Genomic DNA, 53,770 nt, shown 5'->3' on the forward strand with positions numbered 1-53,770 from the left:
ATTGATGTACAATATGATGCAATATTTCCTTTGACAATTCTCGTATTGATGTATCAATTGATACAATATTATGCAAACTGACATGTCTATTGATGTACAATATGATACAATATTATCAACATTGACATGTCTATTGATGTACAATATGATACAATATTATCAACATTCGACATTCTATTGATGTACGGATGCGATTCAATTTATCAACAATTGACATGTCTATTGATGTACAATATGATACAATATTATCAACACTGACATGTCTATTGATGTACAATATGATACAATATTATCCAACATTGACAAGTTATTGATGTATAATATGATACATATTATCAACACACATGTCTATTGATGTACAATATGATACAATATTATCAACATTGACATGTCTATTGATGTACAATATGATACAATATTATCAACATTGACATGTCTATTGATGTACAATATGATACAATGTTATCAACATTAACATGTCTATTGATGTACAATATGATACAATATTATCAACATTGACATGTCTATTGATGTACAATATGATACAATATTATCAACATTGACATGTCTATTGATGTACAATATGATACAATATTATCAACATTGACATGTCTATTGATGTACAATATGATTAATATTATCAACATTGATGTTATTGATGTAGAATATGATACAATATTATCAACAATGACTAATATATTGATGTACAATATGATACAATATTATCAACATTGACATGTCTATTTGATGTACAATATGATACAAAAATATTATGTTCATCAGAACAAAACTTACAGCTTGACTTTCCATTCTCTGAAACACAAGACTTATCATTTGATCAGTGTTGCCTTTGCTGTTGTTTGACTAACAAGACTTTACTGGCAAGGTAAATGTTGTAAATTCTGTTCTAACTGCTTGAAGTAAAGTTCCTTCATGAACTTCACAAGTACTTGATGTAACAGCTGTTAGAAGAGCCTGTAATATAGATAATAAAATATACACATATAAAAATGGATCATTTCAACTGTCTACAGTTAACACATAGACTTTTAATCTTGTTGGAATCAATTATTAATGTGATATTTAAAAAACTCATGGCACAAAAAATGTAAAAAACATTGGGATACATATGTCATTACCCTCTTTAAATTCCTCAAGGATATATCATTTCTCTCATTAAATACTTTAACAGTTTGACATTACTTTTTATAAATACCTTTATAATTTGTATTTGAACATTTACATCAGTATTTATACCGTAAACAAGTACAAATAGTATAATTCTGTCAATTAAACGCTCTCTGGTTCAATGGAGTCTGGTGTATGCCAACAATATGACCATAGCAATGAGTTTCTAGAAAAAGAATGTTTGAAATACTCAATTTATAGAAGCAAAATACATGACCTAGATTTGTGAAGGAATACAAAATGGTGGTGAAAGACACATGTGAAGTTGTGAGGCTTGGGATGAGTACTGTTGATAGATAAGGATAGCAATATTGACAATTTCTAGGAGAAATTTAGGGGTAACTAACAAAGAAAATACTGCAGGAACTTATTTTGTGCTATCAAATGCAATAACTTAATAACAATGCAATGAAAGAGTTTACAATATTAAATCTATTTCTTACAACTAAAGACTCCAAATGTCCTAACACATCAAACAAAACAACTTACTTGTATACAGTCAAGTGCAATGGTGACAATCCTGGCACATTTTGTTTGACAAGCCAACTCAAAAGGAAAATATTGATCTGCTGTGAATGTTTGCTGACCAGGTAGTGGAGGTAGAGTTGCAGAAGAAACATTCCTGAAGATTTTATTATAAATAAATCAAACCAACATTCTGGTTTATAAATCTAACTTTGAACAATAAAACTTAGCAAATCTGTGAGCATGCGTAGTCTGGATATAACTGTGAATTTATTAAGATTCAAGGTTAATAACTCATTTTGGTCATGTTAAAATTGGAAAATTGGAAAGAAAATTGGACAACTTTACATAATTAAACTTACCCTGTAGATTTTTCATTTCCTTGAACAGCGTTTATTTCCTCTAGAATAGATCAAAATGATAAAGCGATCATTTTGTAAAGCAACATTCCTGAACACAGCAGTACATTAAATTCATTGCACACGTTGACATAGATTTCTCCATAAACATATATACATAAAACTTAAGAAAAAGAATATGAACCAGCGATTGACACTAAAAATAACTGTTTGCCACGTATAAAAAAGTACAAATCATACATTGAGCAATTTTAAAGATACTATCGACAGCGTTCGTTGACATCTTGAATGAGAGATTACTACACTCAATGTTTTGTTGATAGCAAATGTAGAAACTGGTTGAAAATGCATAAAAACATAGAGCAAATAGAATCTAAATACATCAGCAATAACTACAATCATTACTTATGGATTTATACCTAAAGCCGTTTGCAAGCTTTTTTAGTTGTGATGATGAGACTTTTGTTTTCTTTATCGAGTAGAATTCTTTTTGTAAAGCACCAGATAGGAACACGTTCTTTGTTTCACGTTCTTCTGCATGACTGAATGATTAAAAAGTTCAAAGGAATGAAAATAAAACCTTACTAAGGCATCTCTATGAATTACTATTCACTGGAATTCCGCCATCTTTCCATGTTTCATTCCATTTAATCACGTGACTATAAGAAAGTATGCGGAGCAACTGTGATGGTGGAGGATTGGGTCGAGAAAAACCAAAACTTTAAAATTCTGAATAACAAATGTTGTGGTCGTCTTTGACAACATTTTGACGATGAGAATTGAGAATTGACAGCCCAACTCATTCTGGCCATCAGAATCAGACTCTTGGTTTGTCCGTTTTCTATGTGCACTCGCTGCGAGTGTTAAAAGAAGTGATTTTTTACACAAGAAAAATCGTCTGAAATTCACAGTACATTATGCAATAGGGACCTTAAGATTTCACGACGCGCGTTACAACGACGCGAGTTTGGCGCGCATGGCCTGGTGCGAATGCGTCCGCTCATTATGTTAAGTCATTAAGTGAATTTTCACGCGAACTTGTGAGTTCACACCTATAATTTCAAAATGGCCTCCTTCAAAAAACAAAAATGCTATAGCTGTCGCGTTGACGCCGCTTTGATAAACGAAGAAGAATTTGCGCTTTTGTATGATATTCGCGTTCAAGAACAATTTAGAAATATATTGGCTAAAATTGATATATCAATACCGTTATTACAAAGCAAGACAAATTTCAAAGCCACTGGATGTTCATTTATCTAAACTTAATTTAAATCACGATGAATTTAGTGGTGTGCTTGATGAGCAATCACTTGATGCTGAGAAAACTGTTCTGCCATTTCTTGCCTTGCTAAGCAAACATATTTACTCACAGATAAATATCAACATATCAATCACATACCAGACTCCACAGACAATTGTAACCGGTGAATTAAAAGCTGAAATACTTACTTAAAACTTTTGTGAAAAATTCCACACTCGATGTAGGACGACGTGGGATTAAGCAAAGACGCCGCGTTGTAGAAGCAAGACAAAAACGACACTGCGCATTGGTTTAAAATTCATTTCCGCTCGCGTTGTAGATGAGCGCGTCGTTAAATCTTAAGGTCACTAATACCATAACTAGTAGGATGACTAAGCCATTGATTGATCTTGCTTTAAGCCACAGACTCGTAGTATGTAAACATAACACAAGATATTAAAATAAAATCAAAAGTGAACATCGTAGGTTATATACTTCAGTCATTCATTTCAGAATGCAAATTCACAATAAAATGAATGGTTTTTGCTGTTTTCAACTTAATCATAAACGATATACAATTACTCAATTAAATGTATTTTTTGTCTAAATATTCCAACATGTTTGCTTTATTTAAATGATAAAGTGCATGCAGATATGTTGTATTGTAGTAAGGCATGAAAATAAAATCAATTTTCTTGTTTTACGAAATTTCTTAACAACGACATTTAAGTTCTCAAATAACATATAGTATCAGAGAGCAAAACTAGAACGTAATGGCGGGGGTAAATATTCATATATTCAGCTCTGCCCAGCTGACTTCTGTTGAAATTAACATCGCAAACAAAAGAAATCAGCAGGGCACAGCTGAACATATGAATATATACCCCCCCCCCAAATAAACGTTCTAGTTTCGCTCATGGAAGGTGAATATATAAAAAACGACGGCACACAGCTATAATAAAATTCCTGGTTATTTTAACACCGACAAATTTCGCAGCTTAAGCATGTAAAAGCACTTTAATTCCATACATTTAGTAAACAAGTTACGGGTGATTTCTGATAAAAACTTGAAAAATAAATATATTTATATTATATATTATGTAATTCATTTCAAAAAATTTGATCCAAAGCATGAGAACTGTGCTACATTATTATCCGTAAAATCTTAGTTTGAGTTTGACGTCAAAACAAACATTTACAATCTATCTCGTGTATTGCACGTTGTTAAAAAACGTTTCAATGTTTCAATTAAGAAATAAAAGATGTTTACTGTGTTTGCACAGGATTATGCAAACCGAGGAGACATTTGGGAGAACATAAGAGATGATCAGTGCAAGCCCGAGACCAAAGGTCGAGGGTTGCACGTGCTCGAGGTTCTCACAAACCTCTCCAAGGTTTGCATAAGGCAGTGCAAACACGAAAACATCTTTTATTTCTTTTATTCATTAACAATAATGTGAAAAAGACAAACGTTTCCATTTTTTCTCTAAAATGTATTCATGATCAATTTGCAAATTCTCTTTGACTGATTTATTGTTTCGATTGATTTGATTGGTTGAGGTCAGATGTACTTTGCACTGGCTAATGCAAACTCAGCTCTAGAACAATCAACGCACGCGTTTCATTGTGTTTATATTATAATTTAAGACGATGAATGACCTTATCGAAGCATCTATTGAAAGACAGATTGACATCTGTCGCATGTACACGGTGTGGTAAATCTATTTACAAAATTTTATATGTATTTTTCCAAGTGTTTTATTTATTGAATAACCAAAAGACTTTTAACTAATGTCTTTAACTAAGGTTGTTCTTACACTTCCAAACTCCTAAATTTGCAGGTATTATCGCATTAACAGAAAAGGACAAGAACTAGTTTTACTTTACTATATGACATTGTTCCAGTCATGTAATCATACCATATCATGAGATTATAACATCATCACAAGAAATCATCATGGATGACTAAGATACAACAACATAAAAATATTAATTGATCTCAAACCAACATTTACACGAATATCGTTTGATTTTCATGTGATCAATTCTTACTTAAATACGATCTCACAATAAACACTTCATTGCACAAGTCACCACAGCTTCAATGTAGGTCGATATAAGTAGACAGAATTATTGCTAATTTATTTTGTTGCATTTTACTTGTTACAAAAGAAGTACAAGAAAAGGTAATTTCAACATTATTGCTACAAAATGTAATATGTAAAAAGAAATACATTTGATCATTTTGTTTTAGCTATGAAAAGAGCTTACATACTGTTGTGTTTACTGGTTTTATTGATTTGGTCAAAATGGAGCGATACAAGCAAATGAAGGAAAGACCGACGAAATCATTATTGGAAAATACGTACAAAGAGGTTAGTCGTCTTAATATTTATCAAACATAAACATTTAATAATAAGGAGTGGGGCAAAGTCCATAACCATGAATTAACCAACGTGAGTCACATGAAAGCAATCAAAATTATTCTATAGAGCAAGAGAAATTTTCTCAGTCGATCACAAAAAACTATTTATGAATTTGATGTTCTGCTTTTTTTGGCTTTGCCGCAATGACTTAATAATTCTGATTTCCAAACAAAAACGCCACTTATAACAAAAATTAAACGCGCTTTGATAATCAGCGTCAGAGAGCTGAACCTTTATATTTTACTAGCTACGTTTTTTATATAATCATATCGTCTGGCGAATTGTGTTTTGACCGATCGAATTCAACACATGCATGAATAAAATAATGTATAATCTTTTCCATGATTACGAATTTCTATATCTTGACTGGTTGAAATGGATACTTTTTCATTTATTTAGATTTTCATATACAACACAAAAAGTAAGACAATATACATCTCGAAATATGTTATTGGTTTTAAGCAATATAGTGAGTAATTAATATAGCTCTTTAAATGGTATCTTTTGGGTTGATTTTACTTTTCTTTATGACACTGAGCTGTATATATACTTGGAGTAAGCTTATTTAAATTTCGTGGCATGAAATATACTTCTTTTTTCGTCTGACGTTCTAAATTAGGTATTGGAAACAGAAAATGACAAGAGCTATTTCTATTTCAGTATATGTCTTTCTTCCTGTCCTATAATCTTATACCATGTCATGAGATTATAACGTCATCATGAGAAATCATCATGGATGATTAACATACAATAACATAAAAGGATTAATTGATCTCCAACCAAAATTCACATGAATAACAACTGAGCTTCATATGATAAATTCTTACTTAAATACGATCTTATATATTAATGTAATCAATCAATTGGACAAGTCACCAGAGCTTCAAAGTACATCGATATAGGAAGAAGACAGAACTATTGCTACTCTATTTTGCTGTATTTTTCTCGTTACGAAAAAGAAGTACAAGAAAAAGTAATTTTAACACTGCTGTTTGAAGTTCATTGTCATAACATAAGTAACTAATTTGAAAAAATATATTTTAAGTAACAGTAACATGTAAAGAAAGAAATACATTTGATCATTTTGTTTCAGCAATGAAAGGAATTTACATTGTGTTGTATCTACTGGTTTTTTTTTTGATTTGGTCAAAATGGAGCGATACAACAAAGACCGATAAATTCATTATTGGAAATGACGTACAATAAAGTTGGCCGTCTTGATATTTATCAAACATAAACATTTTCACAATAGCTAAAAACCTTTGGGGAGGAGGAGTAAGTGGGGCAAAGTCCATAAACATGACGAACGTTCGGGTTAGGATCAAGCTTTCGTGGGGCTTGTGGCGGTTTAAAGGCTAACTAGCTCTTCCCCTCAACTGACATCGTTTATCCACAAAAATTTAAGAATTTTTTTGATTTACAAAAAATAGCTACAAGTAGAACTTTATTTACTAAAATGCTTCCGCTAAAGCGTTAGCAAAATACAAATGTTTCTTTTCAAAATGATATTCTTACAATAACGAGTCCAATGTTTCTTACGATGTATTTTACAAACATAAAATCTGATCTCATTCATAGTTTGTTTAAAAACTCCAAGTTGACATTTAATGGAAGCACTCGAAATTTAGTCTGTAATATGAGGTTTTATTTAAATACCAAATTTCCTACCTACAGTGTTGCGGTTTTTACATTATTCTTGCCACACAAAGACAATATTTCCATTGAAAATAATTGCTTTGCGCGGGGCCCTCAAAACCATTCGTCCTGTGGCCACGCCCTCCCCTTAATCTAGCCCTGAGAACGTTTTTCATTCCACTACAAACAATTTTTCATCAGAAATAGAAGCTAATTAAAAAATGTGTAATATGAATATGGGCTCAAAGGCTTATTTGCCGGGGGATTGTTGGGGGTGGGAGGTAGATGCAGTGCTGTAAAAGTAAATTTATTAGATGGGGGCTCTCTTGACGTTTTGTCAATAGTGCCCTTTAAAATTACCCATTCCAAAGGTAGAAGAGGGCTCCTCCCCCAAGCCCCCTTCTACAGCACTGGGTAGATGGCACTCCCCTATAATCGGGAAGAGGCCGTTTTTGGGCATGGAAATTACAGAGATTTGAAACGCCGTTGGCTTCTTGTCGATTATTTTCACTGTTTTTTTACTTGATTTTCTAGTTTTACTAAAAAAGTCCTCAAAACGCACGGAATGATGATTTTCAGGAGATTAAAGTTGCTCCAGGGTGCACCCCAGACTCCTGGATTTTCTATATCATGGGCCTTTAGTGCTTGCAGCTAGTAAACATAACACTTTGAAATAAGTATCTATATATACGGACTTTGAGGAATGTAAATTCAATCTACCAGTTGTCATGTGACTATAAATTTCTACATGAAATAGTACTTAAATACGTACATTTTGGGAAAGACCAAAATACCAAACTTCCCCCAGAAATTTAAGCTTCCGTTAAAATTGTTATATTTATTATAATAATTAAGCTTGTAAGTTGGAATCAAACCATTAAACAATCTTCTCGGACAAACAATTTAAAAAACTAAGTTTTCATGTGGAATAAACAGATTTTAACTATCACAATGCTAATAGACGTAAAAATACAAACAACTTAAGATTTTTAGTTTGAAATAGAAATAATAGTAAAATGGTTTTATTGGTAAATTGGTAATTACCAATAAAACGCACAGCAATCGACCAATGACAGTTCAGAATATCTTCAAGTATATTATTTTAAATATAAGATTTGCCACGCATCATAACTGTAAAACTTAAATAGTGAGCTCAAGATATTTTGAAAAAAATGAAAACTTTATTATCGGACACACAATTTTTAATTATTCAAATGTCAATAAGAGTAAAAATGCTATACTCGAGTATTTTTCATTTCTAAATAGAAAATATTTATAAATGTAAGAAACGCCATTACATCTAAAACGACTTAAATAATGTGCTTAAATCATTTATAAAATTTCTTCTAGAATGCATATGTTTAATTATTTATCTTTCTTAACACAAAGACAAGTAGTAGGTGTTCAAAAATTCAATGAAAAGTAAACGGACAATTAATTGTTAATCTATATACAAACAGCATGTTCTTTAACTAAATAAATTTACTAAAGCAGTTAACCAGTCTGTATAACTGCAAATAATTATTATTAAAATATCGATATTTATTTTAATAGCATTGAGTTAACAAACTGGGATTATATCATCAAAACTTCTGAGACAAACATTTTGCAGAAAAGGACAAACATCACAGATCAACAATTTTTAAAGTCAGAATGTAAATAGGAGTAAAAATGCAGAGTCTGAGCACAATGTTTAGTTTGAGAAAGAGTTGTTTATCTATGTAAGATACGCCATTACCACTAAAGCGACTTAAGTAGCGCGTTTTTATTGTTTCTTCATTGATCAAATCCCTTTCAGGAAGTAAATAAAAAGGTATATTGTGGAAGAGAAAATGGATTATGGCATTGGTGTGAAGATAACCGAAGATGCTGTGTTGTTTACCATCATAACAAGTTTTCGCATTACAATTGTTGCCCCAGGAGAGATACATGTTGCCATGGCGGGATGTGCTGTCGCCCTTGAAATGAATGTGTTTACTCCGTCTTTATTTATGTTACATTACAGGGAATTCAATACATGCATGAATAAAATATTTAAAGAAAAGATAACGAAAGACATTTGTGTTACTTTGTTGCTGATTTTCTCTCTTAGCTATGTCATTTAACCCAAAGAAAACAAATGAAATTCATTTGGAATGACAAATGAAAAAAATTATTGCTTGATTTCAAAGAGTTTTCTTTACCAATCTTAGTGGTTATTTGGTGTCTCTTGCTTTTTCTGGATCACAGATTTGATGCTTCGTGCATTTACTTAGCAACATTTTTTTCTCTTAGAAGTTCAATGAACGCTTTATGAAATTAGACTATCGTTTGGTGATTTTTCTTTAGAAATTAAAATATTTAAACATGTATTTTTAAAAAAGTAACTATAGTGAAAGCCAGTCATTTATTGCATCACGAGGTCTCATATATTTACAACTAAAAATTGAAAGATTTGGCCACAAAATCCTAGTTTAAAGAGGATTTCTATTTATCTTCAAATTGTAAAAATAGACCACCGTGATCCTTCATAATAACCTCATACTCATGAAAACAAAATTAAAAACTTGTCTACTCTACTTACGAACTATAATACCTGGATCATGTTATTCCATTCTTCTCTTTTTCATTTGCCTCTTTTCATCTTTGTAGAATGTAGTCAGTTTTCATAGTCCAATGTAAATGTTCATACATACGTAGGACGTTGTACATGTTCTTTTAATAACTTTATATCATTCCATTTATGGTGTAACCTCCATATTTAACCAATACAGTACAGATATTATGGACCATCCTTTCTGAACATATTTGCCACTCAAAATTTAATCCTATTGGTGGTGATTGGTAAAATCCTTCACAATACAAAGATTCTAACAAGGCCTGTTGATTTCTTCCATATATTTCTTACTTCACCCGTAAATACACACTGCTTACATTATATTTCTACATTAACCGAGGCATTAAAGACAAAAGAAAATATGGTAGAATTCTACATTGTCTTTTGTTTTAAATGTATTCGGCCTATGAGAAGTTCAAAGATTGAAACGGTTGTAGAAGTTTTAGTCCAAAGTATTTCTTTTGTTCAAATATATTAAAGGATAATTATAGTATTTTTGAAAAGTCATTTGCACCTAAAGAGCCAATCAAAACAAAAAATTTTTATCGTGACGTCAATTTCAGAAGTGTTAAAGTATTTAAATTCGTATGTGTTTACTTTAACAACAAAATAGACACCTAACAGAAGGCCCACTCGGCTAAAATCGTGGCGCATTTTTTCACTACGCATGCGTGACTTCCCAGCAAGATACTTTCACAAAATCAATATGGAATAGTATTGCACGATAATGCTGTTTTACAAATAATTCACGTTTAAAGCAAAAGTTTGCTGAAATTTTTACAAAGAGTTATCATCTTGAAAGAAGATAAGGTTCCAAGCATTTTAATCGAAAACAATATATTTGTAAATACATCTACATTTTCTATTGCGATCTAGCGGAAGTATCTTGCTGGAAGGCGTGTCTGCTTTAGAATTTGCTTCAGAAAAGAGGGGGACACGAACATCAAAGGTTCCGACACGAGTGTACCTTCTTTTAAGATATCTATTCTGTACCTAAGGTCCGTTCACACTATAATGGATTGCTGTCATTTGCAAGTTTACTTTTCAATGTATTAAAAGACAGTGATATCGTTTTAATTATCTCTCCCATTTTTCAACTAATGACCATAAAACCCAATGACATGACATGACATGATTGTGTTTTATAAATGTGAATTTTTAACATCATACAAAACTTGTTTCCACGATATTAACATGCGTAAGTTAAATTTTATTTACAGTTTTTGAAAGAATGTTCAAAAGAAAGTCATTCTATAATGTAAACAAAATAATCTTTATCTACAATAACACCATTTTGTCAAATGACTCACAATGAATGAGTTGTCGACATTCTTTCATTTCTATGTAGTGAACGTTTAATATATAATAAAAATAACCGAATTATCTGACCATACAATTGTATTAAAAAGTAAACCATCATCATAAAGTTCGTTCAGAGATCAAAGGTTTCTCACTTTTGGTAATTTTCACATGTAAAACAAGCGACCATCGTTACGACAATCAACATCTTCGTGTGATATTCTCAATTTCATCACATCTTCGACAATGTTACAGTGTTGAATTCTCCAAATATAAATTTGAAAGTTGACGGGAATCATAAGATGAAAATGATCTTTACTTGACATTACAAAAAACTAATCTCTCTCTCTGTCAGTAAGATTTTTACATAATAAAAAACTGACAGTTTTTCCACAGTTAAAACTAAGGATATGGACAATTTTTTCTACAATATTTTTGAGTTCGTTGTTGATACCATAAATAAGTGTCCTTTTTTGATATAAAGAAATTTTTAATGTTCGTTTTAAGTGATATGTAATGTTCGTAAATACGATAGATTATTGTAACTACAAAGGTTGAATTAATGGATTCATTCAGGAACATTGAGTTTTAAAAATTTAATTCCGTATCCATCACCTGACACAAAACCTATAGTATCTGTGTTGTAATGTATAGTTATATTAGATACAGAATCTAATCCGTAAAATTCAGCACATATTTCACCCCTCTTTAAATCCACAGCAACCAATGTGCTAAAAGATTCACAAATGAAATATGATTTATGTGCGATTGTCTTAGACAAACAAAAATAATCGATACTATGGAAAATCGTACTCACGTCATTGTTTTTATGCACATTAATTACATAAATGCCAGTTCTCCAGTCGAAATTGTTGTCTTCAAAAGGGAATGCAATGACCGCTTGGTTACCATCACTTATAAAGCAACGGACTTTAAGACGAGTTACAGTTATCTGTTCTGTAACAAATTTTTCAAGAAAAGACGTTATGGGTATTTCTGCAGTATACCAAGCTTCCAAGTAAAGTTCATTGTTGTTATTTCCCCATTTCCAGAATGTGTATTCTGTTTTGTTTACAGTTAAAATAACAGAATTATCAGGTGATACAGCTGCTGCTTTAAATTTTGAACTATCGACTGAAAGTCGTCTGTTGTATTGTATTTCACCCTTGGTAATTCTAACAATTTGAAGAAAATCTAGTTCATCAATACAAACTAAGACATCACCAAATGTTAAGATTTTCTCAGGTTTAAATCCAAGGTTAACATGTTTTGCTTGAGAAGAATCTACAAAATTTTCAGACGAAGTTGATATCTTCATAAGATGATCAGAACAATCCCATATCCACAGTAAACCATCTGACCACCAACATCCTAATGCATTCTTCAGTTGTATTGGTACAGTTTGAATAGTAGTGGAACGTTCAATGCTCCAAATATGAATGTTGACGTGTTCACCAACAGCGAAAGCAGCAAAAAAAGATCCATCCGGTGAAAAACAACAACATTTATATCTAAATTTCTCAAAGATAAATGAAGGTCTCCAAAGATGATCAGTTTTGAAAACTTTAAGCTTGGAAAAATACGGCACAACGTAAGATTCCTTAAACGAGATGGGATGGACATTTTCAACAAACCTACGAACACATGGACACCTAACATTTGGTAAACAAAACTCGATTTCTCCTTGATTTTTGTATTTTGTCAACTGAGTGACTTCAGAAAGCTTTACAACCTGATTTGTATGATAAAAAACACAATCACGATAGTGGTGTGCTGTCATTAAATGCAAAGATTGTGAACATTCCTTTTTTCTTGAACAAATATCGAATGCCTTTGAGAATTGAAAAATATACGAAGTCTCGTCAATGACTTCAACAAAGAACTCTGAATAATTATCGGTGCATTGTAGTTTTTGGTAATCAGCAACGCAGCGTCGATCAATTCTTTGCAAAGTTAATGAATTCCATGCAGTGAACACTTCTTTAGGAAGTTCAAAGGAATGTTCTACATATTCTGCTGTAATGAACAAACCAGAATCTAAGAAAGAGCAATGATTAACGACATCATCTGCCAGTAAACATAATAACAAATGTCCATTGTCAACGTCCCACAACTTTACTTCAGTAGATCCATCACTAGTTACCAGTCTATTTCCGGTAGGTGAATAGGAGCAACAACAGATGTTTCCACGTACAAAACAAGATTTCGTTGATGCTGGATAGTTATAGTCATACCGAGATATAAATTCGTATACATAAACCCACTTATCCAACATTGAATGATCGAGTGCAGTGCCTAGAGTGCATCGTTGTTTGAATTCAGGAAGTTCAAATATAGCTATTCGACCATTTTCATATCCTACAGCAAGAAGTTCTTCATTGGACGACACACAAAGAGATGTAACGTTAACACGCAAGGAGACAGTCAAATGATGATGCTTTGTTAAATATGTTGAGTCTAAATTCTCAAACCAAAAAACTTTCCTTGTTTCAATAAATCCCTTGCCAATAATCCTTTTTCGTTACTGCCATCAATTCTGTTTGCAATAATTTGTAAATAAATTAAGCTATCATCATACATATATGAATGCTCTCGCCATAAACAAATGAAATAGTTGTTCCTCAAGTACATCTTTTCTTAAGAAAGTACGTCGATCCTTAATGATTTCAAACAATTCAGACCTAATGGTATTCACGTTAATGTCCTCCCACACATTAACCTCGCATAAACCACTTTGACATCTACTGCCCAACTAAAGTCAACATTTTCGCAACATTTTGACATATGATAGATTCCATTCTTCAAAGCATATTTAATAATAGCAGTGTTCATCTGATCTTTAAAAATGTTTATCGACTTGATGTGCTTAAACACTTTCTCACAAGCATGCCATAGGAGCTTATGACCATTTTTTGGATTAACTGTAAACTCATGCTGTTCGTAACCATCTGATTTCAACCAATCAAATAGAGATTTGTGATACACGGTTAAATAATCATCGTAAACTGGCAAAATTTGAGATAACAGTTCAATGATTTTACTGCGGACTTCAAACGTGATGTCATCAGAAAAACCTAAATAGCTAAACAGTAAAGTTAATGGTAAAAACTCCCGACAGGCAGCCAACAATTCAAGAAATTGCATGAAAGTAGTTTCTGAGATAACCGAATTTCTGGGACTTTTCTTAGTTAACAATTCTTTTACTTTTTTGAATTGCTTTGCGTAAACACCGCTTAACCCACTAGGGACCAATTGTTGAATGTTTTCGTAAGTAAGCTCAATATTTTCTTCTTTCAAGCTCAGTTGTGCGTAATACGCATAAAGAAATGATCCCTCGCATTTTTTAACTAATGACTGAAGAAGGTAGCAATCTTTCTGCAACCGATTATTTAACTGATGTCTCAAATACTTGTGCAGGTCTTCTTCGTTGTTTTCATCACGAAGAAGAGTTGTAATTTCCACAGGATTCACGTCTTTCAACTCCTTTTGAACAGGAAGTTCTGGACGACTGGTGATGAAGATTTTAATCCATTTAGGCAGTCGGTCAAACTCTTCTGCAATCAATTCCAACAATTCACTTTTGCCATCAACTTGGCTTTCATCTAAGGCATCAATAACCAAAAGCATTGGTTCTTGATGTTCCAATGAATGCAATGGATTGTTTAATAAAACACGGAATGCATCGGTGAGTGATTCATAGGAATGTTTTCTCTGTAATTCTTCATTCAGTTTACATTTAAAATCTGATATTGTATCACACATGCTACAGGCCAATGATTCTATCAACATTCTAGGATTCCTCTCATCTGATCTATTATATCTGCAGAAATGAGAAGCAGCAAGTTTCTTCTTTTCAGAATATCGTCGACAAACCTCAGCAGCAAACACACTTTTACCAACGCCAGGACCAGCAATCAAAATCATGACATTAGAAACATCTTCGTTTTTGTCGGTAAACCAATTGTCAACTTTTTCAAATAACCATTGTCTAGTGCCTTCAAGGTATTTCTTGTTAAGGTCTTTTATAAGACCATTAAAATTACAGTTTCCAAGCTTCTGAAGATCTGAGCATATTTTGTCCTGTATCATTTCTATATCAGCTTTTGTTGGCATGTTTTCTTTAATTTCTTCAACTTTGTTTTTCATAACTTCAAAATCTTTTTTTAATTCTTTTACAACCTCTTTAGTTTCCTCCGTGACATCGATTAACTGTTTTTCTTTTTCATACCAGTTTTTCAATATTTCAATATGGTTTGCCTCATCAGGACTGAGGGGAGCTTTCTTTAATTCATCTATTTCAGCTTGTTGAATACCAAGAGCAACCAATGATTTTGAAATTTCCTGCCACAAATGCTCAAACTCACTGTCATTTACACTAGTTGTAGTTATGTGACCGTACACTTTGTTTCGATAAAACTTTATTCTTGCAATGTTTGCTGAGATTGAAGAATCTGAAGAGGAAGGAAGATTATTCCATCCACTATGTGGCGCTGTTAGACCACAAATGTTTCGTAATAAGACAGTCAATAATGAGATATCAAAGTTTTGAATGTCAGGTGAACCAGTTGATGGATAAAGAAGGTTCCATTGCTCTTTGTTGATGACTTTGAATTTTAGGGATGTCAATTTACTCTTTGTAGAAGGATCTTTAAGTTTATCTTTTAGGTTTGATGATTGAAGGTTTATAATGATTTGCAATGTTTTTGTTAAGGCATTGGTTCCTTTATTGATTAAAAGTTTACTCAAACGAGATCCATTTGCCTCAATCTTTAGTTTTTTAGGTGCTGAAGCCATTTTCAAACAAGAAATTTATTTAGAATTTAATGTTGTGAGTATTCTGACTTATTTTAATGAAGCATCTTTTGTTTTAATTATGAAGCCTTTGTTTGAACTTCAAACTAAAATCGAAGAGAAATAATGGGAAAAAATAACTTACAAAACTTTAATATTAAATAAATCAACGGCCTATTAAAAAACTTACATCAAAGTTCAAATATAAAACGTTAGTAAAATTGGTGATACATTATAAAGAGTAGCTAAACAATAATGTTTTAATATTAACGTTTTGTAAAATTTTACTCACCAAATATGACCCAAAACGACTATTTCTACATTTCAACACCTATTTCTTCGTTTCACAACGTAAATTCACAGTTTTATAATGCAACTTTCATTGTATTGTAGTGGAGACGTGTGTATTCAAATGTAAAGGATGAGCTCATCAAGAGATCATTCTGATTCACTTCCTTGTATCTGGATACAGCTGAAATGTAGTTAACAATCATGTTCATTGTCCATAGATGGTTCTCATCAGATTTATAATTTTACATAGACTTTTATGATAAATTACCAATATATTTTCTAAAAGTAATTAGAATAGAAAATAGGCCAAAATTTATCCAAATATCGATCCAAATGGCCATTTTTTTGTCAAAGTTTGAGTTCCCAAACCAAAGATCAACATCTATAGTCAGACAATAGTTGATACTTTGTCTATGGACTTGAGTCAGTCATTTTCAAACGAATAAAAGGATCATGAAAAAACTACATAAGTTATGATGAATTCTTTGTGGCTTTAACCGTTTTGTGCTCATAAAAATTGGAAAAACTGAAAAACAGCAAAAGAAATGAGCAACAGACAGTTTTTCTTGCAAGGTGTCCTGTCTTGTCTTAATTTTTATCAATTTATCAATAACAATATGGACGATGTAAAACTTATCACTATAAAATAGTATACGGGAAGAAATTTTCATAAAAAATCAAAACAAGTGAAGTATCTTTCTCTTTCTGTAAGCACGAACATTACTAAAGAAGTAAGAGCATTGTAAAATGGGAACTATTTACGTTAAATTACGCACATGCATTTGTCATGGGAAGTTTAAAGCATTGAGTTGCTGAGGAAGACCTTTCCAATCGTGGCAAAGAGGAAACTTTGTAATTTTATCTTGTTGAATGTTTATAGTATATATAGAGGCTGCAAACGCTATTTCTGGTTGTTTCAATACGCATTTTTGATGGGCGCATTTTATCAACGCATTTGATTAATGCATGGTATTGCATTTAGTTGAAGTCTTGAAGAGACGAATTGGATACGCATTTTTTGATATTAATACTCCTGGTAGTGAACCAACGTTTGTCTTTAAAAGAATCGTGATTTAGTATCCCGCACAACAGAACACTTAGGTTGTGCGACAATGGCACTATAAATCTATAATTCTATTTCGTCACTGTACTACGTCACTAGGAAGTCATGTGAGGTAGAGCGCGCGATATCAAGATCAGTTCAAACGTAGATTTCACAGCGATTAGTCGCAAAAATTTCCTTTCCACACTATATTATTAATTTTTTTAATTATGGCTTCCACAAGTGAAGAGTATACGACAAGAGATGATGTCGGAGATGAAGCAGTACTCCTGGGTTTTTCTGAACACGATAAACAAGTTCACATGATGGAAGAAAGCGAAGAAGTGCAAGTCACATCATAAATGTGGAAACGGCCCTTTGTAGGATGAGTGAAGCAATGAGTGCAATAAGTGAATCACTCAAGTTAATGCAACAAACGTCAGTATCCTCTACAGTAGAATCTACTCTTAAGAGGAAAGCAAGTGCTTTAATCCCTGAATCAGGACATGACGCAGATTGTGAAGTCTTGTTGGCGCAAAAGCGAAGAACCTTTGACCAAGCGCAATTCTGAAGCAGAACAGCTAGCAGAGGACCCGTTGCTGGAAGAGATTTCGCACACTATAGACGAAACTGAGAAAACTTCACCCATCGTCAACGAGAAGCTCGCCTCAATTATCAACCAGCGTTGGCTAAATAAGCTGAGCTACGAGGAATTGAAGGAAAAACAGGCTAAATATTTTAGGCCTAAGAACTGCAATCACCTGATTGTAAATAAGGTAAGCACCGAAATTTGGGGAAAATTAGACCGCACAGCTAGAGGGCGTGATTTACAATTGAGTGCCATTCAATCCACTCTGACGAATGTCGGTCATATAGCAGCACACACCACCAATGATCAGTTGGTTGCCCGCAATAACAGCAGTGAACTGAATATTGATAATCTTGTTTGTTAACGCTGATATCATAGCGATCCTGGGACATGTAAGTTTTGAATTGTCTCAACCACGACGTGACGCTATACGTCCCAATAGAGAATTTAGTACTTTATGCTCATCGCATGTTCCTATTACGAAATATTTGTTTGGAGATGAATTGCAAACCCAAATTAATCACATTCGCACATCCAACAAGATTCGCAACTCGAGAACAAGCTTTTCTAATACCACTTGGCTGCAACACTCCAAACAAGGTAAACGACTATGGCTCTATTTTTCATCCCGTCATCAAGGCAAAACCCCTTATCCGTCGAAGAGGAACCAATTCGAGAATGGACGATCGGACACAATCAACGATAGCAAGTAGAAAACACTGAATTTTTAAAAAAATTTAGGACTTCACAGATAAACCAGTATTCTTCTATTGTACCCACGCTAATAGCATATTTAAATAAAAGCTTGAAGGCCTATCAGGCTGGCAGCATATCAAATTTTTTAAGTGCATGGGCAATACTCACCTCTGATAAGGAAATCTTAGAGGCAGTGTCAGGACAAAAATTGAATTTGACACATTTCCGATTCAAAGAGCTTTATCCAAGCAAATACAGCTACCCGAGGTTGGAATGGACAATATTGATTTAGAAATAAACAAATTACGCAAAAAAGGCGTTATGCAGATTTCTCACCCTGAATCAGGGGAATTTTTATCTCCAATTTCCACTTGCCCCCAAAAAGACGGTTCTTTTCACATGATTCTTAATCTGAAATCCTTAAACAGGCATGTCAGATATCACCATTTTAAAATGGACTGTGTTTGGTCAGCTATTAGGCTTATGAAACCAAATTGTTTCATGGCATCCATCGATCTCAAAGATGCTTAACATTCCGTACTAGTTCACCCAGCATATCAAAAATTTCTCAAATTTTGGTGGGGAGGGCAACTATATAAATTTGTCTGTTTTCCGAACGGCCTAGCCATCTGCCCACGAAAATTTACGAAACTCCTCAAACCTGTTTTTTCAAATTTACGTCAAAAGGACATATTTCGGTTGGATTTATTGATGATACTTGGCTGACATCCGACACATATGCTTCATGTGTACGGAATATTCGAGATACCATCTGCTTATTTAGTGAAGTGGGGTTTTACGTACATCCGGATAAGTCAGTTTTAGTTCCCTCCCAAGTACTTACTTTTTTGGATTTCCGACTCAACTCAGTTCTTATGCGAATATCTGTGACGGCGGAACGAGCTGAGAAGACAAAACACATGTGTCATGAGCTGCTACAAGCTTCTCACCCAAAAATAAAAGATGTTTCTCCGGTTTTGGGCACTCTCACTTCGTGTCTCCCGGGCGTAATGTACGGTCAGTTGCATTATCGCTGGCTGGAAATGGATAAAAGTGATGCCCTTATCTTAAACCGCGGTAATTTTGACAAGACAATGACTTGTCTTCAGAGGCCATTCATGATTTACGATGGTGGCAGTCATCCATATGCACGACTTACATGCAAATTAGTCACAATGAACCTAGCATATGCCTAACAACAGATGCGTCGTTGACAGGGTGAGGCTGCTCCCTAAATGGCGTATGTGCAGGGGGTAACTGTACGCCCTTGGAGGCCTGGTGGCATCTCGTTTGGTACACATCCACTCGTTGCTAGGTTTGTTAAAGGTGTATTTGTTGCAAGACTAGCTTTTCCTAGATATGCCATGGTCTGAGACGTTTCAGTTGTATTCAAACATTTTCTAAATCTCCACCCTCCAAAAGATTTCAGTTTGAAATCGTCAACACTAAAAACAGTAATGTTTTAGCTTTATTGTCTGGTCAGCGATGCCAAGCACTTCATGCATTGGATATTTCTCATATGGAGAAGAAAAAAGATCCAATAGTTTTTCATGTGCACCAACTGCTCAAAACATTCAAGCCTGGTAAGCATGCTGCTTCTTTAGAATTTCGGTCTTATTCACCAGAGCCTGAGTTATGTGTATTTAATTACCTGTCCCTATTTCTAAATTTCACTGCACCCATACGAAATGATGCAAGACAACTCCTATTGAGCTATTATAAAACTTATCATTTGGTCACTTCAGCGACCATGTCCCGATGGTTAAAATACGTGTTAAAAGAAGGTGGTATAAATACAGAGGTTTGCAGTGCACACAGTACTAGAACTGCATCAACTTTAGCGGCAAACGCATTGAATATTTCTATGGACACTATTATGAATGCAGCTACATGGCGTAATGAACAAACTTCATTATCATCAATCATTTTATAATATGCTAATTGAGGCGAAGAACTTTGGCAATGAGATCATCAAATGGGCACATGCCACTCAAGGTCTATTCACAAGTTGACATGCAATGTTTGGACCTGCTGCATTTCGTATGATATTTGGTTGACAGCATCGCACATTCCAGGATACAAAATATCACTGCGGATGGAGAATCTCAAATATCACGCAGAGAAACAAAATGGCAGTTGAACTTGACTCTGTTTACGTGCGCCATTCAAAAACTAGACGTAACTCCGAACATTGATTTGTTTGTGTCAAGGTTGAATAATCAAGTGAAGCCCTATGTTTCATACCAACCTGACCCGTATGCTATATATGTCAACGCCTTTATGATATCGTGGGCCAATTATACATTTTATGCGTTCCCGCATTTTAGCATAATTTTACAAGTGTAACAAAAAATAGTACAAGAGAAAAGCACAGGACTAGTCTTAGTCCCTACCTGGCCAACACAAAGTTGGTGGCCAGCTTTAATGCAGATGCTAATAGCACATCCTGTTGTTTTACCTAGAGAAAGAATGACCTTAACTCTTCCAGCTCATCCCGATCAAATCCACCTTCTCCATAAAAAACGGGAGCTACTACCTTGCCATTTATCGGGGAACTCCTCGCTGATAGAGGCATTTCACCAGAGGCTTCTCAAATCATCCAGCAATCTTACCAAGAAGCAATATTCTACATACCTTAACCGTTGGCGACAATATTGCAACGCAAACAATATCGATCTTGTCGCGTCCTCTGTAGAAAAGGGCATTAATTTTCTTACAAAATTATACCAGGAAGGTTTATCCTACAGCGGCATTAATACTGCAAGGAGCGCATTATCTACTATCCTAATGCTGCCAAGTGGCATCTCGTTTGGTACACATCCACTCGTTGCTAGGTTTGTTAAAGGTGTATTTGTTGCAAGACCAGCTCTTCCTAAATATGCCATGGTCTGAGACGTTTCAGTGGTATTCAAACATCTTCGAAATCTCCACCCTCCGAAAAATCTCAGTTTGAAATCATTAACACTAAAAACAGTAATGCTTTTAGCTTTATTATCTGGTTAGCGATGCCAAACACTTCATGCATTGGATATTTTTCGTATGGACAAGAAAGAAGATCGAATAGTTTTTCATGTGCACCACCTGCTCAAAACATCTAAACCTGTTAAGCATGCTGCTCCTTTAGAGTTTTGGTTTTATCCACCAGAGCCTGGGTTATGTGTATTTAATTACTTGTCCCTATTTCTAAATTCCAATGCACCCATATGAAATGGTGCAAGACAACTCCTATTGAGCTATCAAAAACCTTATCATTCGGTCACTTCAGCGACCATTTCCCGATGGTTAAAATACGTGTTAAAAGATGCTGGTATAAATACAGAGGTTTACAGTACACACAGTACTAGAACTGCATCAACTTCTGCGGCAAACGCATTGAATATTTCTATGGACTCTATTATGAATGCAGCTACATGGCGTAATGAAAAAACTTTTCAAACATTTTATAATAAAACAATTGAGGTGAAGAACTTTGGCATTGATCTACTTTCTGCCATTTGTGAGACATGAAATGTGAAATTTCAATTATATTATTTTGTTATTAGTTATTGCTCATGTCCACATTGCTTTAAAATCTCCTAGTTACGTAGAACAGTGACGAAATAGAATTAGAAAATTAAACGAGACTTACCTGAAGTCGAAGTTTGATTGAAATTCTATGAGTTACTGTTCAGGAACTAGGAAGTCACCCACCCAACTACTAACTTACTTCTTTTCAAATGATGTTAAATATTACTTGCTTCCCAATATTTATAAAGACATTCACAAATTTTTTAAAAACTGATCTTGATATCGCGCGCTCTATCTCACATGACTTCCTAGTTCCTAAACAGTAACTCATAGAATTTCAATAAACTTCGACTTCAGGTAAGTCTCGTTTAATTTTCGAATTGGACATGTCTCCCTCTACATAAATTTTCACGTATTCCCATTTTTTCTATAGACAAGTATAGTTTGTATAACTCCCGCAGCATAAAAGTTCTTGCACCTGCACGCAACATTTAGTATTATTGATAGTAGATGTCAACTAGATACATACAGAAAATGTATTTTCGACATAATTGAAGTAAACATTAAAACTGTTAAACAAACATGATCATAAGCAAAATTGTGAAAGCTCATTTTGTTGTATGAATCAACATTTCACAAAAAATAGATTCAGTCGCGTTCTTCCTCTGTGTAAATACATTCTTCTTCAGTTTAACATTTGCTTATTTTACTAATTTCCTTACTTTCAAAATAAATGATTTGTTCAATACAATTATCAACCTTTTTCAAGACACACAGAGTTTAGTCAAAAGTGGCGTCGGCAAAGAAGGGAGGTGATGCATAATTGGACATCTTCCTCCCCTTCTACATAAATTTTCACGTAATCCCATTTTTCTACAGACAAGTATAGTTTGTATAACTCCTGCAGCATAAAAGTTCTGGCAGCCGCACGCAACGTTTGGTATTATTGATAGTAGATGTCAACTAGATACATACAGAAAATGTACTTAGAATTAGATAGGAAATGAATAAACAACAAACAAAACAACAGAATATAAGTAAAGTATCATTACCGATTGTTCCCGTTTATATCCAGATCGCAATGATTCGTATATTTTCGATAAAGAGTTAGAAGTAATAATAGATTACGCGTTCGTAAGTTTACATTAACAACAATATTGTTTCGATTCTTGGGGACTGGCACTAGTGTCATTTACAGTTTATAAAGAAAAAGGCAGCATCATATATAGAAAATATTCTTAAGTTATTCTGCTTTTTCCCATACTTTTGAAAAGGTTTTACCATTCCTTTAACATCCAGCTTATTGTTAATAATTATAAAATTGGTATATCAACTTAGATATGATTTCTCATGCATGTTTATACACACTTCATCTAGATGTTTCTTTAGCTAAGTTGTTAAGTCGGTAATATAGATATAAAATTTCGATTTACTTTTTGTAAAATTACCTTTGTTTTAGAAATAAGACTTCATATATGACGACCTCGTGGACAAAATTATGCTTCTTTTAGTTCTTTACATTTCACAAACCTAACAAAAAATAAGAGATTTAATAAAAAAAACGCGACCACATACATATCAGTTTAAAAATGGTAATCATAGTTCGAATCTTATTGTAACATCAATTTTTTATCCATGTAAGTTTTGTTACATAAACACATTTCAATAACGAACAAAGATGAAGAGTGAGTCAGGTTCTCCCTCAAAAAACAGTATTATAAAACATTAATGATATCTATGTAGAACATTCTAGTTATATAACTAAGTATACATCACTGACTAAAAACAATTGTTATTGAAATAAAAATATATAAATAAAAACCTCATGCAGAATACATTATAACATTGAGATTAGTCAAATTGCAAAGGACTACTGCTAAATCTTATAAAGTTTCACTAGTTTTAACTCAGGAATAGAGAATCACCTATCTAAAACAGGATTTGAATGCCAATGATTACGACACGAATTTCGAAACTGTGGATGGATTTTTCCCTTCATTAATCAAAATCTCCATACATGTATATTCTTGCATCAGTCAGTTCTTATTATAAAAAACCTTTTTTATTGAATAAACCATTGTAAATTATGAATGTACGGCAAACATCAACTGCACGCAATTACAATTACTTATGATCAATAAGGACACTGTAGGTACAACAGTAAAGGATGCAATAAAAGTAAACCTTAAGACTGCGGTGTAAGTACATTCTTCGTGTGTGTAACATTTGCTTATTTTACAAATGTTCTTACTTTTAAAATGAATAATTTGCTCAATACAATTAACAACATTTTGCTGGACACACAGAGGTTAGTCAAAAGTGGCGTCAGCAAAGAAGGGAGGTGATGCATGATTGGACATGTGCCCCTCCCTAAATAAATTTTTACAGATCTCCCATTTCGTATCGACAAGTATAGTTTTTAAAGAAAAATTCAGCGTCCTACATGTAGAAAACGTTCTCATGTTATTCTGCCTCCCCCATATTTTTCAACAGGTTTCACTGTCTTTTACCATGCAGCTTATTGTCAACAGTTAGAAAGTTGGTATATCAACTTAAATATAATTTCTCTTGAATGTTTGGTCATACATTATCAAGATGCTTCAGTAGCAAAGTTGTTATGTAAAGTTAGTAATATAGTTTCAGAATCTCGCTTTACTTTCGAAAAATTACCTTCGTTTTAGCAGTAAGAGTTCATATATGACGACCGTGTAGAAAATATCATGCTTGCTTTAGTTCTTTACATGTTGCATACCTTACAAAGACGAGAGATTTAATATAAAGAACGTGACCACTTAAATATCAGTTTAAAAAATGATGATCATAATTCATACCTTACTGTTACATCAATCTTTTATCCATGTAAGTTTTGTTACATAAACACTTTTAAATAGCGAACGAAGATGAAGAGCGAGTCAGGATTTCCTTCAACAAACAGTATTATAAAACATTAATAACATCTATGTAGAACATTCTAGTTATATAACCAAGTATACATCACTGACTAAAAACAATTGTTATAGAAACAAAAATACATAATTAAGAACCTAATGCAGAGTACAAAATAACATTGAGATTAGTCAAATTCTAAAGGACTACTGCTAAATCGTATAAAGTTTCACAAGTGTTAACTCTGGAATAGATGATCACTGATCTAAGGCAAGATTTAAATGTCAATGGTTATTACACGATTTTTGAAGCTGTAAACGGATTTTTTTACTTTATTAATCAAAAAGTCCATACATGTATATTACTGCAGAAGTCACTTAATATTATAAAAAACGTTTGTTATTAAATAAACCATTGTAACTTACGAATTTATAATTACTTAGCTATGAGAAAGAACACTGTCGATACAACAGTAAAGAATGCAGTGAAAATAGTCATTAAGATAATGCTAGTCTCAGTTGTGCAGTGACGCTGAGAAGAACATTGTAGTTAAAAAATCTCAATCTCAAACAATCTACTATCAAGATTAATCTCTGTATCTTTGGTGATATCATTTCTCTCTATATCATTGGGAATGCATTTGGTATAGGCATAAAGCATCTCACTTCATGGTAGGGTAGAAAATTGTCGAATGGTGTGTGCTAATATTATTGTGCTAAGCGTATTACCGTGAGTAATGTAAAAATTCGTCACATTGCTCATGTTTAAAGCAATATTTTATGTAAAAAGACTCCTTAGTGAAGTGAAAGGATCATGGAATTTTTATTATGTACGCAAATCACACTTCTATACTGTATAAAATCATCTTTATTTTCTCGCTGAGTCAGTTGATGCAGAAGATTGAAAAAATTTGTCTTAGAATATCTGACTGAGCAGAAAACTTGCGTACATATTATTTTTCAAAATGTATGCCATTATATTTATTAAACGCAGTGTTTTGGGAAATATACCCAAAGGCCAAGGAATAAAAAATAAACGTGAATATTAATGATAGCTATAATAAATAATGTTATAATAAATGACTTTGCTTGGCCCTAAATATGGACACTGTTATTTTTTCCAAAACAAAACAAAATGGGAGGGAAAACAGGTGGATCCGGTAAAAAACCCTCGAATAAAATAAAAGATCAAAATTTAGAAAAACTTCCTTAAATTTTTGTTATTTTAAGATGTTTCATATTTTTGTTGTTTTCAATGATCCCGATGATCTACTTTAACATGCAGCGTAGTCAGATCGTACCTTCGTCGCTCGTATCTTAAATTCACAAAGCGACAAAAAAAGCGGCGACAAAAAAGTCGGCTGACTACCCTATTTATTGACACCGCAAATATTTTGTGTTTGAACAAAAGAAACGAAAACTTTAGTAGAGAACAAAAAATGAAAGAGCGCAGAGTGTTAACAAAATTTTTAATGAACAGACGAAAACATAAAAACTAATAGCAGCTCATACATAAATCATATGAAAAATTCATTCAGTACGTTCGACCTGATCATTCACCAACCAATAACAATGAAAAATGAAATGACCAAAGTGACGTCGTGACTTGCATACAAATTATTTTCGATGTCTACTAGATTTCATTTGATCAAAATTTCTGTTGCTTTATTAAGACCTTCATTAATAGCTGGCTTTCGCTCGTGTGTTTTGTCCGAAAATTTGACAATTGTGAAAATTTAGTTTTACGGAAATTTTTAACGGTTGAATTTAAAAATGCGTTATACTGATTAATAGTATGCATAACGAAAGTCGCAAGTGAGAATCTTTCAATAAGGACGCTTGTTTCTTTGTGCTTCTGTCCAACTTGATCGTTCATTCAATGTGTAGTTATTAGGCCTACAGACATAGCTACACTATAAAAAAAACACATTATAAATGTCAGCATAATGAATGAATAAAATCAGAAATTATATATTTTAAAAAAGAACAAAACTTTAATACCTGATTTTCAAGCATTGTCCTGGTCCGTCTGATCCAGGCGTCTTAGTAGGTCTCTTTCACTTTTTTCACAGCGCAGTTTTTACGTGTATATCGTAGAAATTTTATTGTAACAATTTTATCTTAAAAATTCAATGAACCCTACTTGCAGCATTGCAATTTTGTTTATAAACGTTTAATAAAATTAGTAAAATTAGCGACTGAAAGCCAGCTATTTTCTCACAACAATTGACATCTTTTATTGACTTTTTTTTAACTAATATAGGTGTTTTTCATGATTATAGTTCAAATTATAAAAATAGACCATCAGGATCATTTTTGAATATCTCATGCAGTCACTCATAGCTATAAGTTAATTTTAACACTTATCTACTCAACTTACAAACCACAAGACATAGATCATGTTTTTCCACTCGCTTGTTTTCCATCTTCGTAGATTATAGTCCAATCATTTCAACGTTAATGTTCACACGTACAAATGCCTTTATGCAATGTCCATTCATTACGTTTATACCATTCCATGAACTGAACAAAGTAATCGACGTAACCAATAAAGAGGCTACTGGTATTATGAATCGCCATTTCGATAGATTACTGCTTACAATGCACTCTTATGGTATCTTCAAGTGAAGGAAAAGGAATCACTTCAATACCCCAGTTATATCATCACTTAAAGAATGCTTAATGTAGATTTGATCTTCTATGAATGACAGCTGACCAACTTCAGGTTGGCTCATATAACAATGGGGCCCATCATCATTATATGAACAAACAATTGACATCCACAAAGAATCCAAACTACAAATGAACATTTTTGGCCATGAATCACCATGACACATGAGTAATGACAAACTAGTAAGTGTAATTAAAGTGAATGAAACAGGTGGTAAAGGGACTTTCACAACTCCATCCATGTGGGTTTAAAAATATAAGCTAGAAAATGTAAAACACATATACGACATTTCATGATGAAGAACTCTATATATGACGTTACTTTGCGTTTTTCAATTCTTAATCAGATATAATGAGAATGAGCAAATTGTTATATGTTTTCTGTTTGACTATCCAAATGGTAGAACATTCACCAACATTGCACGAATAGCTTTAGTCGGTTAAGTTTGAAAGATGCAACAAGTTTCAAAAGATCGAAGGCTTTACATCGTTATGAAAGCATTTTACATTGAAAGCTTTCATATTACGAGGCTTACCATTAAGACTAGTTGATTATTCCATGCAACTCATACTTCAGTAATTCGTCAGGAAAAAGACAGAATTCCCCTTTCTTTCTACAACGTTAAAGTGACTAAGTTTCCGTTGTTAACATTTGTTTAATCACGTCATGACGAAAATTTTTTCTTGTAATGGGCCCCTTAGGAGCTTTTCACCTTTCACAAAGACAATAAGTAATCCTTCTATGCATTTGAACAAAAAATTAATTAGAATCTACAATTTTTTGGCGTTTTAATGTCCTTATGCAAAGCAAATATGCATGATGTTGTAGGGTAAGATACATGAGACGATAATGAATTTTTAAACTCGACTTTAATTTTGTTCAAATATTCATTGAATCTTGAAGTCATATGTTTTTAATGTTAGGAGAGAATTTAAGGGCGTTCTGTTTTCCCCAAGATTCTACTACTAAAAATATAGTAGAGAGTCGTAGAAAAACGAGCAAAAAAACAATTACGGTTCTCGTTCATTGCAAGTCTACACCTTAATCTATGAAAACTGCACTTCTATGCACTCAACCGCATAGTGCATTGGAGACAGATAGCAAAGTTAGCGTATTTATATTCATTGCATATGTTCTGTTATAACTAATGTGACATTGAAGAAACAAACCAGAAATCAGTAGCATCAATAAATTAAGATTTTCACAAGATAGTCACTTACATTTGTAGTTTACAGCCGTAGGATCTATTTTCATAAATGATATCGAAACAAGTAGCTACGTGTGTAACACATTTCATAGAGGTTTTCTTTTCTCAAATTTATTTTTGCTGCTGGTATCAACATTTAGGATGTGATACTGATAGTATATATTTGTACATCGTGGCTTTCAAATAACTTGTCATCGAGGAGAGTTGAAGACAACAATATTGTTTTGATTGCACAATCACAAATGTTTACACTTTTCGTTAATGTGCAAAGTCTTGTTCCATCTCATATGAACAACATCTACTTTCCATGACGCCTCGTGGTTTATATGTGGCTTGAAGTGGATGATATCTTTATAAATAGTGTTAAGCATGTCATTATATGTATTTGTTCCATGATTGTTTAACCCTCTGGGAGCCGTGCCTTTTCAAAAGTTCTTACATCTTGTTTGGTGATTGTTGCCTGTGAGCACAACGGCCTCTATAGAGTTAAAATACATTGTTTGTACTTGAAAAATTACTGGGTATCTATCAAATCTAATTTTTAAAAACAAAACTTATTGTTGTCAAACAAAAGAACTATGCTCTCCCTACATTAATATATATGAAATGCTAGTAACAATTGACCATTTTTCTGTGATATTACGTCAATTATTTATTAATTAAACATATTTAGCCTATTAAATAACGCTAATATTATAAATTTGGCTTGAAGATGTTGGTGACGTTAATGAGAACGCCCTTAAACCATTCTCACAGTATATTATCACAGAATAAGAATATACAGAAGTTCACTCGTGTCGGAACCTTTGATGTTTTTATTCTTTGGCATGTTGCGCCGTGCATGGTAGCCGCCATTATTACAGCCAGTTGATTAGGGTTTTCGACTTTTTCCCAACCTTCAAAATGATCCAAAGTCATTTCTAAAGTCAAAATATTCTCGAATTCATTATTAAGTATTGATGTCATGTAATTTTAATGGTTGGAAACCAGTAACAAACCCTAATCAAATAGCTGGAATAATGGCCGTTGTAAGGAGACGTTGGCTACCTGAGTGACCCTTCTGTATAGTCATGATTCTGTGCTAATATTGATTTTGGGCTTGAAGATGTTGGTGACGTCAATCAGAACGCCTATAAACCATTCTCAGAACCTTAACTTATCAAGATATGACTGCAAGATTGTATGAAGATTTGGTCAAAATTAAAGTCTAGTTTCTAAATTGATTAAGGTCTTCTGAATCCTAACCTACTCTACAACATCATGCATCGTTAATTTGCATAACGACATTAAAACGCAAAAGAAATCGTAAGATTCAAAATGATTTTCATATTTAAACGCGTTGAACGTGGTCAAGACGTGGTCTCTTATATTGACAACTAAAGATTGAAAGATTTGGGCACAATGTGGCCAAATCTGTTCACAATGTTTACATTCGTGTGACTACTAACAGCACAATGCTACAGAGTAATGATTATAAAGAAGGGTCACCCAGGTGTACAACACGTCCTCATGTCGGCCATTATTTCAGCCAGATAATTAGAATTTCTCACTTGTTTCCAACCATTGAAATTAACTGACGTCAATACTGAATAATGAATTCAAGTATGTTTTGACGTAAGAAATAACTTCGGATCAATTTAAAGGTTTGGAAAAAGTCAAAAACCATAATCATCTGGCTGGAATTATGACGGCCACCATGCGCGACACGACATGCGCGAGGACAAAATCATCAAAGGTTCCGACACGAGTGACTCTTCTGTATATTCTTACATTGTGGTAAGGGTTAGAGCATAATCACGTGTGTTCTATGAGATTAAGAGTCCCAAGGATTAAATAGAGTGAATTCTATTTAATGTGAGGGTCTCTTTATCCCATAGGACACAAGTGATTAAGCTCTAACCGTCTTAGAACACAGTCAAAGACACAAAGGATTATTTATGTTAGTGAATTCAAGGTCCTGTCTACACGTATCCAGACTCATTTGTACCTGCAAACATTTTGTTCCGGATTCAAAACTTTACGCGTCCACATGTATGCAAATTTGATGCGTTTTTGTGTGTCCACACGTAGCCGCGAAAACGATACAAATACCCAATTATTACTTACAGAGCATGAGCTAATACAAATAATGAACTGGCTATAAAATGTCGAAATATCCGACAAAGCTAGTGCATCAAGATATTAAAAAAAAAGTTGTAAGAATGAAGCTTTTATGTAAACATATGATGAAGGGGATCTTTTACTGAGATCCGTTTTAGAATATAAAATAACAAAAATGTTTAAGGACACATTTCTGACAACTGGCATTGAAATGAGCCGTATCAAAACTGCTCTCCCTCTTTCCATAATACGTTAGATAATTTAAGGCGGCAAAAATAAATCGCATAAACGCAACATTGCTCGAAAATAGGACAGTTGAAATCAAAAAATGACTTTGGCGCCATTTTAATGCATAGGATAACGCATGATAAATGTGGATTGGATTAGGGCAGCGGTGCGTAGGTAGAAATTATATTTCATCGATATACGTCATCGTTTTGAAATCATTCCGTTACAGTATGTCCTCACATGTCCGGATTTGATGCGTTTTCAAAAGTTTCCAATCTGGAGACCGTTCAAAAGTTTGCAGTTACAGTAGGCGTTTTCGCTGGATGCGTGTGGACGATAAGCGTTACCGCAACAAAATATTTGCGGAAACGAACGAATCCGGATACGTGTGGACGGGGCCTAAGATGTCTTGTTTTCAATTAAGTGATTATCAGTCAGTAATGATTTTTTCAGTCTAAGAAAACTAATTAAAATTTAAAAATGAAAAGATATAATATCTTTATGCAGCAGTTTTAAAATCGTTTATTTTGAACATAAAAAAACCAACTTACTTGTGTACAGTCAACTGCAATGGTGACAATCCTGGCACATTTTGTTTGACAAGCCAACTCAAAAGGAAGAAAATATTGATCTGCTGTAATGAATGCTTGCTGACCAGGTAGTGGAAGTAGAGTTACAGAAGAAACATTCCAGAAGATTTTATTATAAATGAATCAAAACCAACATTCTCGTTTATAAATCTAACTATTGAACAATAAAACTTAGCAAATTTGTGAGCATGCGTAGTCTGGATATAACTGTCAATTAATTAAGATTCAAGGTTAATAACTCATTTTGGTCATGTTAAAATTGAAAAATTGGAAAAAAATTGGACAACTTTACATAATAAAACTTACCCTGTAGATTTTTCATTTCCTTGAACAGCGTTTATTTCCATATAACTCAAGAAGAATATGAACCAGCGATTGACACTAAAAATAACTGTTTGCCACAACAATTGAGCAATTTTAAAGATACTATCGACAGCGTTCGTTGACATCCTGAATGAGGGATTACTACACTTAATGTTTTGTTGATAGCAAATGCAGAAACTGGTTGAAAATGCATAAAAACATAGAGCAAATAGAATCCAAATACATCAGCAATAACTACAATCATTACTTATGGATTTATACCTAAAGCCGTTTCGCAAGCTTTCTTTAGTTGTGAATGATGAGACTTTTTTGTTTCTTTATCGAGAAGAATTCTTTGTAAAGCACCAGATAGGAACACGTTCTTTGTTTTCACGTTCTTCTGCATGACTGAATGATTTAAAAAGTTCAAAAGGAATGAAAATAAAACCTTACTAAGGCATCTCTATGAATTACTATTCCACTGGAATTCCGCCATCTTTCCATGTTTCATTCCATTTAATCACGTGACTATAAGAAAGTATGCGGAGCAACTGTGAATGGTGGAGGATTGGGTCGAGAAAAACCAAAACTTTAAAATTCTGAATAACAAATGTTGTGGTCGTCTTTATTTTGACCACATTTTGACGATGAGAATTGAGAATTGACAGCCCGACTCATTTTGGCCATCAGAATCAGACTCATGGTTTGTCCGTTTTCTATGTGCACTCGCTGCGAGTGTTAAAAGAAGTGATTTTTTTAAACAAGAAAAATCGTCTGAAATTCACAATACATTATGCAATACCATAACTAGTAGGATGACTAAGCCATTGATTGATCTTGCTTTAAGCCACAGCCTCGTAGTATGTAAACATAACACAAGATATTAAAATAAAATCAAAAGTGAACATCGTAGGTTATATACTTTAGTCATTCATTTCAGAATGCAAATTCACAATAAAATGAATGGTTTTTGCTGTTTTCAACTTAATCATAAACGATATACAATTACTCAATTAAATGTATTTTTTGTCTAAATATTCCAACATGTTTGCTTTATTTAAATGATAAAGTGCATGTAGATATGTTGTATTGTAGTAAGGCATAAAAATAAAATCAATTTTCTCGTTTTTACGATGATTTCTTAACAACGACATTTAAGTTCTCAAATAACATACTGATAGCGTCAGGAGCAAAACTAGAACGTAATTGGAGGCGGGGGGTAAATATTCATATATTCAGCTCTGCCCTGCTGACTTCTGTTGAAATTAACATCGCAAACAAAAGAAATCAGCAGGGCAAAGCTGAACATATGAATATATACCCCAAATTAACGTTCTAGTTTCGCTCATGGAAGGGTGAATATATAAAAAAACGACGGCACACAGCTATAATAAAAAATTCCTGGTTATTTTTAACACCGACAAATTTCGCAGTTTAAGCATGTAAAAGCACTTTAATTCCATACATTTAGTAAACAAGTTACGGGTGATTTCTGATAAAAAACACTTGAAAAATTAAATATATTTATATTATATATTATGTAATTCTTTTTAAAAATTTTGATCCAAAGGATGAGAACTGTGCTACATTATTATCCGTAAAATCTTAGTTTGAGTTTGACGTCAAAACAAACATTTACAAACTATCTCGTGCATTGCACGTTGTTATAAAACGTTTCAATGTTTCAATTAAGAAATAAAAGATGTTTACTGTGTTTGCACAGGATTATGCAAACCGAGGAGACATTTGGGAGAACATAAGAGATGATCAGTGCAAGCCCGAGACCAAAGGTCGAGGGTTGCACGTGCTCGAGGTTCTCACAAACCTCTCCAAGGTTTGCATAAGGCAGTGGAAACACGAAAACATCTTTTATTTCTTTTATTCATTAACAATAATGTGAAAAAGACAAACGCTTCCATTTTTTCTCTAAAATGTATTCATGATCAATTTGCAAATTCTCTTTGACTGATTTATTGTTTCGATTGATTTGATTGGTTGAGCTCAGATGTACTTTGCACTGGCTAATGCAAACTCAGCTCTAGAACAATCAACGCACGCGTTTCATTGTGTTTATTTTATAATTTAAGATTGCCAACGATAGTTCAAACACAGCAGGAACAGATGAGACGCCATTCTTTGATAATGCGACGCATAAATATTGTTTTATAGCGTTGATAAACATTGGATGAGTACGGAAAACAGGTCCGGCACTTTGTAGACAAGTTAACAGCAACTCCAGTGAGAGAATTTTAGATCTGAGCTCATGCGATCTGAAAATAATGAAAGGTTTTTTATCGCGAGTAAATCTTAAAAGCTAATGCTAAAATCTTACTTTAAAAAAGTACTGATAGAGCTTTCTTTTATATGTCAGGTCAATTTAGTTGAGTTCAATTTGTTTATGTAGTACATAAAGTTATATCAATAAGAGATGACCTTTACTGCATGATCTTTAAGAACAGTTATGATCTTAGTTAGAGATATCTATAGTATAAATAAAGTTTGTTTGATTTAGGTTTCCTTCTGAAGTAATATTGGATAAAGAAGATATAAACGAGCAGTTTGATACATGTATCTTAGAATCAAAAAAAAGTCAAAGTTTCTGTAGTAAAGATATTCATGATGACATGAACTGATAGTACAATATAAATTAGCACAAACCACTTTTTTGAAGTGACTTATGATCAATGAGAGTTTCATACATTATCAACATACATCTCAAAAAACTGTAGCTAACTTACTTGGGATCCAACGGTCCTTCCGCAAGCGGTTTCATTGATAGTTTACACAAGGACCTAAACACTAAGAATGCATCCTTCTGGGTGATATGAGAAAATATTTGTTGAGGTGGCTTGCCTTCACTTGACGTCTCGCTGGGCATATCAGACTGAGACTCGGAGACGGAACTTCGTGCAGTTTCATTCCCATCATCCTCCTTGGGCTCTGAAACTTCGCCAGTTGTCGAGTTATTTGTCTTTGCTTCTGAATCAACATCAACGCTATTTGGTGGGATTACTTTGGTTTCAGATGGATCACTAACATCTTGTACCTGGGTCACACATGGGGAATCGCCATTAACGGACTCGTCATTAACATTTGAACTTCCATCGAGATGTTTTTCTTTGGCAATCTTCACTGATTCTTCACTTTCTTCACCTATATTGTCTTTTGTATTGTCATTTGAAAAAGTCTTAGAAGGCAAGTCATCTACAGCAGCATTGTTCAACGCGTCTGAGTCATTTAAATGCTGTTCTTTATCAACAGACTCCGAGACATTAGTGTCAACTGTTGTTTCGACTAAATCTTGTTTTGTGTCATCGTTCACAGCATCACTGACACCATCAACAACATCTTTTACACTCTTCTCTTCAACCATTGATTCTTCATTCATGATAACTGTATCATTAACATCCTTATCTTTAACTTCCGTGGAAGAAACGGAGACTTCGCTATCTGTAAATGAAAGCCATCAAAAATATTGAAAAATAAGGATTGGTCAGCAATATCGTCGTAAAGCCGGTTTTTGAAAACAAAAGAAATACGTAGACAATTTTTTTTTGCACAGGGTGGTTGATTATCTTCTCAGACAATTTCAGGGGGGAGGTTCAAATTTCCAAAACAAGTAGAATTTCTTTCTTACCGTTCACACCTTCAACTTTATCATCGCCATGATGGATTTCACCATTTGGTAAAGGATTGATGTCAGTTTTCTCCTCCTTTTTGCTGATTTCTTCTGATTTAAAATTATTGCTATCATCCTTTTCTTCATTTCATTTTCAGTCTATTGATATACAATATGATGCAATATTATGAACATTGACATCTCTATTGATGTACAATATGATACAATATTATCAACATTGACATGTCTATTGATGTACAATATGATACAATATTATCAACATTGACATGTCTATTGATGTACAATATGATACAATATTATCAACATTGACATGTCTATTGATGTACAATATGATACAATATTATCACATTGACATGTCTATTGATGTACAATATGATACAATATTATCAACATTGACATGTCTATTGATGTACAATATGATACAATATTATCAACATTGACATGTCTATTGATGTACAATATGATCAATCAACATGACATGTCTATTGATGTACAATATGATACAATATTATCAACATTGAAATGTCTATTGATGTACAATATGATACAATATTATCAACATTGACATGTCTATTGATGTACAATATGATACAATATCAACATTGACATGTCTATTGATGTACAATATGATACAATATTATCAACATTGACATGTCTATTGATGTACAATATGATACAATATTATCAACATTGACATGTCTATTGATGTACAATATGATACAATATTATCAACATTGACATGTCTATTGATGTACAATATGATACAATATTATCAACACTGACATGTCTATTGATGTACAATATGATACAATATTATCAACATTGACATGTCTATTGATGTACAATATGATACAATATTATCAACATTGACATGTCTATTGATGTACAATATGATACAATATTATCATTGACATGTCTATTGATGTACAATATGATACAATATTATCAACATTGACATGTCTATTGATGTACAATATGATACAATATTATCAACATTGACATGTCTATTGATGTACAATATGATACAATATTATCAACATTGACATGTCTATTGATGTACAATATGATACAATATTATCAACATTGACATGTCTATTGATGTACAATATGATACAATATTATCAACATTGACATGTCTATTGATGTACAATATGATACAATATTATCAACATTGACATGTCTATTGATGTACAATATGATACAATATTATCAACATTGACATGTCTATTGATGTACAATATGATACAATATTATCAACATTGACATGTCTATTGATGTACAATATGATACAATATTATCAACATTGACATATTGATGTACAATATGATACAATATTATCAACATTGACATGTCTATTGATGTACAATATGATACAATATTATCAACATTGACATGTCTATTGATGTACAATATGATACAATATTATCAACATTGACATGTCTATTGATGTACAATATGATACAATATTATCAACACTGACATGTCTATTGATGTACAATATGATACAATATTATCAACATTGACATGTCTATTGATGTACAATATGATACAATATTATCAACATTGACATGTCTATTGATGTACAATATGATACAATATTATCAACATTGACATGTCTATTGATGTACAATATGATACAATATTATCAACATTGACATGTCTATTGATGTACAATATGATACAATATTATCAACATTGACATGTCTATTGATGTACAATATGATACAATATTATCAACATTGACATGTCTATTGATGTACAATATGATACAATATTATCAACATTGACATGTCTATTGATGTACAATATGATACAATATTATCAACATTGACATGTCTATTGATGTACAATATGATACAATATTATCAACATTGACATGTCTATTGATGTACAATATGATACAATATTATTGGCATGTCTATTGATGTACAATATGATACAATATTATCAACATTGACATGTCTATTGATGTACAATATGATACAATATTATCAACATTGACATGTCTATTGATGTACAATATGATACAATATTATCAACATTGACATGTCTATTGATGTACAATATGATACAATATTATCAACATTGACATGTCTATTGATGTACAATATGATACAATATTATCAACATTGACATGTCTATTGATGTACAATATGATACAATGTTATCAACATTGACATGTCTATTGATGTACAATATGATATAATATAATCAACATCGACATGTCTATTGATGTACAATATGATACAATATTATCAACATTGACATGTCTATTGATGTACAATATGATACAATATTATCAACATTGACATGTCTATTGATGTACAATATGATACAATATTATCAACATTGACATGTCTATTGATGTACAATATGATCAACATTGACATGTCTATTGACGTACAATATGGTACAATATTATCAACATTGACATGTCTATTGATGTACAATATGTTACAATATTATCAACATTGACATGTCTATTGATGTACAATATGATACAATATTATCAACATTGACATGTCTATTGATGTACAATATGATACAATATTATCAACATTGACATGTCTATTGATGTACAATATGATACAATATTATCAACATTGACATGTCTATTGATGTACAATATGATGCAATATTATCAACATTGACATGTCTATTGATGTACAATATGATACAATATTATCAACATTGACATGTCTATTGATGTACAATATGATACAATATTATCAACATTGACATCTCTATTGATGTACAATATGATATATTATCAACATTGACATGTCTATTGATGTACAATATGATACAATATTATCAACATTGACATGTCTATTGATGTACAATATGATACAATATTATCAACATTGACATGTCTATTGATGTACAATATGATACAATATTATCAACATTGACATGTCTATTGATGTACAATATGATACAATATTATCAACATTGACATGTCTATTGATGTACAATATGATACAATATTATCAACATTGACATGTCTATTGATGTACAATATGATACAATATTATCAACATTGACATCTCTATTGATGTACAATATGATACAATATTATCAACATTGACATGTCTATTGATGTACAATATGATACAAAATATTATGTTCATCAAAACAAAACTTACAGCTTGACTTTCCATTCTCTGAAACACAAGACTTATCATTTGGTCAGTGTTGCCTTTGCTGTTGTTTGACTAATAAGACTTTTACTGGCAAGGCAAATGTTGTAAACTGTTCTAACTGCTTGAAGTAAAGTTCCTTCATGAACTTCACAAGTACTTGATGTAACAGCTGTTAGAAGAGCCTGTAAATATAGATAATAAAAATATACACATTATAAAAATAAGATCATTTTCAACTGTTCACAGTTAACACATAGACTTTTTAAATCTTGTTGGAATCCAATTATTCAATGTGATATTTAAAAAACTCATGGCACATAAAATGTAAAAAACATAGGGATACATATGTCATTACCCTCTTTAAATTCCTCAAGGATATATCATTTCTCTCATTAAATACTTTAACAGTTTGACATTACTTTTTATAAATACCTTTATAATTTGTATTTGAACATTTACATCAGTATTTATACTGGTAAAGCAAGTACAAATAGTCTCGATAATTCTGTCAATTAAACGCCTCTCTGGTTCAATGGAGTCTGGTGTATCGCCAACAATATGACCATAAGCAATGAGTTTCTATAAAAAAAGAATGTTTGAAATACTCCAATTTATAGAAGCAAAATACATGACCTAGATTTGTGAAGGAATACAAAATGGTGGTGAAAAGACACAAGTGAAGTTGTGAGGCTTGGGGATGAGTACTGTTGATACATAAGGATAGCAATATTGACAATTTCTAGGAGAAATTTAGGAGGTAACTAACAAAAGAAAATACCGCAGGAACTAATTTTGTGCTATCAAATTGCAATAACTTAATAACAATGCGATGAAAGAGTTTACAATATTATATCTATTTCTTACAACTAAAGACTCCAAGTGTCCTAACACATCAAAAAAATTCAACTTACTTGTATACAGTCAAGTGCAATGGTGACAATCCTGGCACATTTTGTTTGACAAGCCAACTCAAAAGGAAGAAAATATTGATCTGCTGTAATGAATGTTTGCTGACCAGGTAGTGGAGGTAGAGTTGCAGAAGAAACATTCCTGAAGATTTTATTATAAATAAATCAAACCAACATTCTGGTTTATAAATCTAACTTTTGAACAATAAAACTTAGCAAATCTGTGCGCATGCGTAGTCTGGATATAACTGTGAAATAATTAAGATTCAAGGTTAATAACTCATTTTGGTCATGTTAAAATTGGAAAGTTGGAAAGAAAATTGGACAACTTTACATAATTAAACTTACCCTGTAGATTTTTCATTTCCTTGAACAGCGTTTATTTCCTCTAGAATAGATCAAAATCATAAAGCGATCATTTTGTAAAGCAACATTCCTGAACACAGCAGTACATTATATTCATTGCACACGTTGACATACATTTCTCCAGAAACATATATACATATAACTCAAACAGAAGAACATGAAAAAGCGATTGACACTAAAAAATAACTGTTTGTCACGTATAAAAAAGTACAAATCATACATTGAGCAATTTTAAAGATACTATCGACAGCGTTCGTTGACATCCTGAATGAGGGATTACTACACTTAATGTTTTGTTGATAGCGAATGCAGAAACTGGTTGACAATGCATAAAAACATAGAGCAAGTAGAATCTAAATACATCAGCAATAACTACAATCATTACTTATGGATTTATACCTAAAGCCGTTTCGCAAGCTTTCTTTAGTTGTGAATGATGAGACTTTTTTGTTTCTTTATCGAGTAGAATTCTTTGTAAAGCACCAGATAGGAACACGTTCTTTGTTTTCACGTTCTTCTGCATGACTGAACGATTTGAAAAGTTCAAAAGGAATGAAAATAAAATCTTACTAAGACATCTCTATGAATTACTATTCCACTGGAATTCCGCCATCTTTCCATGTTTCATTCCATTTAATCACGTGACTATAAGGAAGTATGCGGAGCAATTGTGAATGGTTGAGGATTGGGTCGAGAAAAACCAAAACTTTAAAATTCTGAATAACTAATGTTGTGGTCGTCTTCATTTTGACAACATTTTGACGATGAGAATTGAGAATTGACAACCCGACTCATTTTGGCCATCAGAATCTTACTCATGGTTTGTCCGTTTTCTATGTGCACTCGCTGCGAGTGTTAAAAGAAGTGATTTTTTAAACAATAAAAATCGTCTGAAATTCACAATACATTATGCCAGGGGTCTCCAAACTACGGCCCGCGGGCCAGATGCGGCCCGCTGGGCCTTTCAATCCGGCCCGCAGAGACACGTAAGAAAAAAAATAATATTTTTCAACAAATTAAACTTTGTGCACAAAGTTCACGTTATGACGCAAGCCAACAAGCAAGAGTGGCTTACGTCAATTTTTGTCCCAACTTCCTACTTCCGTTTCAAGCACATTGTGAAATTTAAAAAGCTGGGGCCGGTTGTATAAAGCTCTTAACTACTTTTCAACTACACTTTTTGCAGTAAAAAAGTAGTTAAATTTAACCACTCGGTTAAGTCGGTTGTATAAAAAAGTAGTTAGCGCTAAATGCAGTTAAAAGGTAGTTAAAGTTAACTATGCTATGGAGCATAGTTAACTTTTAAAAAAACAGTTAAATATGGCGGCTTAGCTTCTCAAAGACAATTATGGGCGAGATGTTGTTGATCAAAAAGGTTTTACCTTGAGTTTTTAATCACATATGTATCTTCCATGGCAAAGGCTTTTAGAATAAGAGCTTTATGGACAATGTACTACATTCGTCAGTGCTGTAAACATCCCAAGTTTTGCTGACGAAAAACAGCCAACAATTTATCCACGCAACAAATCCTTTTTTACACAAGAGCAATTGCATTTTGTATTGTCTTTTTTGCGTCCGGTAGCTCTTTGCAACTCATAAGCGAGACTCTCAATTGAGATAGAGCTACTTCTTTAAGATTAGTGCACATAACTCGCTGACATTGTCTTACAAATACGTACAATTCATTCAATGACAAGAAAAACAAAGAATGTTATTCGAGCAATGAATCCTATAGCCTTGGATGTATCAAATATTCAAATTGCGGGTTTTTCCCTATGCATTTTGCTTGATTGAATATCATATGCATCATATAAACTCTTTGCTCTATGGAAAATAAGCTAGATTATGTTAAAACAAATAGGTACTACAGTATAAATGTTGTTCTAAGTATACCAATGATAATAATGGACTCCGTCGATTTCGACATATGAGGGTTCCACGAAGTGGAACATCCTGGTTACTTAAATTATAGTGAAGGCAGCTGACCAGACTACAATCACTCGTACCTTTCACGCAACTACAACGCTGATATCAGCGTGACACCAATGATAATACATATAGATACATGACCTTTACAGCAGTTTTTATTCATGACTACTCTTTTGTGTATCAGCTGCATGAGATACAATGATGTTAGTTTCTTAAATACATAAAACATTTCATCAGCATGCATGGTGAAGGTCCATGTTGCTAGATATATATACATTATCCATTGCATATTGTTTATTATACAAGAAGAAAATATACATGACAGTCAATTAGTGGGTTTTATTGATATTTCATAAAGTATTTCCTATGTAAAATTTTTATTTGTACATTTTAAATATGTACATACAATCTTGCCTGCCAATAAAGATCTAGCTACTGTTTGATGACTTAAAAAGTAGAAAAAAATGAATAAAACTCCCAAGCTTTAGACAAAGATAGGCTAATAAATCACAAAGGCATAAATAAAAGTTTCATAGCTAAGGCTCATTAACAAATATACCCAGCAGTTTTTATAACTCAGTTTTTGCAAGGCAAAATTAAGAACAAAAAAGGGTTTTGTGTATAGCTGTGAATATAAAATGTCACAAGCAGAGAAGACAGTTGCTGGATTACATGGCTACTAACTATGATGACTCAAAGAAATGTTTTCTAATAATAATTCTTCGCCTGTGAATAAAGTTCAATACAATGCACAAATAGACTTTATAAGCTATTCCAACAAAAATATTTTTGAGAATAGATTTTAAATTAAATAAGTTAAGAGGAAATATTCTATGTGTCATATTATATAAGTTAAGAGGAAATATTCAAGCATTGTGTGTCATCTGTCATGAGAGTGTTGCAGTATTGAAGGAATACAATTTGCGCCGCCATTACCAAAGCAAACACCAGCGAACCTTCTCACGGTTTGAAGGAAATATACGTGAAGAGAAATTTAAAAAGTTAAAGCAGTCCATTAATTCTCAAAGATCAATTTGCACAAAAGCATCAAAACAAAATGAGTTGATAACGAGGGCTAGTTTTAAAGTGGCTTATATTCTCGCTAAAAATGGCAAGCCTTTTACAGATGGTGAGATAGTAAAAAACTGTTTGCTAGAGATTGTGGATGAACTTTGTCCGGAAAAATCTAATGTTATTAAAACTATAACATTGGGTGCCAATACTGTTGCCCGGCGAATTGGAGACATGAGCACAAACCTAATGGAGCAAATTGCCAGCCATGCTAAGAATTTTGTGCATTTTTCTGTGGCAATGGATGAGTCAACAGACATGTGTGGCACCTCCCAGCTGCTAATTTTCATTCGAGGTGTGGATGCCAATTTAAATATCAATTGTATTATTCAGGGAAAATTGATCTATTGTTGTAATTCCAATGCCTGATCATTATTCTAAGCTTTTTAATGCGTAAAACATTGTCAACTAGAGGTGATATTACACGCACACATGCATGAATTTGATTGTACTTGTTTACACACCCCTGGGATTAGCACTACTGATCAGACATTGAAATTTTAAGAATTGCCAAATTTCTTAAGATACAACCTGTATGTTTGGAATGGATATGCTTTCGAACAATTGTCTGTGCACTTGTGTCCTCCTCTAACCCGGCATCTGCTATCAGGATCATGTGTCATTGTTACTGAGTAGTTGGCTATGCTGTCGCAAATATTATGTGCCTTGATGAATTTATCTAAAATGTGTAGAAGAGTGTTCGGAAATTGCCAGCCTAATGAATATGTAATGTTTTTGTCATTAGTATAGCAAAGTACCCAATAGTTTCCGGGGTGCAAATCATCTCCAAGGAATGTGTTGCCATTGCTTTTTTTACCAACATTTATGGCAAAACAGAATTTTGAAATGAATTCATCTTTATCATGGTGTTGGGCTGTTGTGGGTGGTTTTGTTCCATTGAGGTACACATAATATGTATCTGTTTTCTTTTTGTTTAGGTTTGTTGTCAACCAGCATATGTGGTCACTTGACACCCATCTGTCAACACATAACCTGGACATCTCATTGGATGACAATTCTCGTTCTTTCATAATCTCACTATATGGGGTTCTGTACAAAAGCTTCTGAAAGGCTGTAATTGAAGCAGCTGATGGATGTTTCACCACCCTGTCTGGTTTGTTCAATGGTTGTGAAAACCAGGCAATTTCCTCTTCGACTTCTATTTGTATGCTTTTTAAGGTGTGAAATTTCTGCAGATTGGTGATGCAATTGATATCTCACCTTCTTTGTGATGTGTTGATACATGCTCCTTTGCTTGTACTTGATGCCTCAACTATTTTTCTCCATTGTTGCAACTGGTCCATACTTGGCATAGATGTTACATGGCAAGGATCAACAACTGAATCATCATCTGTACTGCAATTTACACCTTTGGTAAACCATTTCTCAATCTTTGGCAACAAAGACTCAAAAGCCTGACCTCTAGTTAGCTTGCTCAGTACGGGCTCTATCTTTTTTTGAAGCTTTTTTGAGAGACAAAACCTCCAAATAAATTATGTACATATAATTAACAAAACTAACTTACCATTTCAATATTATGAATTTTTAATGCAAGACTTTAATCCTATGTCATGTCAGGGCCTATATTCACGTTGCTTGCACCCCCCAACCCCATTGCACTGCAAAGGTCTGAAATAAATAACCTAAATAACTGCATAAAATTTGCATGTAGTGCAATGCAGTGGAAGTTCTGGGGTAAGTCAGAATATGTTTATGTTTAGAAGCTTATTATAAATTTAAAATACTATAATAACAACACTGCTGATATTTATATAATTATTACCAATTATTTCCAAAATATTGCCAATACGGCAGTTGTCAAGTAGTTTCATGTATTCTGACATACTCTGCAGCGAAAGTAGTGTTTGCAATTCAGTTAATGTATGTGCATATGCTTAGTGTGATGAAGCAATTAAACTTGCAATACCTTCGTATTGTTATTCCACATACCGCTTTTCACGAATAATAAAGAACTTAAAACGTTAAGATATTTAGCTTTATTATAGAGCAATACAATGGAAGGAGAACAAGAAAGTTGACAATGCGCATACGATGATGTTTTTACAAAGAGGTAAAATCGTATTTCGCGGCAAGACGATAAAACAATTCGCGCGCGTAACGATGGTGACATTTAATATTTATCTTTCAGTTTACACCATAGATATAGTAGGACCTACTATATCTATGGTTCACACGTTTCACGTGACAAATTTCAATATGGCGTCTGTGCTCCGATCTCTCGATTTAGCTGCAAGTTAGAAAATATGTGGTCCAAGTTAATATCTCGCAATTATTAGCAAATCGCGGAGGTTGCATCAACATTTTTGCACTATTTATGAAATAAATCATTGTGACTATAGTTTGTAAGAAAAAATTGCAAAATACGCCAATACATCGCCGTAAAATTGATTTCAAGTGTGGCTCGATTTGAAAGCATCAGCAGCGACTAAGGCTTAAGTACTGGAATTTACACATCTAAATATCGTATCACAGGACAATCTGCGATAGTGTGGCTTAGTTCGTGTGGCAAATACAGCGATATCATACTCGATCTATGGATGTATTGTAATAGAACAGGCATATTACAAAAATCAGTCAGAAATTGACACATGTTACAAGCACAAATTAAATATTTTGCTCAGAATAAATAATTTAGGTTTGATATTTTCAATAACAAGAATGTGTAGAAAGTTTTATATGCATATACATGCCTGAATGGTAAAAAAGACAATAAAAATGTTGAAAACAGTAGCATAACATCACCATAACAGTACATTAAGCACTGTGGGCAGTGGCCATATAATACACTGGTTTAGACTATGACAATACATTGTTTATATATATGTGTAAAACACAGTCAATACTACAAGTCTGGTGACTCTTCTTGCTTTACCAAGTAAATATTTTCCCCGTGTTGGACAGAGTATATTGTATCAACCTGTGGTATCAACAGTTTCACAAGTGACCTGCTATTTTATACTTCACAAAAAATTTGGTGTAACAGAGGTAGACTCATAATATAAAACAAATTCCGAAGAAGCAAGACAGACTCTATGACATAGACAAGCAAGACAAGCAAGACATAGACAAGACATAGACAAGCAAGACATAGACTCTTCGAGGTAGACTCTTCACATTCTTTCTGTAAATAATTTCTGAACGTATTAATTACTCACATCTTGACATAGCTATATTCGTTTGCCGACCAGAAACACCAGAAAAATGCATTTCTGGTACAATAATCCAGTGCAATATTTAATTATGTACAGTGAACAATATACTTTACATAAATCGTGAAAAATCTTTCAAACTGTTATCTCCAACTCGTTTTACTTAACAATAAATATCGGAAGATAATTCTACGACGTTCGATTGAACATTTTGTGGCAGATTGTGCTGTGATACGATATTTAGATGTGCAAATTCCAGTATCTTAAGCCTTCGTCGCTGCTGATGCTTTCAAATCGAGCTACACTTGAAATCAATTTTACGGCGATGTATTGGCGTATTCTGCTATCTTTTTCTTGAAAAACTATGGTCACATTGATTTTTTTCATTAATAGAGTAAACCAGTTTATGTAACCGTCGTGACTGGCAACTAATTGCAAGATATCAGCTTTCACCAGATATTTTCTAATACAACGCCATATTGATTCTCACTACTTTGGGGCTCCGGAAGTAAATTTGCCCGGCTTCAACCACCACTTATGAAATGTAAGCCGTTGCACTATCTAGTGTATTATTAGATCTGTGTGACTAAGCCATTGATTGATCTTGCTTTAAGCAACAGCCTCGTAGTATGTAAATATAACACAAGATATTAGAATAAAATCAAAAGTGAACATCGTAGGTTATATACTTCAGTCATTCATTTCAGAATGCAAATTCACAATAAAATGAATGGTTTGCAGTTTTCAACTTAATCATAAATGATACACAATTACTCGATTAAATGTATTTTTTGTCTAAATATTCCAACATGTTTGCTTTATTCAAATGATAAAGTGCATGCAGATATGTTGTATTGTAGTAAGGCATAAAAATAAAATCAATTTTCTCGTTTTTACGATGATTTCTTAACAACGACATTTAAGTTCTCAAATAACATACTGATAGCGTCAGGAGCAAAACTAGAACGTAATTGGAGGCGGGGGGTAAATATTCATATATTCAGCTCCGCCCTGCTGACTTCTTTTGAATTTAACATCGTAAACAAAAGAAATCAGCAGGGCAGAGCTGAACATATGAATATATACCCCCCCCCAATTAACGTTCTAGTTTAGCTCATGGAAGCGTGAATATATGAAAAAAACGACGGCACACAGCTATAATAAAAAATTCCTGGTTTATTTTCTAGTTTAAATTCCTAGTTTATCAACACCGACAAATTTGGCAGTTAAAGCATGTAAAAGCACTTTAATTCCATACATTTAGTAAATAAGTTACGGGTGATTTGTGGTAGCAAAACACTTGAAAAAATAAATATATTTATATTATATATTATGTAATTCTATTTAAAAATTTTGATCCAAAGCATGAGAACTGTGCTACATTAATATTCGTAAAATCTTAGTTTGAGTTTGACGTCAAAACAAACATTTACAAACTATCTCGTGCATTGCACGTTGTTCAAAAAAGTTTTAATGTTTCAATTAAGAAATAAAAGGTGTTTTCTGTGTTTGCACAGGATTATGCAAACCGAGGAGACCTTTGGGAGAACATAAGAGATGATCAGTGCAAGACCGAGACCAAAGGTCAAGGGTTGCACGTGCTCGAGGTTCTCACAAACCTCTCCAAGGTTTGCATAAGGCAGTGCAAACACGAACAACTTTATTTCTTTATTCATTAATAATAATGTGAAAAGACAAACGTTTCCATTTTTTCTCTTAAATGTATTCATGATCAATTTGCAAATTCTCTTTGACTGATTTATTGTTTCGATTGATTTGATTGGTTGAGCTCAGATGTACTTTGCACTGGCTAATGCAAACTCAGCTCTAGAATAATCAACGCACGCGTTTCATTGTGTTTATATTATAATTTAAGACGATGAATTACCTTATCAAAGCATCTATTGAAAGACAGATTGACATCTGTCGCATGTACACAGTGTGGTAAACCTATTTACAAAATTTTATATGTATTTTTCCAAGTGCTTTATTTATTGAATAACCAGAAGACTTTTTACTAATGTCTTCAACTAAGGTTGTTACTACACTTCCAAACTCCTAAATTTGCAGGTATTATCGCATTAGCTACAGAAAAAGAACAAGAGCTATTTTTACTTTACTATATGACATTGTTCCAGTCATGTAATCATACCATATCATGAGATTATAACATCATCACAAGAAATCATCATGGATGACTAAGATACAACAACGAAAAATTTTAATTGATCTCAAACCAAAATTCACATGAATATCGTTTGATTTTCATGTGATCAATTCTTACTTAAATACGATCTCACAACAAACACTTCATTGCACAAGTCACCACTGCTTCAAAGTAGGTCGATATAAGTAGACAGAATTATTGCTACTTTATTTTGTTGCATTTTTACTTGTTACAAAAAAGAAGTACAAGAAAAGTTAATTTCAACATTATTGCTACAAAATGTAATATGTAAAAAAAGAAATACATTTGATCATTTTGTTTTAGCTATGAAAAGAGCTTACATACTGTTGTGTTTACTGGTTTTTATTGATTTTGTCAAAATGGAGCGATACAAGCAAATGAAGGAAAGACCGACGAAATCATTATTGGAAAATACGTACAAAGAGGTTGGTCGTCTTAATATTTATCAAACATAAACATTTGATAATAAGGAGTGGGGCAAAGTCCATAACCATGAACTAACCAACGTGTGTCACATGAAAGCAATCAAAATTATTCTATAAAGCAAGAGAAATTTTCTCAGTCGATCACAAAAATTATTTATAAATTTGATGTTCTGCTTTTTGGCTTTGTTGCACTGACTTCACTCCACTGGCTTAATAATTCTGGTTTCCTAACACAAACACAACTTATAATAAAAAGTAAACGCATTTTGATAATCAGCGTCAGAGAGCTAAACCTTTATATTTTACTTGCTACGTCTTTTTTTTGTCAGATAATCATAAAAAAGTCATAAGAAATTTAATGAAAAGTAGACAAACGTTTGCGTTCTGATCAACTTTTAGTGTGCCCCAGGCGGTTCAAAAACGGTAAAAGTTGTGATATTTACTAATAATGTTTCCGCTAAAGCGTCATATACAAAAGTTGTTTTTTTTCAACAATGATTTTCTTACAATGATGAACCCGAACGTTTGATATTCTACTACAAACAACATGTCATTCAGAAATACAGATGCTAAATCAAGACGTTAACCAGTGAGTGTAATAAAGTACGAGGTCAAACGCATATCGATCGTGGGAATGCTGCTGGGGACTTTGGGGTGGGTGTCACTTCCTCTAAGGTTGAGAAGTAGGTGCCTTTAGGGCAGGCAAATTAAAGACATTTGAAAAGGTGCTTTCTTGTTATTTTCACTTTGTACAAAAAGCCTTTTATCAATCATTTTCACTTTGTTTACTTTTAATTTCTTGTTTTATTAAAAAGTGTACTCAAAATGCAGTGAATGACGATTTTCAGGAAATTAAAGTTGCCCCAGGGTTCAACCCTAGACACCTTGGATTTTCTCAATCTTGTGTCTTTGGTGTTTGCAGCTAATAAACACACCACTTTAATATCTTTAGCTACGGACTTGAAAGAATGTAACTTTACTTGACCAATTGTCATGTGACTTTAAATTTCCACATAAAAGACTACTTAGATATGTAACATTTTGGCTAAGTACAGCACACATCCAGCCAGAGATTGAAGCCTCCGTACGCCTCCAATGTAACTAGTTATTTTGAAAATTGTTATATTTTTTCTAATATTGAGCTTGTTAGTTGGAATTAGATCTTTAAACCTTGTTCTCGGGCACACATTTTAAGAAAAGAGAAGTTTTAATGTCAAACAAAAGTTTTAATTATCGCAATGTTAATAGAAGAAAAAATTTAGACAGCTAAAATATATTTCAGTTTGAAATAGAAATCATTAGTAAAGGCAATGGTGTAATTTCTAGAGCAAGTTCACATAAACATGCATACGAAAGACGCTCTGTTTAAAGAAAGCTTTCAAAGCTTTACATTGTAATTATACATTTTCCCATGGTAAATTGGTAATTACCAAAAAACGCACAGCAATCTATCAATCATTGTCGAGAATATCTTAAAGTATATTATTTTAAATGTAAAATATGCTACTCATTATAATTGTAAAACGACTTAAGTAATGTGCTCAAAACATTTGGAAAAAACGAAGATTTTATTATCGAACACACAGTTTTCATTCTTGGAATATCAATAAGAGTAAAAATGTTCTTTTGAGTATTCTTAGTTCTAAATAGAAATATTTATAAATGTAAGAAGTGTCATTATATCAAAATGACTTAAATAATGTACTCAAATCATTAATCAAATTTCTTCTAGAATGTAAATCGTGTAAGTTGTGGAAAAATTCATGGAGTGCCACAATGGTGTCCGGATGGTACAAAATGTTGTCCAGTTCATAGTTTTGAGATCGAGTTTGAAAATTACCGTTGTTGTCCTTGGTTGAATGGAATTTGTTGTTTTAACGGGAATTGTTGTCGTTCTGGTTCTGGGTGTTTAAGGTTTGGCAAATCGTGTTCTGCCGATGGAATTCAACACATGTATGAATAAAATAATGTATAATCTTTTCCATGATTACGAATTTCTTTATCTTGTCTGGTTGGAATGGATATTTTTTCATTTATTTAGATTTTCATATACAACACAAAAATTTAGGCAATATATATCTTGAAATATGTTGGTTTTATGCAATTTATTGAGTAATTAATATAGCTCTTTAAATTGTATCTTTCGCATTGATTTTTACTTTTCTTTATGACACTGAGCTGTATATATACTTGGAGTGCGCGTATTTGAATTTGTGGCAAGAAATATACTTCTTATTTTGTCGTCTGACGTTAAAACAAACATTTACTTACTATCTCGTGCACTGCACGTTTTCAATTGACCGTGCTGTGTGCATAAATTAAACGTTTGTTATAGTTTCAAAACTTGACGTTATAACCTTTACTAAAATCCATCATATTGTTCATCTTCTACGTTCGCTTAATTTATTGCATATAAACTACAGCTTCCATTACTTAGCTTGTACGCCTTAGCGATTAATAATTTAAATTTTTAAAACTGTAACAAACATTTCATCTTTGCACACCGCACGGTCAATTGCAATTGGGTGTAATCAAAGCTTGCACTGATGCGCAAATTGACATCTGTCACCGTGTGGTGAATCTATTTACAAATTTTTTCATGTATTTCTTGAAGTGTTTATTTATAGAATAAGCAAAAGAGTTTTAACAATTATCTTAAAGGTTGCTCTTACACTTTAACACTCCTAAGTCCTAAATTTAAAGGTATTGGAAACAGAAAATGACAAGAGCTTTTTCTATTTCAGTATATGTCTTTTTTCCTGTCCTATAATCTTATACCATGTCATGAGATTCTAACGTCATCACAAGAATTCATCATGGATGATTAACATACAATAACATAAAACGATTAATTGATCTCAAATTAAAATTCACAAGTTATATCAACTGAGCTTCATATGATAAATTCTTACTTAAATACGATCTTATATATTAAAGTAATCAATTGCACAAGTCAGCAGGGGCCGGTTGCACGAAAGGTGGATAACTCTTATCAATAGGATAAATCTCTTTTTCACTTGATCAAATTTTTCACATCTTCGTCAAAAGATAGGGATTGTCACACTCCCCACAATCACTGTTCAAAGTCTCTGGCTAATAATACATGTCACGTGACTAGCTAACATCTTCACATTTGCGTCATATATAACATTTCGCAAAAATTTAGAAATGCCATCATCAAAATTTTCACTGAAAACTATACTAGATTTCATTTAATCAAATCATCTTTATTATCCCGCTGAGTCGGTTGATGAAGTAGATTAAAAATATTTGTCTTAGAAGATCTGACTGAGCAGAAAAATTGCGTACATATTTTTTTCAAAATGTAAGCCATAATGTTCATTTAACGCAGTGTTTTGGGAAATATACCCAAAGGCCGAGAAATAAAAAAAACGTGAATATTCATGATAGCTACAATAAATAATGTTATGACAAATGACTTCGCTTGGCCCCAAATTTTGTCCCTTTTTTTTTTCCAAAACAAAGCGAAATGGGAGGGAAAACCGGTGGATCCGGTAAAAAACCCTCCAATAAATAAAAAGATCAAAATTTAGAAAAATTTAGTAAAATTTTTGTTGTTTTAAGATGTTTCATATTTTTGTTGTTTTCAATGATCCCGATGATCTACTTTAACATGCAGCGTAGTCAGATCGTGGCTTCGTCGTTCGTATCTTAAATTTGCAAAGCGACAAAAAAAGCGGCGACAAAAAAGTGGGCTGACTACCCTATTTATTGACACCGCAAATATTTTGTGTTCGAACAAAAGAAACGAAAACTTTAGTAGAGAACAAAAAATGAAAGAGTGCAGAATGTTAACAAAAATTTTAATGAATAGACGAAAAATAAAAACTAATAGCAGCTCATACATAAATCATATGAAAAATTCATTCAATTCGTTGAACCTGATCATTCACCTACCAAAAACAAAGAAAAATGAAATGACCAAAGTGACGTCGTGACTTGCATACAAATTATTTTTGATGTCTACTAGATTTCATTTAATCAAAATTTCTTCAATCACGAAAGACCTTCATTAATAGCTGGCTTTCACTCGTGTGTTTTGTCCGAAAATTTGACAATTGTGAAAATTTAGTTTTACGGAAATTTTTAACGGTTTAATTTAAAAATGCGTTATACTGATTAATAGTATGCATAACGAAAGTCACAAGTGGGAATCTTTCAATAAGGATGCTTGTTTCTTCGTGCTTCTGTCCAACTTGATCGCACATTCAATGTCTAGTTATTAGGCCTACAGACATAGCGACTCTATAAAAAAACAGATTATAAATGTCAGCATAATGAATGACTAAAATCAGAAATTATATATTTTGCAAAGAACAAAACTTTAATACCTGATTTTCAAGCATTGTCCTGGTCTGTCTGATACAGGCATCTTAGTAGGTCTTTTCCCCTTTTTTTACAGCGCAGTTTTTACGTGTATATAGTAGAAATTTTATTGTAACATTTTTATCTAAAAAATTCAATGAACCCTACTTGCAGCATTGCAATTTTGTTTATAAACGTTTAATAAAATTAGTAAAAAGAAGCGAGTGAAAGCCAGCTCTTTTCTTACAGCAATTGACATCTTTTATTCACATTTTTTTAGCTAATATGGGTGTTTTTCATGATAATGGTTCAAATTATAAAAATAGACCATCAGGATCATTTTTGAATATCTCATGCAGTTACTCATAGCTATAAGTTAATTTTAATACTTATCTACTCAACTTAAAAACCACAAGACATGGATCATGTTTTTTAACTCGCTTGTTTTCCATCTTCGTAGATTATAGTCCAATCATTTCAATAATAATGCTCACAC

General features: G+C 32.8%; 3 protein-coding genes and 4 long non-coding RNA genes across 8 annotated transcripts; 1 reads left to right on the forward strand and 6 right to left on the reverse strand.

Annotated features, from left to right (window-relative positions):
• Positions 1-908: 908 nt before the first annotated feature.
• LOC124451544 lies at positions 909-1,259 on the reverse strand. The gene is made up of 2 exons (XR_006950503.1): positions 1,217-1,259; positions 909-975 (listed from the first exon to the last, which is right to left on the reverse strand). It is a non-coding gene; the product is annotated as an uncharacterized LOC124451544 (long non-coding RNA).
• Positions 1,260-1,753: 494 nt separating this feature from the next.
• On the reverse strand, positions 1,754-32,825 carry LOC124451546. Of its 2 annotated transcripts, none has more exons than XR_006950505.1 (3): positions 32,391-32,825; positions 2,016-2,055; positions 1,754-1,810 (listed from the first exon to the last, which is right to left on the reverse strand). It is a non-coding gene; the product is annotated as an uncharacterized LOC124451546 (long non-coding RNA). The 2 variants fall into 2 exon arrangements; XR_006950506.1 differs by lacking the exon at positions 32,391-32,825 and adding an exon at positions 2,432-2,443.
• Positions 5,420-9,871, forward strand: LOC124451558. Its single transcript, XR_006950522.1, has 3 exons — positions 5,420-5,438; positions 5,507-5,627; positions 9,112-9,871. It is a non-coding gene; the product is annotated as an uncharacterized LOC124451558 (long non-coding RNA).
• On the reverse strand, positions 11,047-23,592 carry LOC124451513 (protein TANC2-like). Its single transcript, XM_047002173.1, has 3 exons — positions 23,573-23,592; positions 16,292-16,471; positions 11,047-16,106 (listed from the first exon to the last, which is right to left on the reverse strand). Exon 3 carries the CDS (start codon positions 16,000-16,002, stop codon positions 13,900-13,902), a length of 2,103 nt encoding a protein of 700 aa, XP_046858129.1. The 5' UTR covers positions 16,003-16,106; positions 16,292-16,471; positions 23,573-23,592; the 3' UTR covers positions 11,047-13,899.
• On the reverse strand, positions 23,625-24,984 carry LOC124451578. Its single transcript, XR_006950546.1, has 3 exons — positions 24,956-24,984; positions 24,795-24,876; positions 23,625-23,654 (listed from the first exon to the last, which is right to left on the reverse strand). It is a non-coding gene; the product is annotated as an uncharacterized LOC124451578 (long non-coding RNA).
• Positions 32,826-34,120: 1,295 nt separating the features above from the next.
• On the reverse strand, positions 34,121-35,871 carry LOC124451532 (brefeldin A-inhibited guanine nucleotide-exchange protein 1-like). Its single transcript, XM_047002192.1, has 3 exons — positions 35,746-35,871; positions 34,847-35,558; positions 34,121-34,378 (listed from the first exon to the last, which is right to left on the reverse strand). The coding sequence occupies exons 2-3, from the start codon at positions 35,494-35,496 to the stop codon at positions 34,156-34,158; spliced, it is 873 nt and encodes a 290-aa protein (XP_046858148.1). The 5' UTR covers positions 35,497-35,558; positions 35,746-35,871; the 3' UTR covers positions 34,121-34,155.
• A 3,058-nt stretch (positions 35,872-38,929) lies between these two features.
• On the reverse strand, positions 38,930-40,815 carry LOC124451949 (brefeldin A-inhibited guanine nucleotide-exchange protein 1-like). Its single transcript, XM_047002549.1, has 5 exons — positions 40,565-40,815; positions 40,148-40,187; positions 39,803-39,941; positions 39,324-39,470; positions 38,930-39,073 (listed from the first exon to the last, which is right to left on the reverse strand). The coding sequence occupies exons 1-5, from the start codon at positions 40,686-40,688 to the stop codon at positions 38,930-38,932; spliced, it is 594 nt and encodes a 197-aa protein (XP_046858505.1). The 5' UTR covers positions 40,689-40,815.
• Between the last annotated feature and the right edge of the window lie 12,955 nt (positions 40,816-53,770).

This window comes from Xenia sp. Carnegie-2017, unplaced genomic scaffold (genome assembly GCF_021976095.1).
Source record: "Xenia sp. Carnegie-2017 unplaced genomic scaffold, XeniaSp_v1 HiC_scaffold_24, whole genome shotgun sequence".
In the NCBI taxonomy this organism is placed as follows: Eukaryota; Metazoa; Cnidaria; class Anthozoa; order Malacalcyonacea; family Xeniidae; genus Xenia; species Xenia sp. Carnegie-2017.

Coding starts and splice junctions, on each gene's coding strand:
- LOC124451513 (XM_047002173.1), bottom strand. CDS start 16,002: ATGGCTTCAGCACCTAAAAAACTAAAGATTGAGGCAAATGGATCTCGT.
- LOC124451532 (XM_047002192.1), bottom strand. CDS start 35,496: ATGAATGAAGAATCAATGGTTGAAGAGAAGAGTGTAAAAGATGTTGTT. Junction 34,379..34,846: donor GAAGGACCGTTGGATCCCAA/GTAAGTTAGCTA, acceptor CATTATTTTCAG/ATCGCATGAGCTCAGATCTA.
- LOC124451949 (XM_047002549.1), bottom strand. CDS start 40,688: ATGCAGAAGAACGTGAAAACAAAGAACGTGTTCCTATCTGGTGCTTTA. Junction 40,188..40,564: donor AGCTTGCGAAACGGCTTTAG/GTATAAATCCAT, acceptor GATCTATTCTAG/AGGAAATAAACGCTGTTCAA. Junction 39,471..39,802: donor TTGCACTTGACTGTATACAA/GTAAGTTGAATT, acceptor CTTTTTTTATAG/AAACTCATTGCTTATGGTCA.